This window comes from Phaseolus vulgaris, chromosome 11 (genome assembly GCF_000499845.2).
Source record: "Phaseolus vulgaris cultivar G19833 chromosome 11, P. vulgaris v2.0, whole genome shotgun sequence".
Taxonomy (NCBI): Eukaryota; Viridiplantae; Streptophyta; class Magnoliopsida; order Fabales; family Fabaceae; genus Phaseolus; species Phaseolus vulgaris.
Genome location: NC_023749.2, coordinates 10036519 through 10108607, shown reverse-complemented (window position 1 = coordinate 10108607; position 72089 = coordinate 10036519). Strand labels below are relative to the sequence as shown.

The 72089-nt window shown below is 30.8% G+C and overlaps 4 protein-coding genes across 4 annotated transcripts; all 4 read left to right on the top strand.

The window, feature by feature from the left end:
• Positions 1 to 3388: 3388 nt before the first annotated feature.
• LOC137818042 (glycosyl hydrolase 5 family protein-like) lies at positions 3389 to 11250 on the top strand. The gene is made up of 4 exons (XM_068621264.1): positions 3389 to 3847; positions 4759 to 5006; positions 9663 to 10183; positions 10610 to 11250. The coding sequence occupies exons 1-4, from the start codon at positions 3449 to 3451 to the stop codon at positions 11032 to 11034; spliced, it is 1593 nt and encodes a 530-aa protein (XP_068477365.1). The 5' UTR covers positions 3389 to 3448; the 3' UTR covers positions 11035 to 11250.
• A 20068-nt stretch (positions 11251 to 31318) lies between these two features.
• LOC137818084 (NDR1/HIN1-like protein 1) lies at positions 31319 to 32162 on the top strand. Its single transcript, XM_068621307.1, has one exon. It carries the CDS (start codon positions 31367 to 31369, stop codon positions 31988 to 31990), a length of 624 nt encoding a protein of 207 aa, XP_068477408.1. The 5' UTR covers positions 31319 to 31366; the 3' UTR covers positions 31991 to 32162.
• Positions 32163 to 34860: 2698 nt separating this feature from the next.
• Positions 34861 to 42265, top strand: LOC137818110 (uncharacterized). Its single transcript, XM_068621343.1, has 7 exons — positions 34861 to 34970; positions 38882 to 39152; positions 39236 to 39782; positions 39868 to 40520; positions 40605 to 40840; positions 40917 to 41084; positions 41163 to 42265. The coding sequence occupies exons 4-7, from the start codon at positions 40506 to 40508 to the stop codon at positions 41269 to 41271; spliced, it is 528 nt and encodes a 175-aa protein (XP_068477444.1). The 5' UTR covers positions 34861 to 34970; positions 38882 to 39152; positions 39236 to 39782; positions 39868 to 40505; the 3' UTR covers positions 41272 to 42265.
• A 12667-nt stretch (positions 42266 to 54932) lies between these two features.
• On the top strand, positions 54933 to 64430 carry LOC137833941 (5'-3' exoribonuclease 3-like). Its single transcript, XM_068642013.1, has 23 exons — positions 54933 to 55246; positions 55380 to 55485; positions 56168 to 56244; positions 56320 to 56511; positions 56663 to 56782; positions 56873 to 56935; positions 57014 to 57070; positions 57151 to 57321; positions 57412 to 57489; positions 57606 to 57755; positions 60943 to 61080; positions 61209 to 61304; positions 61574 to 61669; positions 61832 to 61902; positions 62004 to 62132; positions 62229 to 62305; positions 62400 to 62440; positions 62538 to 62612; positions 62713 to 62843; positions 63062 to 63151; positions 63253 to 63328; positions 63438 to 63511; positions 63724 to 64430. Exons 1-23 carry the CDS (start codon positions 55079 to 55081, stop codon positions 64139 to 64141), a joined length of 2694 nt encoding a protein of 897 aa, XP_068498114.1. The 5' UTR covers positions 54933 to 55078; the 3' UTR covers positions 64142 to 64430.
• The last annotated feature ends 7659 nt before the right edge of the window (positions 64431 to 72089 follow it).

The following is a 72089-nucleotide window of genomic DNA, read 5'->3' as shown; positions in this document are numbered from 1 at the left end:
AAATATACTCAAAATCAAAAAAGTTTTAATGCCATTCCTAAATAAAAATAAAAAATCAATATAATTTCTAAATTGTTCAAAATTCTAAATAAATTCATACCTTAAATTATTTAATGTCATTATTAACTAAAAATATAAAAATAATAAAATTTCTAAGTTTTTCAAAATCCTAAATAAATACAAATCCTAAATTATTTTATTTCCTACTTAAATAATAACCTAAAATAAATACAAAATCTAAATGATTATATGTTCTACATAAATAAAAATATAAAATAGATTAAATTTTTAAATTATTCAAAATCCTAAATCAAAACAAAATTAAAAAAGTTTTAATGTCATTCTTAAATAAAAATTAGAAATCAATAAAATTCCTAAATTATTCAATGTCATTATTAACTAAAAATCTTAATTAATTAAATTTCTAAGTTTTTCAAAATTTTAAATAAATAAAAATTCTAAATTATTTTATTTCCTTCTTAAATAATATTCTAAAATAAATACAAAATCTAATGATTTAATGTTCTACTTAAATAAAAATCTAAATTAATTAAATAAACACAAATCCTAAATCATTTTATTTCATACTTAAATAATAGTCTAAAATAAATAATATTTCTAAAAATTTTAAAATCCTAAATAAATACAAAATCTAAATAATTTAATGTTTTACACAAATAAAAATTTGAATTAAATTAAATTTCTAAATTATTCAAAATCCTAAATAAATACAAATTGTAAATTATTTTAAATTATAAATAAATACAAATGTTAAATTATTGAATGTCATAAATAAAAATTTATAAAAATAAAATTCCTAAATTATTCAAATGAATATTTGAAATAAATAAAATTTATAAAATATCCAAAATCCTTAATAAACACAAACCCTAACTTATTTTATGTCATACATAAATAAAATTTCAAAAGTTTTTAAAAATCCTAAATAAATATAAAATCAGAAATTATTTTTTTCTACTTAAATAATAAATTTTAAAATAAATAACATTTTTAAGTTTTTCAAAATCCTAAATAAATAAAGATCCAAAAAAATTTAATGTCATTCTTAAATAAAAATAGAAAATCAATAAAATTCCTAAATTAATTGAAATTCTAAATAAATCCATTTCCGAAATTATTTATTATCATTCTTAGATAAAAAATATAAACTTAATAAAATTTCTATGTTTTCCAAAATCTTAAACAAATACAAATCTTAAATTATTTGATTTCTATTTAATCTCAAAGAAATAAAATTTCTAAAATTTTCAAAATTCTAAATAAATACAAAACCTAAATATTTAATATTGTACTTAAATAAAATAGAAGTAAATTAATTTAAAAAATTATTCAAAATCCTAAATAAATACGTGCCCTAAATTATTTAATGTTATTCGCAAATAAAAATTTGAGGAAAATAAAATTCTTAAATTATTCAAAATATTAAATAAATACAAATCTAAATTATTTAATGTGCTATTTAAATAAAAATTTGCAATAAATAAAATTTCTAAATTTTTCAAACCTCTAAAAAATCAAATGCTAAATTATTTAATGTTCTAAAAGTGTGAAATAAATAAAATTTTATTCAAAATCCAAAATAAATACACATCTTTTACATTTACATTTATATATATATATATATAAATTATATTTTTATACAAAAATAGTGAAGAAAATGCGCCAAATAAACAAAACTTGGAGCGTGATGAAAGAATTTAAGTATGTGAAATAATTTCAAAGAAGGCGATAAAATTATTTTTTAAACAGAGGTTAACATACCCAATAATAAAATTTGAGTTATTCGTCTTTTATGATGAATCATTTTTTTACATAATTGTTTATTGTTACTTATTTTTCATAAAATTTGTGTCAATTTGTTGATACTTGAACAATTTTTTTATGTGTATTATTTATCTTTATGTATTGTATATATTAATTTTAATATGTTTAGTTTTTTTATTTATTCGTATATGTTGATGGTTATTTCCTATATATTAATATCTGTTTTGTAATTTTTTTATTTATTTTCTTTACTTACATTTACATTTATATATATTTTCTTTACAAGCTATATTCATGCATTGTTTATATTAATTTTAGTGCATTTAATTTTTTTTATTTATTCGCATATGCTAATGTTTATTTCTCATATTGCTTTGTAAATTTTCTCATTTAAATTTACATTTATATATATATATATTTAATTATATAAATTATATTTTTATATATTAGTAAAGGAAAACGTGTCAATTAAATCAACAAAACTTAGAGCAGGATGGAAGAATTTTTGTAAGTTAAATGACGTCAAAGAAGATGATAAAGTTGTTTTTTAAGTAGAGGTTAACATACCAAATAATGAAATTTGAGTTATTCGCATTTTAGGATGAATTCTTTTTTTTACATAACTGTTTATTATTACTTACTTTCCTCAAAATTTGTGTCAGTTTATTGATACTTGAACAATTTATTTATTTACGTGTATTATTTATCTTTATGTATTGTTTATATTAATTGTATTATGTTTAGTTTTATTTATGTATTTGTATATGTTTATGTTTATTTCTTATATATTAATGTTTTAGGTGAATTTATTTATTCATATATGTTGATATTTATTTCTTATATATTAATATTTGATTTGTAATTTTATTTTTTTATATACATTTAAATTTATGTATAATTATAGAAATTATGTTTTTATACAAAATGGTGAAGAAAATGCGCCAAATAAATCAACAAAACTTGAGGCGAGATGGAATAATTTAAGCATGTGAAATGATTTCAAAGAAGGCAATAATATTATTTTTGAAACGGAGGTTAACATACCAAATCATGAAATTCGAGTTATTCACCTTTTAGGATTTTTTACATGACTGTGTATTATTACTTACTTTCGTCAAAATTTGTGTCAGTTTGTTGATACTTAATAGTGAAAGAAAACACGTCAAATAAATCGATAAAACTTGAAGAATGAAAGAATTTTTGTATGTGAAATGACAAAGACAACAAGATTGTTTTTGAATGAGAGATTAACATACCAAATAATGAAATTTGAGTTATTAATCTTTTAGGATGAATATTTTTTTAGATAATTGTTTATTGTTACTTACTTTATTCAAAATTTGTATCAATGGTTAATACTTGAACAATTTATTTATTTATGTATATTATTTAGGTTTATGTATTGTTTATATTAATTTTAATATATTTAATTTCTTTCTTTATTCGTATCTATTTACTTTATATATTAATATTTATTTTATAATTTATTTATTTATTTATTAATAGATTAATAATACTTCATAAATAATTAATATTTTGCCTTCTTTTTCCTGTGCATCGTGCGGGTTAAAAACCCAGTATTATACACAATGTGTTCAGATTTGCCCAGAGAAAAACTCTTGCGTGGAAGATATTTCACACTGATACACTGATATCAAAGAACATGATCCCTATGGTAACAAAAAGAGCAATAACAGTGCTGCTATATGTGACAGTTCTCCAAACTGTGAAGGGTTTTCCACTACACACCAGTGATAGGTGGATTGTGAATGAAAATGGGAAGAGGGTGAAGCTAGCATGTGTGAATTGGGTGTCTCATTTGGATACTGTTGTTGCTGAGGGCTTAAGCCAACAACCTTTGGATACGATTTCCAAGAGAATCAAGTCTATGGGGTTCAACTGTGTGAGACTCACATGGCCACTTCTCTTGCTCACCAATCACTCTCTTGCTTCTCTCACTGTCAGAAACTCTTTCAAAAACCTTGCTCTTCTTCAATCCATCGATGCTGTTCAAGCCATCAACCCCTCCATCATCGATCTTCCCCTCATCAAAGCTTACCAGGTACTGCATTGTTGAGTTATATACAGTCTTACCTTGTTCATTTTTGTTAGCATATTTGATTAACTTTAAATATAAAACTGTTTCTCCCTTAATCATCTATACATTTTGAATTCAAATAAAGAAGAGTTCTTACAACTTTCTCTATCAGTAAAAGTTATATATACATATATTTAGTAAAGAAGTTCTTAGAAGCATTTCTATATTGCAGCATCAAGAGATTCTCTCTCTCACACACAGTATTTTACTGTCTCAAGGTTTAAAATATATATATACATATATATATATATATATATGTATACAAGAAATACTTATTTATTACTTTAGAAAATTAAAATGCACTGTGTTTATTATTTTAATCATTTAGATTTAAATTAAGCGAAATAAGATAGAATACAAAACAATTCAGAGTGATTCAGTTAATTTTAAAATAAAAGGAACTGGTATTTTAGAATTGATACTTTCATTTGTGTATTAGCAGAAAGAAAGTGTTGGTCGTTATGTTTAGGCTAAATTTATCTAAGGGAATAAAACCACCTACATAAATATTATAGTTCTACTTCAAAACCTACAAAACATGATATAACTAGTTAGGAATAAGTGAGTCCAATTTTGGACTAATGATATATTTATGTTTTGATTTTATTTTTTTGAAGTATATATATATATATGTTATATTTAATCAAGCAACTAATCTCCCCTTTTGTCATAATGATGATTCATTAATTTCATCTCCTAATTAGATATCAAATTAAGTCTCCTTGGTGGCCAAGTTAATTAATTATCTCAAATTGAATAGTAGTGTATTTAGTAGTTAGAACTTGGAATCATGATTATCCCAACAACCATATATAAATGTGGAGGTTTGTATATAGTAGTTGTAATTGTTATTAAACCATAATGAGCAATAACAGGAAGTGGTGAAAAGCCTGGGAGAAAATGATGTAATGGTGATTTTGGACAATCACGTGACTGTACCAGGGTGGTGTTGCAGTAGCATGGATGGCAATGGGTTCTTTGGGGATCAGTATTTTGATCCTGATCTCTGGATTATTGGCCTTACCAATATGGCTACACTTTTCAAAGGGGTGAGTAATGTGGTAGGCATGAGCTTGAGGAATGAGTTACGAGGTCCCAAACAAGATGTCAACCAATGGTACAGGTAAATTGCTACCCCCAAGAAACCCTGCATTAATTTTCTACCATTCTTACTAGGACTATTCACAAATGCTCATCAGAGACTGCTTAAGCCAATCATTAACAAGTGAAAAGGCAAGAACTGCATTAATTCTTTATTGAAAAATCTTAAAAAGATGCTCTCTTTTTTCATTTAAGTAAAAGAGATTCCCTTTTTAATTCTTTAATTATATTCTTATACTATAAGTAGCATTTTATATTGGATATTTAAGATTATTTACATCTTTTACGAGTCTCACATGGAAGTGAGAGATGTAAATTTACATTAGATGAAATATTTATTGTAAATTTATGTCAAATTATTGACTGCATGAATTTACATCAGACTTTGGATAAATCCAACATAAATTTTTAACATTTTTAAAAAAATATGTAATTGGTTTTGGTTTTAAAACCAAAATCTAAAATAAAGAAAAACATCAAAATAACCTTATTCTGTATATATTAAACACAGATGACAATGGTATGCAAAATAACATAATCACAAATGAAAAATTTTAAACATGGAAGAAATGAATATCCAATATGTAAAGATTTCATAAATCTCTATTGGTATAAGAAAGTACCACAAAGTTTTTGAAATTTCTGATAAGTATAGATAAACTAAATACCTAAAATCGAAAAAAATTATTCAAAAATACTAAAAAAAATTGTAGTAAATGGAGGAATTTTGGAGGGATTGGCGAGAATATTCCTCTCTCTTCATTCTGACCAACTCTCATCTTTATTGTGTGTTGATTCGAACTCTTTATCAAAAGTATAAATGTTTAAAACTTTTATTTACCAAATTTTTTTCATTTCAAAATTTATGATTGTTGTATCAAAATATAAGGACGGTACTATCAAATGTACACTACAAGAAGGTACCATATAAATCAAAAATCAATTTCTGGTACCATATAAATCAAAAATCAATTTCTACCTACTTTTAATGATTTCACAAAAATCAGATGAATACTAAAAACACAAAAATACACCAAAAACGAATACAACAATTCATCATACTAAAAGTGAAAGTGAATACGAAAAAGAAAACAACGACAATAATAACAAATTAGAAACACAAAATCAATGGAGACATCATGCATTGTCGTGATTGAGTTCTCCAAAAACAACCATGTAGTTATAAAGCACCTATTTGAATGACGCACTTGGACCTACAAAACTCCAATGCAATCAAAGAAAAACATCTATCACCCACAACCATCGATTTAGACCACAAAAACGGCCTCCAAAAGGTCCGCAAACACCCATGCAATAGCCATCGCTGAAGAAAGAAAATGTGAAGGAATGGGAAATCGTATTAGAATCGCAAGGAAGAAGTTGAGAGCCCTAATTTAAAAAAAATTGGTTTAAGACTTAAAAGATTGGTAGAGGATTTACAATGTAGAACAACACACTCATAATAAGAAGCAATGAGGGTACAATATAAGACTTATTTAAATGCCTTAAGAGAAGTGTATGCAGTCATGATAAATGTACACCTACTTATCCTACAAAATAACCCTCTTGAATTCTTCAAGAATATAATGTTTATTAAAGGATAAACTCCACCATGCACAACCCTTCTTGTTTGAAACATGAGGATCGCATGTGCAATCTCTTTTCTAATAAATTTATCACTTATGTCTACATCAATCATTTGTGAATGTATCTTAGATGGAAACCTTTTCACATAAAGATTTGAGCGTAATTCACACCCAAACAAACATGTAACTTAACCTTTTAAAAGTTTCCAGCACCTAACATTTGATTAATTTTATAAGAGAGTGTGTAACTACAAGATGATATGTTGATCTTCTCAACACTTTTGGTACAAACATTAATATAAAAATAATTTTTATTAGGTATTTTTTTCTTGAATTTCATATTTTCATACAATGATTTTCTCATATGACTTATCCTAAATAAGTTATGAGTCGTGGTGTTCACCTCACAATTAACAGTAAAATTTTCTTAATCATCTAAGGCAAAACACACTACTGCAGAAAACAACATTGACGACATTTAAAAAGAGCATTTAAAGACAATTATAAAACAATCATTAATTTGGGTGTAGTTATAAATCAATAATTTATAATGACGGTTCTAGAATCGTCGTTAATTCAGTAAATAATAAATAAACAAAATAAAAAACTGACTAGGAAACAGAGGGCGGAACTACGGTGAGGGAGGCTAGACGCGGAGGTCACGGTTGGGGCAGTGCCGCATAGAGTTGGATCGCGAAGCTGGTGCGTTTTCGGTGCGGTGCGACTGGAGCTGAGGGTGAAGGTTGCACTGTCGTGCGAGCTGACGTTTTTCCGGTGTGGTGCGACTTGGAGTGATAGAGGTTGCACGACGACGATTTTGCGGTGTGGTGGAGGTCGCAGTGTCGCGCGACTGGAGTGAGGGTGAAGGTTAAGGTGTCGTGTGACTGAAGTGAGGGTGAACGTTGCGGTGTTGCGCGAATTGATTGATGGAGGTTGCACTGCAGTCAGTTGCACGTGGCAGTTTTCTGGTGTGGTGGAGGTTGCGGTTGGAGTGTGGTGGCAGAGAGACGAGAGTGTGAGAGTTAGAGTGAGAGAAGTGATATTGAGAAGAATGATCGTGAGACAAAATAAGAGAGAGAGAGAGAGAGAGACGCGTGTGACACAACACTTTTTCGAAAAAAAATTACACTTTTTAACGACTGTTTTTCCCATAACTGTCTTTATATGTCTCTCATAACCATCTTTAATGACAGTTTCCCTTAGAATCGTCATTAAAAATACAATATAATTACAAATTTGTCACCGCCTTTTTTACGATTTTTTACTAACCGTCTTATATGAAATTATGGTTTTGATATTTTGTAATAGTAACAAATAAAAAATAATTTGAAAATATTAACTATGAAGCCTAAATATCATTCTTACCCCTCTTTCAAAGAGTCAAATACCATCACTTCCTACCACAAACGAAAAAGGAAATAAAAAATAATAATAAGGAGTTCCATTATTTTTATTGAAAAGACCTTTAATAAAGAAAACTTGTGATATGGGAGAACTTCTTTGAAAGTCAACTCAATAGTAAACAAACTTATCAAAATTAACTTTGTTGGTCAACATATGAATTTTGTGTGGTTCTTATTAGGTAGGTATCCAACATGCTATTATAGGTTATTAGCTAACCATAAGGTAATTACCATGTAAACCTTAACACGTTGTGATGACATTACCAATCTTTATATTATAATTTTTATGAACTCCATGCTGCAAACCTACATTAAAATCATTAACAATTGTTGATGTTTCTCGTGTAGAAGCACATCAAACACCTACCCAATATAAACCACAAAACAAACCTGTAAGGAAAATTATAAACTGGCTAATAAATAATTTCATTGCATCATTTGGTTTAAAATCTTAATTTATGTATAAAATTCTATTATATTATATATTTACCATCATCTATTTAAAAAAATTCATCTTTTAATGAAGAAAACTCAATTTAGCAAGCCTAAGTTAAAAAGCATATTCAAATTTAATCATAAAAAAAGTTAATTATATATTAAATAAAATAAACGCTTAAATATTGTTTTTAAACATATAAAAATATATTTTTGTTATTATAGAATTTAATTAAAAAATCTCGATTTCTAAATATATAATAAATAAAAAATAAGAAAGTTTAAGTCTTCATTCCTAAGTAAGTCTTAATTTGAAAAAAAATTGTCTCGTGCAGTCAGACTTAAAAAAATTAAAGGTGACCACTTCTTACCAACAACAATAAAAAGAAAATCGTCATTTGGAAATGACTTCTTAATAAAATTTTATACCCAAATATGCTTTATCCGTTTTCCTAAAATTTTAAAAATTTATCCAAATCTATAAACTAATATCAGATTTACACCGTTTTGATGAAAAATCCAATAAAACACGGAGAGGGGATTATCCGGTGCGGTGAAGGTAGAATAAGAATGGAAAAGTTAGATTAATGAGATGATAGATTAACATGGAGGATTATTTTATCAATATAATATAATTTCATAAGTTTTTTATAGAAATTAATAAAATTTTAAAAAGTCATTGAAATTCTTAGATAATGACAACATAAAACAATTTAATTATGGAAAAGTAATGTAAGTGTGACATCACTTTAAATTGGCAAGTCTAATCAAATTTTAATTAAAGTTATATTAACTTCACACAATTTACTCATTTAAGTAATTTTTTAAAATTTTACCTATCCAACTAATTAATTTGTAGAACTACACCACATTTGATAAAGCAAAATTGGTAAAAAAATCCAATGTTGTGAATATCACATCATTGGTCATGTTGGAAATGACATAATAACATATTAAAAAATTAAAATACTGATTATTATTTTTAATTCCTATACCAAAAATTTTAACATCATACAAAATGAAATATGGAATTGAAAAAATAATAGTTATTAAATTATTGTTAAACTTTATATTAAACATTTTGAATTCTGAATCCATTAACATTAATCTGGTTTTGTTTATATCAGAAACATTAGAGAAAACAAAAGTAGAAAAGTAAATAGAATAAAGTTATAATTTCACTGTAGTTTATTTTCTTTGATTGGGATGCAACTCTAGACATTTTGATTGAAAGCATAGCCTTGATTAACATAGGTATATGCCAAAGGGAGCAGAAGCAGTGCATGCAGCAAATCCAGAAGTTCTTGTCATTCTTTCTGGTCTAAACTTTGACACTGACCTATCATTCATAAAAGAGGAGGCATTGAAACTGAGCTTCAATGGAAAACTAGTGTTGGAGGTGCACTGGTATAGCTTCAGTGAGGGTAAATCATGGACCTCAAGTAATGAAAACCAAGTGTGTGGGGAAGTCACAGAAAATCAAATGAGAATTGCAGGGTTCTTGTTGGACCAAGGATTGCCATTGTTTGTCAGTGAGTTTGGGCTGGACTTGAGAGGCTCAGATGCCAATGACAACAGATACATAAACTGTTTCATGGCCTTTGCAGCCCAACTTGACTTGGACTGGGCCCTATGGACACTTGGTGGGAGTTACTACATAAGAAAAGGAGTTGTTGGAATGAATGAGTCTTATGGTATTCTCAATTCAGATTGGAGTGAGGTTAGCAACCCTAGTTTCTTGCAAAGGATCTCAGCTATTCAAATTCCTTTTCGAGGTATCACAAACAATTATAATCATTTTTCATACATTACTTCATCTTTTTTCTTCCAAGTTTTATGAAAGCTTTATCAAAATGTACCCATTGATAAAACAACACATCTTAATAAGAAGAAATATCATGTGCATGATTGCAACCAATTTTCGTGTGAGAGAGAATTAAGTTCTATTAGTAAATTGAAGATCTGTAATAATTTCTCATTAACAAAGATGATCATGTACTGTAATGTATAATTAAGTATCATACTATTTTTTCTTACAAACTGAAAAATGCCTCAAAAAAATTAGTCAGAACTGTCAATAATTTCATGCGATTACTGTATTACTCACATTTTTCATTTTCATAACACCATATTTTCACAACTCTTGATCCTATATATATAAGCTTGTTCAATGTAAGTGTATTTGTCTTGACATATTTCAGGGCCAGGTTTATCAGAAGCAAAACCATTCAAAGTGATTTTTCACCCCTTGACAGGTTTTTGCATCATAAGAAAGTCACTGGTTGAGGCATTGAGGTTGGGACCTTGTTCTAACTCTGATGGATGGGAGTACACAGAGCAAAACATACTATCAATAAAGGGTACCAATTTCTGTTTACAAGCAGAGGGAGAAGGGAAGCAAGCAAAAATTGGGAATATATGTTTAGCTCCCAATTCAAGATGGGAAATGATCTCTGATTCAAAGATGCATCTATCAACTCAAATCAATAACTCTTCTGGTCTTTGTCTTGATGTAGACAACAATAACATCATTGTCACCAACACTTGCAAATGTCTAAGCAAAGATAACACTTGTGAACCTGCAAGCCAATGGTTTAAAGTTGTTGACAGCACAAGGAATAATTAAGTCAGCCTCTACATTATATATTTTTTTATTACGTTTGTTTTGTTGAGCTTCTTTGGGAAACGATATTTTCTAGAAATTAAGCATTGAGCTCAAGTACTCAACACAAAAAGTTGAACTCAACAATATGAATTGTAGATTTATCTTGACCATGTATGTATTCTTTAGTTGGGTGTTGTGCATGTACCTCTCCTTTGGCTAGTCAAAACACATTTAGTTCTTTGCTTTGCAGGAAGATGATATGCAAACAAATTTACTGATGCACACTGAACCATAAAAGGATGTAATCGTTTTACTGAATCAGAAAAAAAATTAATGAAATGTACAAAGAAAACCTTGATCAAGCTATTTACATGGGATATTCAAGTACCACGAGAATGGAATTTACACTAACTCAATCGTCCTAAAGATATTAGTGTGACATCGCATGCATGGAATGGAAATCCATGACAAAATACAAGAAAAATTGAAAAGTAGAATCAAGATTCAAAGCAAAAGAATTGCTCAACGAGGAGTGGAACTGGAGCTGCACTCACAAGAAGAAGGATCAACAACAGTAACACGCCAAGCCTAATCTTGTGAACCAAGGCACTGTAAACATCACACGATGCAAGAAAGGATGGTGAAACATTGATGGCATCATAGGAAGTGCATAGTTCAAACTTCACCTCACCACAATGGCCCTGCAGCTTGTCCCTCTCAGCATCAACGCTGAACCACAAGTCCAAGTAGGCAAAACCACACGATGATGCTCCAACAGCACCACCCCACTCATCAACTGTCAAAGACACATTGTGAAACTTGGCTTGTAGAGGTGGTGGTGGTGGTGTGTCTTGATGGAAAGAGAAACTCGAGAGTCTTTGTTGGCGGTGGAAGAGTGAGGCCTTGAAAGAAGCGTAGTTGATGGTGCCACCTAAAGAGTTGGTGTGGTCCACGAAGAAACTCACACCCAAGTTGGCTGTAAAGTTGTTTTGGGGTGTTGTGGTTTTGAGAAGGGAAGTGGAGGTTGATTGCAGAGTGAAGGAAGATGTGAGGGGAATGAAGAACAAAGCTATTGAAAAGGTGATGAACAAGATCATCCATTCACCAAGAAATGCAAAGAAAGTAGTGGCTGCAGTTTTGGACGTGAAATCGTCCATGGTAGAAAGATTTGGTGCAAGAACCAAAAGGAGATTAAAAATTCACTCAAGAAGTTCTCAAAATGCAAGATGAAGATATATGCACCAAACTGTTTGATACAAGTCTAAGGATGGAGAAACTATCATTTTCCTTCAACTATTTAAATATATTATCTCATAATATTTTAAAATATCTCAAATTATATTTTAGAATTTTTTCTATTTTCTATTTTAATTTGTTTACTTATATAATGTGACTTTTAAATTCCTCAAACGCTCTTTTTAATATTGTCATGTGCGTTTTTCTAGCCAACTGGATTAAGAATAAATTTTGCTTCTGATTGGTGAGTCTCTGTAATTTGATGAGCTTTCACTCCAAACAAGAATTTAGAAATTTATATAATTTTTTAGTATTAATTTAATTAAAAAAAATCTTTATAAAAAATAACTCAATTTTTCAAATAAGCTAGCTAAGTTATAATAACTTTATTTAAACTAATTCAAGACATCAAAATAAAACTATAACACAATAAAGTTTTGTGAGAGAAGTGTAGAAGTGATGTTTGAGTAATCATTCTAAATTCGCTATTAAACTTGTATACAAGTTAATTAATTTTGGTGAGACCAAGTTTAATTCAATTATGAATAAATCTTGATCAATTTAATTGGGTTACATTGAATAAGATTAAATAATTGGTTAACTCGGCCTAATTTATATCTTAAAAAATATGAATTCAAAATTATTTTTCTTTATTTTATTTATTAATTTAACTCAATATTTCAAAATCTAAATAATATAGTATCCCAATAGAAATGATGATAGCTCCATAAAAAAATAGAAATAGTTTCTCTCTTTGATGTCAATTGTTTTCATGAGTTAACAACTTATTATTATTTGATTAGAGGAGAAAATAACAATAAAAAATTGTTGAAATTTAAATTAATTTTAATTTACTAATTTAACTTAGATATAAAATTGTATAGTGATGTTTTAAAAAAAAAAAAACTTAGTAGTTTAACCTCATAGCTGTATTTTCTCCCAAACTATTCCATCTTTGCAGGGGTGTGCAATTATTTTCCTGTGTTATATATGACGATCCAACATGAATACAGTGTTCTTTCGATTTCTTGAAGGTGTTACAAGTATATTGATGAAAGTTTTTTTTTTCAAAATGGAATGACCTATATGTGATAAAAAAAAATCTTCAAATATTTAACTCAAATCCATACTTAGATTCAAACTCAATACTATTTATTAAATTGAAAAAATTTCGTGTTGTGTTTGGTGTTATCACAGTTGCAACTTTTTTCCTTTGCTAAAGGAATCTATACATAAAACTTGTTTATTAATTACAACTACGAGATATTTTATTTAAATTTTATTTCTAAATATATTTCAATTTACTGTATTTTTATTTCATATTTATTCCATTTATATATTTTAAACCTTGTTCGTATTTCCAACCTTAAAAAAAATCATACTTTTATAGTTTTAAAAATAATAATATGTATATATATATATATATATAACCCAAAAATATGTAAAAGTAAAATTATAAAATACCCATTTATAAACATCTTTATTTTTATAAAGTTATATTTACAAGGGCTAATAAAAAGAATGTTTCAATGATTTGAAATCGATATTGCTAATACTTAAATTGTGATCATATATATAAGGTTAAAATTCCAAACTCTTGCAGATTTTCATCAAAAAAATCAAATATTTATTTGATTTGAGTGTCTCATATATAGATACAATAATCTTTCAAGAATTTGGATTGAAAATATTCCTTACCTTCTCTTTTATCATATGCTTTTCTTTCCCTTCATTGGAATCTCACATCAGTGTGTGTGACTGTGTATTGCTTTATTCCAATATGGCTTTTGAATTTTGTCTGTTCCCTTTAATTTTGAATCATTTTGTGAAGAGCAAAAGATCTATTATCTTTTTGTGGTGTTATGGGATATACAAAGTGTAGGATCCAAGAAAATTCCACTTCCCCTTTTCTTTATTTGTAAGATTCAATGACATTCAAGCAGAAATTAAAATAGACACAGCAAGAGAAATATGATGCATACCTCAAAATATTTAACTTTGCTTGCTAGCTCTATAGGCATATCCTTAGCTTGTGTGAACCAAAAGTTCATCATCTTTTATTATTCAAGATAATGATTTGAAATAAGGGAGTTAAAATTTGAACCCATGCATATAAAAAAATTATTGTTTCCAAAAAATAAATTAATTTATTATTGTTAGTTTTTAAAAATTAAATTTCTTTTAAACGTAACTATATATAATAAATTTGGGAATGTAAAAGTATACCGTAACAAAAATATCATGTAAATTGTTTTGCTTCTCTGGTGATGATGACCCTTACCAGTAATACTGGTGGATAATTTGGTTCTTAAAGAAGGTAATAAGGAAACATTGATTCCAAAAAGAATATTTAGATATTAAAATTTTATTTATTATCATTTTAATTTCTATAATTAACAAAAATTTAAAAAAAAATTGTAATTCACCGTCAATTTTAACCTAAAATTTCATATAACATGTAACTTTGTTTATAATATTATTATGTATAGCAATTTTACAGGACTCAAAGCTTGTGCTATTCTTAAAGAAATTATTCATGGGAACTGTTTTTGGGATTCTAGATCCAAATATCATATTGCATTAAAATTCTATAACCAGTGATTTTTTTTTACTACAGATGTATGAATAATAAAAGATATATATTCATCAGTTGAAATCTTAGTTATTTATGTCTAACATGCATGCATTAGAAAGAGAGAGAGAAAGACAAAAAAATAATAATAAATAAGCAACAAGCCACATAAAGCTTAATGGTGGATTTTGGTAGCCACTACATTCGAAGAAATGTTAAACAAATTTGGACATGATTCGATTGAATGGGATGAATAGATAAAATTAAATAAATAAAGTTGAGTGAAATAGATAATAACGATTAAGTTTAAATAATGATTAGGATTTTGTTGGTATTTAATTTGATTCGAAAATGGTATTCTAATATTGATAAATTTGTAGGTATATTTAAATTTTAAATTTTATTTTTGGTATGATTTTTTTAGAATTAATATAAAATTATAGTCCATTATAAAAATAATTATCAAAATCACACGTGTTATAAAATAATTGAGATACGATTTTATTATAAAAAGTTGTGTTAATATGAGATAATTTTATTATAATTAGTGTGGGAAAATTAGGTTTAGGATTACTCGTATTTTTTGTGAAGGGAATGCGTGTGCTGATAAGTTGGCTAATTTAGAATTTATTCACAAAGAATTATTTCATTGGTATAATAGGCTTCTATCTAGTCTGTTCTTATAATTCTTTATGAATAAGTATAGTTTACATATTTATCGTTTTTGTTGACATTTGGGTATGAATTTTAGTCTTGTCTCCCCATATTTTTTTATTTTTTTTTTTAATAATATTTTTTTCATGTGATGATAGATGATTGTTGTTACTTGAAGTGTCAGTCTAGCTGAGATGTCAAGTGCATAGTGATATCTAATATATATGAAAGCATTTTTATAAAAAAAAATTGTATTAAAATAACACGATTTTACCTAGATTAAAAGTAAAGTTGTATTAAGATGACACATTGTATTGAACTATCAATTTAAAAAAATTTACAAAATTAAGAAAGTTTTTGTAAAATAAATTGTGTAGGAAACAAAATTTGTCAAATTCTACAAAGTTTTGTGAGAAATTTTTTAAATAGTCATAACTTTTAATAAAGAATTTTCAGTTAAACGTGAAAATTGTTTAAAATAAGGTAAGAAATTTAATGACCAGTATCCAAAACAAATTGAGTCTATCAAAATTTAAAAAAATCAATTATTTACTAATAATTTTTAGTATTTTTGAAACATTTTTGTGGGTTATGACTCACCTTTTCGTTTTCTTGTCATAATTGGGAGGTTATTTGTCACACTTAATTGCAATCAAAGAGAGGTTACTCACCACAATTAAATTGTAATCAAATGGAGGTTTCTTACTACAATTAATTGTCATTAAAGGGAGGTTAATTACCATTAATTGTACTTATTATTGTTGTCTCCTAGAACCACTATATATAGTGACTTCCTTCAAGCAATGTAACATACAACAAACAAGCAACACACACTTGCTTCCTCTCTCTTTTCATATACTCTCTATTTTTGTTATTGGGTGTAAGCGTTTGACCCATATAGAGAGAATTTGTTTTAGGGCTATTTATCTATTTGTTTGAGAGGAATTCATTGTACTCCCAGTACCATTATAGTGGAAGTTTTGGCTATCTCGTTGGTGGTTTTTTACCTCTATTTAAAGGGGTTTTTCACCTAAAAATTTCTGGTATCATTCTCACTTTACTTTGTTACTTTAATTTCTCATGATCTTTGGTTGAAATTATTACGCTTTCGCACACGATATCCCTACAAATTGGCATCAGAGCTTTTTCGATAATTCAACCAGGATCTGTTGTTCAATAATGTCAAAATTGGATATTGAGAAATTTGATGGTAAAATCAGCTTTGCTATCTGGCGAGTCCAAATGCTAGCTGTTCTCACCCAAAATGGTTTAAAGAAAGTTTTGACAGGTAAAATGATGAGACCATCCACTATGACGGAGGAGCAGTGGGATGAGATGGATGAAAAGGCATTGTCTGCAATCCAGTTATGCTTGTCACGTGAGGTGTTGCGTGAGGTCATCAACGAGAAAACTACAGCAGACATATGGAGTAAATTGGAGTCTCTATACATGACCAAAAGTCTTGCAAACAAACTCTGGTTAAAGGAGCGACTCTTTACACTCCAAATGTCCGAAGGTACTCCCATCCAATCTCACCTTGATGAATTTAATTCCATCATAATTGATTTGGAAAATTTGGATGTTAAAATTAATGATGAGGATAAAGTCGTTCTACTTATTGTTTCTCTACCACCCTCGCATCGACAATTCAAAGAAATTATGTTATACGGTAATTATCTTACCTTAAGCTTTGGTGATGTCAAGACTAATTTACTAGCCAAAGAAAAATTTGATACTCAAATTCATTCTAAAAGTTCTGGTGAAGGATTAGTAGTTAGAGGGAGAAATCAAGAGAAAGGTAGGAACAATAAGTATAAATCTAGGTCAAAATCTAAAGGCAAGAACTCCAAATATTGTCGTTATTGCAAGAAAAAGGGACACAAGATCTCTGAATGTTATAAATTGAAAAATAAGCAAGATAGAGAAGATAAGGGAAATGGTAAACAACCAGAAAAATTTGCCGAAGCTAGTATTGTTGAAACTGAATCTGATGGGGATTGTTTTGTAGCTTCCAACACTGAACAAAGGTCTAAAAATGAATGGATTCTTGATTCTGGTTGTACTTTTCACATGTCTCACAATAGAGATTGGTTTACCACATATGAACCAGTTTATAATGGTCTTGTTTTGATGGGAAACGATGCTCAATGCAAAGTTGTTGGTGAAGGAACAATCAAAATCAAGACACATGATGGAATTGTTAGAACTTTAACAGGTGTCAGATATGTCTCTGAGTTGAAACGCAATCTCATTTCCTTAGGCACCCTTGAATCTCATGGGTGTAGATACTCAGCTGAAGGTGGAGTTTTAAAAGTGTCTAAAGGAGCTCTTGTGTTACTAAAGGCAATTCGATGTGATAGTTTGTATGTGTTGCAGGGTTCTACAGTTACAGGTTTTGCAGTTATTGCCTCACCCAACAAAGATAACACCAAGTTGTGGCATATGAGATTAGGCCACATGAGTGAGAAGGGAATTCTAATCCTCAAGAAGAAAGGTCACCGTGGTAACCACTGTACTGGAAAGGTTGATTTCTATGAACATTGCATTTTTGGTAAGCAGAAAAAGGTTAGTTTTTCTAAAGCCATACACAGAACCAAAGGTACTTTGGATTATATTCACTCGGATCTTTGGGGTCCGTCAAAAGTTCTCTCCAAAGGTAAATGTCGTTATATGATGACAATTATTGATGATTTCTCATGAAAACTGTGGGTGTATTTTCTCAAACATAAGAATGAAGCATTTTCCACTTTTAAATAGTGGAAATTATTGATTGAGAATCAGACTGGCAAGAAGATAAAGAGGTTAAGGACAGACAATGGCCTTGAGTTCTGTTCAAATGAATTCAATGATTTCTGCAAGAAGGAAGGCATTTCCAGACACTTCACCATCCCAAGTACTCCACAACAGAACGGGGTTGCAGAAAGAATGAATAGAACTATCCTGGAGAGAGTTCGTTGCATGTTCTCCCATTCTGGTTTGAGCAAATCTTTTTGGGCTGAAGTGGCTTCAACGGCATGTTATCTGATAAACCGCTCTCCTAATATATCAATTGACTGCAACATTCCAGAAGAAGTTTGGTCAGGTAACCCTATTGATTATTCTAATCTTAAAATATTTGGTTGTCTTGCTTATTCTCATGTAAACGAGGGAAAATTAGAACCTCATGCTAAGAAGTGCATTTTCTTGGGTTATGACTCAGGGGTTAAAGGCTATCGTTTGTATGACTGATGACTTTTTTACGACAAGTGCACCGCGTCAGAAGTAATAATTGTCCCTAAAGACGGATATTGATCCCACAAGGAACAGTGAATTATCGAGTACAATATTCGCTAAATATAACAATAAAAAGAGTTTGAAGTGATGATGTTGGCACTGATCAATAAGAAAACAAACAAAGAATTAGTTGCTTCAATTGGAAAAATAGGATTAGGTTTCATCTCTTCCACTCTCATGTATTTTGATTAGCATGTTAATATTAAGCTCTTTGATTGAAATTGATGCCCATAGAAAATTCATTTATATCGATCTCTCCCATATAAAATCCTTAAGAATGTTTCCTAAATATCGATCCCTCGCATATTTATAAAAACAACTTAGAATCACACTCAGACGTTAATGGCAATTAACATTTCAAGTCTATCCCTAACACTCAAATATGCTAAGTATTGATGTTTAGGTCCAAACCCTAAAAATACCTCTCGGTCAGATTTAAGATTCTCAATATGTCACGGAAAGTTAATAGCAAAACAACAATACCAATAATCAATCAAGAACTAAATATTAATATATAAGATATCACCTCAATACATAAGAGTTTGAGCATATTACTCTCAATCCCAAAGGGTAGAATTAGCTACGCATACTTCTAGCACCTTTCATTCTCCCAATTGATTACAATTCACTCTATGGTGTTTTCCTCTCAATCTGGCACACTACAATTTAGCCTCTAGCTCTCTATTTATCCTAGTTTTCTAGGGTTAGGTTGTTTCCTATGTCGCGCTAATGGGCTAAATGATAAAACATAAAAAAAAGTCCAATCTTTCTTTCCATCTTTTTCCATTCTAAGACCTTCTATCTTTATCTTTTTAGCTCAAATCATTCATCTTAAATCCAAATCTCCAATCTTCCTTAGAAATCTGCAATTAACACCAAATTTGGGAATAAATTACTCTTATTCAAATAAAGATCATAAAAAATATAAAAAGGTATAAATTCATAAATTAGAGATTATTTTATATGTAAATTAGCAATATAAAGGGCTAGAGGGCTATATCTTAAGTGCCTATATTTTAATATGAAATATTACTGAAATTAGACACTTATCAATGACCCAGAATCTCACAAAATAATTCACAGTCGGAATGCGACCTTTAATGAAAATGTTATGCTCTCTTCTGTAAAAGATACTGTCATTTCCTCAATTGATACAGGTGAACAGGAAGATGCTCGAGAGAATGTGGAGTTTGAGATTAAAACACCCGCTCATGAGGAAGACGTTCCCAATTCCTCTAGTACTCAAGGTGATCAAGTCATTGTTATTGATGGTACAAATAAATATTTGAGTCCACATGAGCAATGTCCACTTAAACGACGAGGGTTACCACAACCGTGGTCTATGGCTCAAGAACTTCCACAACAGAGACCAAGAAAACCAACTCAAAGATTAATTGCAGAATCTGCCAACATTGTTTATGCTTTAACTATTGCAGAAGAGATGGGTGAAGAAGGTGAACCCAAGAATTACTCTGAAACTATCTCTAATGACGACTCAACAAAGTGGATTGCTACTATGCAAGAAGAAGTTGAGAGTCTTCTCAAAAACGAAACATGGGAATTGGCAAAGTTACCATAAGGAAAACGAGTCATTAGTTGCAAGTGGATCTTTAAGAGAAAAGAAGGGATCCCTGGTGTTGAGAGTACAAGGAATAAAGCAAGATTTGTTGTAAGAGGTTTTGATCAAGAGAAAGGTATTGACTTTAATGAAGTATTTTCTCCTGTTGTTCGTCATACTTCAATACGTATATTACTTGCTTTAGTTGCCTTGTATGATTTGGAGTTGGAACAGTTAGATGTGAAAACTGCTTTTCTTCATGGTAATCTTGAGGAAGAGATTTACATCCAGCAGCCTGAGGGGTTCGTTGTTCCTGGAAAGGAGGACCATGTATGTCGTTTGAAGAAATCTCTCTACGACTTGAAGCAATCACCAAGACAATGGTATAAGAGGTTTGATTCTTTCATGGTTGGACATGGATACTCCAGAAGTAGCTATGATAATTGTGTTTATTTTCAAAAGACATCTGATGGGTCATTTATATACTTGTTGTTATATGTTGATGACATGTTGATTGCCGCAAGAGATAAATCTTTAGTTACCAAGTTAAAGGCCCAGCTTAGTAGTGAATTTGATATGAAGGACTTAGGTCCGGCCAAGAAAATTTTAGGAATGGAGATCAATAGAGATCGTCAAGCTGGAAAACTTTTTCTATCACAAAAGAAGTATGTTCTTAAGATGCTTGACAAATTTGGAATGCGAGATTGCAAAGCTGTTAATACTCCAATTGCCGCCCACTTCAAGTTGTCATCAGATCAATGTCCAAAATCAGACGAGGACAAAAGGCGCATGTCACATGTCCCGTATTCAAATGCAATTGGAAGTCTCATGTATGCTATGGTATGTACTATACCTGATTTAGCTTATGTTGTTAGCATTGTTAGCAGGTTCATGCATAATCCAGGCAAGGCACACTGGGAAGTCGTTAAATGGATACTTCGTTATCTGAAAGGTTCTCCAGATCTTAGTTTGGTATTTGATCAACATATAACGATCCCGGAGGAGTAGTTGGCTATGTTGATGCTGACTATGGTGGTGATTTAGATCGGAGAAGGTTACTTTCAGCCTACATTTTTACCCTATGTGGGTTTGCTATCAGTTGGTATTCTTCACTTCAAGCCATTGCGGTTTTTTCCACCACTGAAGTAGAATATATTGTTGCTACAAAAGGTATGAAAGAGGTTATATGGCTTCGAGGCTTGGTAAGTGAACTTGGTCTTCAACAAGATGTTTTTGTTATATTTTGTGATAGTCAGAGTGTTGTCCACTTAACCAGGAACATTAAGTATCACTCAAGGACCAAGCAAATTGAAATTAAACACCATTTTATCCGAGACATTGTTGATACAGGAGATATAATTGTTGAAAAAATTCATACGACCGAAAATCCTGCAGACATGTTGACCAAGCCACTTCCATCGGCTAAGTTCGATCATTGTCTGAACTTAGCTGGTATTATCTATACTTAATCAAGGCTTCATGGCGAGAGAGTGTTCCAGTCAAAGGCAAGTCAAGGTTATGACTCACCTTTCCGTTTTCTTGTCATAATTGGGAGGTTACTTGCCACACTTAATTGAAATCAAAGGGAGGTTACTCACCACAATTAAATTGTAATCAAATGGAGGTTTCTTACTACAATTAATTGTCATCAAAGGGAGGTTAATTACCATTAATTGTATTTATTATTGTTGTCTCCTAGAACCACCATATATAGTGGCTTCCTTCAAACAATGTAACACACAACAAACAAACAACACACACTTGCTTTCTCTCTCTTTTCATATACTTTCTATTACTGTTCTTGGGTGTAAGTGTTTAATCCATATAGAGAGGATTTTTTTTAGGGTTATTTATCTATTAGTATGAGAGGAATTCATTGTACTCTCAGTACCATTATAGTGGAAGTTTTGACTCTCTCATCGGTGGTTTTTTACCTCTATTTAAAGGGGTTTTCCACCTAAAAATTTCTGGTATCATTCTCACTTTACTTTGTTACTTTAATTTCTCATAATCTTTGGTTGAAATTATTACGCTTCCGCACACGATATCCTTACAATTTTATATATTTTAGACTTTAGTTTTCGGTTAGGACTAGGATTTCAATACCATGTTTTTAGTTAAATTTTTAAAAATAACTAAAAAATTCTTAATTTTATAAAATTTAACAAATTAATAATTTAATTAGTTATTCCAATTATTTTAGAGCAAAAAACAAATAATTTTTTTCAAAAGAATCCACCTAGGCACTTGTAAAAATTGTTGATCAAATATCTATTTAATATTAAAGTAATATCACTTTAGTACAATTATATCACTTTTACACGATTTCTTTTACAAAGTTGTGCTTCTCTAATTTGTTTTCAGGATGATTAAAAAAAGCGAAATTAAATCTCCTTACAACACATGGGTCCGTATCCATTTTTCGCAAAATCTGAACCTAAAATTATTACCAAAATATAATATTGCATATACATGTTTGAGTGAGAAAAATGGAGAATGAAGTTGCATGTTTATTGGAAGTGACAAAAAGTTAGCTTTGGTAGTAACTGAATAGAGAATGTTGAGGAAGCAGTGGGTGAAAATTTGAAGTCAGCAAAAGAGAAGTACTTGTACGAAAAGAAAATGTTTTCGGACTTATTTTCGGAAGTTAAAACTTACACATTAAGGCAAAGAAATAGGAGTACAATAGTTGGATATAAATATTAAATAATCTTATATTTTCTCCTTGTCATTTATTATTTTTATTTAATTTTGATTTGACATGTAATTCTTACCGATTAAAAGACACGTGCACGTGTACTTGTATCAAAATAAGTTTATTGTGTCATTGTGCTAATGTGATGGTCAAAACCAGTTTCTAGTGTAAAAGATTATAAAACATTAATGGATTGTCCGATAAAGAGGAGGGAGAAAAAAGGGTTTAGTTTAGGAAGAAGACGAAGAGAATTTTTTTTTTTTTTATCTAATACTTAAGCTATATTATTTTTAAAATATTTTATCTTTATTTTTTATTTATTTAAACCAAAAGCATTGTCTCGCGGGAAGACTTGAGCAAAGGTACTAGGAGCTTGAGTATATTGATCTTGTAAGTACAAGTTCTATTCTATTTTTTCCACATTCATAGATTAAGTAGTTAGAGTTATACTTAGTTATTTTTCGTATGTTGTAAGATTTATTAGTTAAGCAGGTCACCCAGAGGATGTGTGTGCGGTATTGGTGGTTCTTAGGAACTCCTCAATTATTTTGGTTCATAACTACAAATAAGTGTCGACTCTAGTAGTCAATAGCCCTTACATAAGATGGAGATGCAATTTGAAGAAAAATTAAATCAAATTTGACAGTCCTTGCAGTAAGAGTTTAACGAGAAGTTAGAGTCTCTTACTCGTTCCTAATAACAGACTCAAGAAACACCTTGTACAATTCTCGAGGTTATTCAAGTGAGCACTAAAGGAAGCTGTGTTGTTGCAAATCCTTAAACAGATCTTACTCGCATTGATGTACCAAACTAGTGTGAGTTATATGTTGAAGATAACCCCTCGCGTCTAGTGGCAATTGGTTGACAAGGAAGGTTAATCATTCATAGTGTCCCTCTACAGTCCAACGTGTAGTGGCTGATAGAAGCTCAAGATGCTATTGTTCGAGTGCCCCTTCCCAGTACAAATATTCAATTGGTGGGAGAGGTTTTAGTAACTTTTTTGGCTTGGCTTAGACCTTTGGTCCTACCAATCTCAACACAGGCACGTGTATTACATTGTATTATTTTTTGTTTAGTTTTTATTGTTATAATTTTTATCAATGTTGAACTAACATTTTGCCTTTCGTTGAAAAAATGTTCCATTGTACTAAGCAGATTCTGAGAGAACCTAACCTATTATTGTTGATGATCAAATGGTAGAAGTTGAGGATGATCTCATATCTTAGCTTCTAACCATATTATCTAGGTTGAGGAGGAAACCTTTACAGATACAAAGACCACAAAGTATTTGAAGTTGATACTATTATTTTTCCTCTATACATTTCCTTACCATACATATTGGAGGTTAGGTTACCTCCATATTAATCATTTCAGTGATACAACTATGGGTCATATAGGTGATCATTTTATGTTTTTCTTTGTTTTTCATATTATAATAATTACATTTAACTTATAATTCATTGTGTTATGTATATAGACAAATTGAGTGTGGAGTCAGGAAAATCATAAATATATGAATTTGTTGAGCCTCAATCCATGCAAAAATTTGGGAAGATAAAAGTCCAATACATTGATGGGTTAGCTTTCTAACTTGTATTTATTTTAAACTAATTAGGTAATCATAGAACTAATTGTTTATCATTCATTGTAGGTCTCATTGGCAGTTAATTGTAATTGTATATAGGGATTACATAGTGGTGTGGTCTTGTTCACTTAAAAGAAAACAAAGTTAGGAAATTATATCACAAAGGTAAATTTAACATTTTTCATTACATTTAACAAGTATAATTGTATTATATAACCTTACTATAATTAAAGTTGTGATTGAGACATATTTTAAGTGGAAGGAGGTCATTGCAATTCATATACCCTAAGGTTAGACAACTTTTAAAACATTCAATAGTTATTTTATTTAAAAGTTGCATGAAATGATTTTGTCACTTGTTTGTCATTTTAGTGTAATAAACAAGTTAATTTGTTCAAATATAACTATTACATGATGTATTGGATAAGAGTCCTCCTGAACAAAAATAACAAATAAAAGTAAAGTTCAAAATTACTTTTATGAGTATTACATAATAATATGATAATAATATGAGTCAAATGTGATAGGTCTTTAATGATCGAACTTCATTATCCCAAATCATATCTAATAAATAAATAAAACTCGTTAAAAACCTTCTTTTTCCTACAAATATAGTATAGTTAGATTTATTTTCTAATATTAATTAAATTTTATGTTAAATTATACTTTTAATTAACTTTTTTTACAAAATGATTAATTTCTATTTTGTGTATACGCCGAACATAATTTTCTATATTTCTGATTAAGTTAATATTAATTAATTTTTTAAAATAAATATCCAAAATTTACATAGACTAGAGTGCATGATCATCTTAAATTTTATAAATACTTTTTTACAAATATGGATCAATTCACGTTGATTGATCTATAATCTAACATCAATACATCCTTTCTTACATTAAATATTGTATTTATTATAAATTTACTTCTTCTACAATCACGTTAAACGTTTCCTTGATATAAATAATCTTAAATATCTAATATATAATATAAAAGATCAGTATTATAAAATAAATAAACAAATAAACAAAAACAATACCTATAACAAAAAAGGATTCAGATTCATTTAAATAAATAAATATTAATTTAAAATATAATATAATAACTCTGCATTTCAGTATAACAGTGTAGCCAAATTATTACTGAATATTTAAAGGTGGATGAACTCAGTTCTTGATACTTTTAAACATGAAACTAGGTTAGGTATTTATAGGTAGTTTGATAGATATGGATAACGAATGACCAAACCTAACAAATCTTATTAAAATTATATTTAAAAAAAATTAAGTTTAGAAATTTTTTTATAATATAGTTTGAGTTAATCTGCTCTCAATGAGTTCCTGTAATGCAGTTTTGAAAGAGAAAGATTGGTTTCTTACGTATTAATTAGATCCACCGACTGAATAGTTGAAATGAAGAGTCTATTCGAAATTATAGCAATGGCTCTTCACTGTTCTCGAGATTTCTAACTATAGTACTTGTATGAATGCACATCAACACATATGGCATAATAATTAATGAAACCATCTAACAGGTTTAAATCCACAGACAACTTCTGACAACTATTTACTCATAAATGTTCCAACAGTAAAACACTGCAACTCTCTGGTTATATCAACTTCATACAACTGAATCATAGTTTCGGAATCTGTGAGCCTTGTAGCATAGGTGATACCTACATTAATAGTTTTCATTCTCATTTATTTATCATTGCAAAGTTTCATCATGTTACCTACTTCATACTGCTAATAAGGAAATATAAAACTATAAACGAATAATAGGTTGGCAGATAGATTAAAAGTAAGGTAAAAAAATGAACCAAACTTATATTAATCTTTTAGGCTGCAAAAAGAATTTAAAATTGCTTTTACACATTTGTAATTGTAGTTTTTTATTAGTTTGTGATTTTTGAAAAGATGAACCGCAAGTTAGTCCTTCAAAAACTATTGATATATTATTTGTTTCGATCTAAACTATTGATACGTTATTTGTTCTGATTTCAACTAATGAAATAAAATAATTAGGTTAATTGTCTAGAAGTATTGTTGGTTTGAAGTTTTATTATTAGAAGGATTATTGGTTTTCGAGTTTCAAGTTTTATTATGATTTTGTTCTTAACATACTTCTAAGGGAATATGCATTTAAATTGTTATTGATATTGTGTGGGATTATTAAGAACAAATTTTCCTTCAAGATTTAATGGGAACAAATTTCTTCTAGTTGAGGTTAAAAGAACAATGATTAGTTTATTTTAACTTTTGGAACCTTTTCGATTTTCTCAATCAACATTAATGTTTCGACTTCAAGTTCATTGAGATGATATTACTATGATCAATCATTGCATCTGAAGTATTGTTTATTTTGGAGCTTGAAACTTCATTAGGAATTTTTTTTAAAAGGCACCTTGAAGGGTTAAGAAAATTGTATTTAAATTATACCATCGATCTTAACTCCTAAATATTAAACATGTCTCATATTTTTTTAATGACAAAGAATGAATTAATAAAAAAAATGGAGCACTTGAAAGGTGTTACAACCCTTATACAAAATCATGTAAAAGACCATCAAGTCTACTTAACAAAGCAAACGTAAACTTCATAGCCAAAAAGGAATAGCAAAGCTCCATACAACATAACACCAAAAAAAGAAAACAAACTCATAAACCACACAATGTGGTATGTTGAACCTGAACAAAACTACTGCAGGTGCAGGGGTTTTGACCATCATGAGGTCTTTTTTTTCGTTTTTACCAAAATGTGGTCGCTTTCAAAAATTTACAAATATAGACAAGTCGTGCCAAGTTGACACAACTTTGTCACGTTACGCCAACCCCTGAAGTCGTGTCACGTCATATATATATATATAATTTTCTTATTTTTATATTGAGTAGTAAGTTATGTAATGTTTAAAATTAATTTGATACATAATTTTCTAAGAGTGTTAGTTTTAAGCAATAAAAAAATGAATAATTGTGTATGAATCATGTTTGACGGTAATATAATATATTAATTTGGTTATTAGATTAATAAAAAATATGAAAAACAAAAAAAATTGTTCATATTGCAAAACCGAAGGTCACAATAGAAGCAATTGTCCGCACAAACAAGCTTAATAATAAAATTCAATTTCAAGTTTGATTATTAATTTCCTCATTTTCTTTACCTAAGTATTTATTCCTTCATAAAAAAATTATTTATCAAATTAATTTCAAATATTATATAACTTATAATTTTAATTATAATTAAATAATTATAATATATATTTATTTAAAAACAAGAAAATTTTTAAAAAAAAATGATGTGGACAAAGTCGTGCCAACTTGGCACTACTTCAGGTTGACGTGATAGAAGTCGTGTCAAGTTGGCACGACTTCAGGCTGACGTGGAAAAGTCGACTTCTATATATGAAGTCATGTCAAGTTGACACGACTTGCCTCAGATTTGTAATTTTTTTTTTTACAACAACCCTATTTTGGTAAAAACAAAAAAAAAAAGTCTCATGATGGTTCAAAAACCGCAACTGCAAACACTCTGACCAGTTCCTACCTCACCATCTTCTTACCTCCTCTTACCTCATAACATACCCCCTACCTAATTCTTCCCATACCACAAAAAACAAGACTTAGGATCAATACACCACTGAACATAGGTGAAAATAACTAACATTTTCTTATTTTCACTCAAAACTAGACTATTAATTGTGCTAATGTAAAAATCTCAATGTGATCAACTTTACATTTCTCGAAAATTATTATATTTCTCCTTTCAAATCTTACCTACCATTGTAATCTACATACAACCACATATCCCATTCATCTTTTGGTTCGCACAAGACAAGCTAAACCCCAAAAGGTGTTCTTTGACACTTCTTGGTGGTAGATTGATTCTCCCCAATCCACTAACAACACAAAAGGTATGAAAAATCTTTTCTCATTAGTACTTGAATGTTGAAGTCCATCAAAATCTTCAATTACATCATCTATTCTTAACCACATTTAAGACATCAGCAAAAGTTAAGCAAATGTTATTATGAATCCTAAACATGATTTGCTTAACTTTATTCATCTCTTCTATGTATTCATTTTCCACATCTGTAGTATTCCTACAATTAATCTTTCGTATATTGTGATTCTTTCGTATTCAACAAAATAATAAAGAAGACCATACTTGATTATAACTTTCACAATTAATCTTCTGAATAATTTTCTGTATGTCAAATTTTCATCTTGATTAAGATTATCATCTACATTTAAGTTTGTAATACTTTTACATGCATAAACATACCAATTTAAATGTGAAGTCTCATAACTGTTCATGACTTTAGGTTGAGTACTTACACGAAGTTTTTTCAGTGTCATTCTTGTCTTTCTCTATTTTTTTTAAAAAAACTCTAAAGATTTACTTGTTTCTTGTATGTGGTAGCACTTTCACATTATACAAACTTTTTAATTATTGCTCTTCTAGGGGCACCATACAAATTTATTCTTCATACTACTTTTTCCCTTAAGCACTTCATTCATCTTTATTTATAAATGAAAATGAATCTAATCGTAAGCACTATTTTTTTTTATCGGCAAATCGTAAGCACTATAGTAGCGAGTATGCTCTTCACCAGCAATACCATGGGAATCTTAAAGAATGACACCAATTTGAGATAGTGTAAAACCCTTTCTTCACAAACTTGCTAATGTTTTCTTCCACCTAAAACAATTAGTAACTAAAATAAATTACATCATTTGTGAGGAAAACATATTACAAGAAAATAAAATAAATCTCCGAATATAAATACAAATATTAAAGAGAGAAAGATACATCTTAGGAAGTGATCTTAAGCCAACTCAAAAGAAACCAAACAAACTTGGATTTTCAAGAATGGAAGAGAAAATATAATGATTAAAGAAAATGAAAGTATTGAAAACACTCACTACAATAAAATCATCAAATAGAAATCAATTTTTAGATACTAAAATAATTAGTTACAATAATAACTAAATTAGAGACCATTTTATAAACTAAAAAAAATAGTTTCTAAATTAGTTTCTATTATTGTTAAATGGTTTCTAAATTGGTAACTAATTAACAATCAAAATTTTAACTACTAATTATTTAGATTCTAAATTTGGTAGCAAAAACATTGTTTTTAAATACTAATTTAGAAATCATTTAACAATAATAGAAACTAATTTAAAAACAAAAAATTTATATAATCTCTAAAATTATCTCTAATTTAATAGCAACTAATTATTTTTAATGTCTAAAATTAGTTTCTATTTCATGATTTTGTTGTAGTGACTTTCTAATGTGATTTAACGTTAAATTTAAATTAAACTTTAAAGAGATATAGACAATTCGTCAAACACTTTGTAAACAAGTTAATCTTTCAAAATGTTCGGAAAAAAAAGTATTAAATTTTATTAATTGTACTTATTTAATATTTTATAAAAAAAAATACTCATATAATATTTTTAGTATATTATCATGTTATAATTTTATTTTATTTTACATTTTTTAATAAACTCACAAAGCAAGTAAATATATATATATATATATATATATATATATATATATAAAAGTCAATTATGTTTTGAAAACAACACTTAAAAGATAGAGATAGACTTTAGTTTTTCAAAATTATTTTTTTGTAAAAAAAATTATTTTAATATTGTATTGAACCAAAGTCACTATCATTTTAACTGTAACCCACTTTATCTGCCGAGATTTTTTTTTAAGTCTAAGTAAATGAATAAAAACAAAGTAATATGTTAAGAGTGAAATTGAGAAATCTAGCTCAAACATAGTTTTCTTTGGGTAATGATAATTTTTTTAATCACCAAAGAATAAAATAATTTAGGTAATGATTACAAAAAGAAATACTTATACTCCCACACCTTCATTTCTCAAAATAACTTTCTCTGATGATAATAAAAGAAATACTTATACTCTGACATTCATTTATCATTCACTATATTTCTATCTTATTTTTCTTTTTCTACTATATCACCTATGTATGATTAATTCATCTAAGACTTCCTTCAATGCACCAAATTCCCCTTTATAGCATCAATGCAATAATATAAAAATAGTAATAAGGGTAAACATTTCCGCCCTCTAAACACATTGTTAGTAATCAGAGTCTCTTTGTTACAACTTTTCTCATCAAAGAATCCAGACAGAACTCATTAATCGTTTTTTAGCTTTATAAAATAATTTAAAAACTAAAAAATAAAATTTGGTTAACTCCTAATTTATTTCAAGTAGCTTCTTATAAAGATTTTTGTTTTAAAAAATAATCTTTTATTATAAACAAACACAAAAGCAACTTTTACTTTATTTAAAATCATTAAAATATCAACCTATAATAGTAGTGAATTTTTGAAGTCCTTAGATACTCTTATGACACAGACATGTGTACTTCTCTTTCTTCACTCTTCTGCTACTAGGTAGGTCTTCACCAATTATTTTTTGCATCAAAATAATTTCTCTTTCTCTGAATTCGGCATTGCAGAGTGTACAGCATAAGAAACACCTACATTTACATCATTATTATTATTATCATCACCATTATCTTTATTATTATTATTATTTATTTATTTATTATTTTATTATTATTATTATTTATTTATTTATTATTTTATTATTATTATTATTTATTTATTTATTATTTTATTATTATTATTATTATTATTATTCATCTTTGCATTACATATATACTCACTCAGACTCACAAACACAGGTCCCTCTCCAACCTATTATTCCTCCAAGTAATTCTCCAACAAGCACCATGTCCACCAAGGACTGCGGCCACCACCACTCTTCACACCGCCGTCTCCTCCGCCTCATTCTGATCGGCGCCGCCGGTTTCATTCTCCTGGTCCTCTTCGTTGTCTTCCTCATATGGGTCATCCTCCGCCCCACCAAGCCCCGCTTCACGCTCCAAGACGCCACCCTCTTAAACTTCAACCTCTCCTCCCCCATCCCCAACACCCTCTCCCTCACCATGCAGGTCACCCTCTCGGCCCACAACCCCAACGCCCGTATCGGCGTCTACTACCACGCGCTCCGCCTCCACGCCTCCTACCGCAGCCAGCAGATCTCCCTCCCCACCGCCCTCCCCGACACCTACCAGGGCCACCACGACTTCACCGTCTGGTCGCCGTTCCTCTACGGTAACACCGTCCCCGTCGCGCCGTTTGTTCTCGCCTCCCTGCAGCAGGACCAAAGTTCCGGCACCGTTATGGTCAACGTTAAGGTCAACGGGAGGGTCAAGTGGAAGGTCGGAACTTGGGTCTCTGGAAGGTACCACATTAATATTAACTGTCCCGCGTATATTAGCTTCGCCGGAGATCGGAGCAATGCCGAAGGAGTGAAGTTCCACCTCTTGCAAAGTTGCAGTGTTGATGTGTAGAAGAAGATTTCAGGTTTTGCTCTGCTGCTTCAACCATCTTTTCACCAGTGTTTTATCTTTCTTTTTTTCTCTTCTCTTTGTTCTTAGTTTTGTATTTAATTTTTTTAGGAGTGATTACTTGGATAAAGTGTACTTGAGTTTTATATATGAAATAATTATTCTATATTTTGTACCTCAATTTTCAACATTTTGGTTTTTCTTTTTTACTGTCAAGAAGACACTAAAATTATAGATCTTGATATTTTTACGTCTGCTTGACAAAATGATACTATTATTTTAATAATTTTTATATTATTTAATTATAAATTTATCTTTTATTATATTTTATTTTCTAAAACCATCACTGTATATAATTTGAAGGGCCAAAAATTATATATGATTTCGTATCAAACATGATGACCATGGTTCTCTTGCTAAGATTGCATCTTGGATCCTTTACTTTTACGATTTTTGTTTTTTGTCTATTGACAAGAGATTAGAATTTGGTACCCATTTTTCAGACATTTTTAATTGTACTTTGAATTTGTTTCATCAATGTTTCCATAGCTTTAGGATCACGTCCTCTGTTTACGCAACACATGATCACATTCCATAACCTAGTATTTAATGTTAGATCGACAACACGTCCCTCACTGGTTAGTTTAAATTTTTTTACTCATAGCAAGTATAGATAAAATTTAATCATTTCCATAAGAATTCACTTCACGATCTTCATTTTCAGAGAAAGACAAAGATGAAATAATTATTTTTTTTCCTTTGGGGGGACCTCATATGCATGTGGAAATAAAATAATGGAAGGAGTCACTTTTGAAAGACAGAAGTGTACTATTTCATTAAGATGGAAAACAGTTTTTTTATTTTTATAATTTTGTGATGATATTTTTCAAATTCATCATATACTATTCATAACTTGTAACATATTACGAATCTAAGATGTGTAATACACATGATTAAGTGCATATGAAATGAAGTGAGGAAAAATAATGGTGGTTTCTTTGATATGGCTTCAACTTTGTGAAAAGTAAATTCAAGAGATTCTAATAAAAGGAAAGATGAATTAACAAGTTCTACCAACTTTCCACTCCCTCAATGTATGGTGGGTTAGGTGGCAAGAGGGAGGTTGGAACTTTAAAGCATTCTCCATTCCCTTTAAATGCATGATCATTTATGCATCATCTACCCTCCCTCCTTTCATCTTCACTTGTTTCCATTTTTATCAAATCATGGTCTTTTCACTCTCATCATTCATAGAATAAATAACATGATTTTGTACATACAAAAAGAAGCTTCACAGTTGCTACTTCTTTCAATACCCTAATTATTGGTATAATCATCATGTAAGAAGTCATTTGTTCTTATATATTTTGTAGATGAAAGCATTATCTTCTTATTCTATAAAGTTAGTATTAAATGTAAAGGTGAATGTTATTAATATTTTGAAGATATGAAATATATTTATTTTTTATTTAACAAGTACGAAGACTTATATATAAAAGTATTAGAATTATTCTATCAACAATTATTTTTTTCATCAAAATAAATAAATAATTAAATAAATAAAAAGTATTTGAAGGATACTTTAATCCTTATAAAAAAATTAAAAAACTATCTAGATCTAACCCATGTTGTCATAATCAACGATAAGCAAAATGTATACTTAATTCTTTGTGCCGAAAACTTTACAAAAATATAAGAAGTTGAAGTTCTCTTTCTTTCTTTAATTTTATATCAGCACGTATGGAAGGGCCCAAGATTATAGTAAAATTTAAATAAATTATACAATAAAATATTAAAATTATGCACATAAAGAATTGAGAGAAAGCTCATTTTGAAGAAATAATATTTTTTAAATATTTGTAACTAGATAAGAGGGTTACAAGGAATTGAATTGTAATTCTTGACACATAATTTAAAAACTTTTGATATTATTTTTTTCAAGATGAATGCTTACGTGAGAAGATGTTTTTCACTCACTTAAATAAGTTAAAGAATATATATAGATAAATTGTTTAGAAGGTAAAATTAAAATTATATATGAAAACATACTTTAAAATAAAAATTGACGAAATTTTTTAGATACTTGAGGAATGTTTTAATCTTATATAAAAAAAAATCTCAAATCAATCTTTTTAATGTCCAACTAACTGAGGATTCATGAGACTCTACAAAACTACAACCATAGTGACAAAGACATGTCAAGAGTGATAAAGGCATGATAAAGACATTATCACAACAGAATACAAATACATCATTCTTCCAAAGAAGTCATGTTCTCACACAGGAATACAAAATAAATAAAACTCATCCTTCTCTAACAACTGAACATGATCTTTGCCAGCAAGTAGAAGTAAGCCAAACACCCAAGAGCCATAAATATCAATCCAAACTTGTGAGAAACCTGCACTGAAACTCACTGAATCTCCAAACTTGGACAAGACTATAAGTATAAATCACCGAGTACCAATTTCTCAAATACTTCATACAACATAAAGGTTCCAAACACTGATCCGAACACTAGTACAAAATTTGAAAACAACGACCATTTATTTAGTGCGGCTTTGCGTTTAAACGCATTTGTAAAAAACGCGGTGGCATTTTTGTAATTAAATTGATTTACAAATGCGGTCTTACCCTAGAACCGCTTTTGTAAATCAATTTTACCCTAAAAATAGAAGCGCGCCACTGGTTTTCACTTTCACTTTCGTCTTCTTCGCTCTTCGTTTCAACGTTCTCAGCTCTCTCCGCTTTGCATTGTAAGTTTCAGCTCTCTCTGCTTCAACGTTTGTTTTTGTTTTCGTTTTTGTCATTGTCATTATTCACTTCCTTGGCATTGTCATTTCGTTTCCTTACTCGTTTTCTGCATATAGGTGGTTACTGTTCTATTGGCTCGCTGGTTTTTTCTGCTCCGCCACCGCCACTGCTTCCGCCACCGCCTTCGCCTACGCCTTCGTCTTCGTCTCCGATCACCATCAACCTAAAGGTTAGTGTTGTATTTATTTAATATTTTGAATTTATATTTAAAATTTTGAATTCATATTTAATATTTTGAATTTTTATTTTTCTGTATTATAATATATATTTAATTAATAACTAATACAACTTGGAATGTATAACTAATAACTAATAATTTATATATTTGTGTGTATTTTGAATTTTTGTATTATATAATTTCTATTTTCTTAAATTTATATTATATATAAATTCTATTTTTGTAATTATTTTTATTTTTTGCACTTTCTCTTTGCATATCTTTCTTTTTTTCCCTGGCATCATTTATTTTTTATAATTGTCACTTTAAACTACTTTTACTTAAATAAAAATGAATATGATATTAATCTTTATGGAATTCTATAGTGTATTAAACTTTGTTCTAGAATTTTAATTTTAGAAGTGAAATATTTAGTTAGTTGTTAATTACATTTTAATAAAAGTTTTATGTTATGTTAGTTATTGTTACTTTTAGAATAGAAATATCGTGTTTGGATTGAGTCCGGGGGTGTTCGACCCTCGGCAAATGTGTGAGATTGAAGAGAATACTAATTATTAGAAAATCCTAACTATATTCCAGAATATATAATGGATCGAAGTTGGATTAATGTTGTTCGTATAAGTGATGAGTACGAAAGGGGAGTAGAGGAATTTATACAATTTGCGCAGCGTAACGCGATTATTAGTGGTCATGATGGAGCAAAGATCAGGTGTCCGTGCGTTAATTGTTTGAATGGAAGGATACTGGATGTGAATATCATGAGGGAACACCTGTTATGTGATGGGTTTCTTCGATCTTATACAACTTGGACATGGCATGGTGAATTATTAAATTTACCACGTGTTTCCGTAACTAAAGAATATGTGGGTTCTACCATGGATGAGGCAGTACACGATGATGGAGATGATGATCGATTGGAGGACATGATTCGTGATGTGGGAGCTGAGTGTTTTGCAAAAGCGCATGGATATGAAAGTATGTCAAAAGATGCAGAGACTCCTTTGTATCCTGGATCAACTAACTTCACACGGTTGTCGGCGGTGTTAAGATTGATGAATTTGAAGGCAATAAACGGATGGACTGATAAAAGCTTCACGGAATTGCTCCAGCTGTTGAAGAATATGCTTCCAGAGGGAAATAGTCTACCTAATCGTAATTACGAGGCAAAAAAGATTCTTTGTCCAATGGGTATGGAGTACAAAAAGATACATGCATGTCCTAATGATTGTATATTATACCGGAAAGATTTTGAATTGTTGAAAAGTTGTCCGAGGTGTGGGTTATCACGTTATAAGTTGAAACAAAAAGATGATGATTCTATTGATGACATGGAAAAACATGGACCCCCAATGAAGGTTATGTGGTATCTTCCCATCATTCCAAGGATGAAGCGTTTGTTTGCAAACCCAGACGATGCTAAGAATCTTAGATGGCATGCAGATGAGAGGAAATGCGATGGCATGTACCGACATCCAGCTGATTCTATTCAATGGAAGAAATTTGATGATGACTTTCCAGAATTTGGTAAAGAATCAAGAAATATCCGACTTGGTTTAGCTACAGACGGAATGAATCCGTTTGGTAATATGAGTACAAATCACAGTTCATGGCCTGTATTACTAGTTATTTACAACTTACCTCCTGGATTGTGCATGAAGCGAAAATACATGATGTTGTCTATGATGATATCCGGTCCGAAACAACCAGGGAATGATATTGATGTTTATCTAAGTCCCCTAATTGAAGATTTGAAGTTAATGTGGGACCAGGGTGTCGAAGTATTTGACGGATTTGCTAATGAAACTTTCAAGCTTCATGCCATGTTATTTTGCACCATCAATGACTTTCCGGCATATGGTAACTTATCAGGTTATAGTGTTAAGGGTCACAAAGCGTGTCCAATATGCGAAGAAGACACTGCTTCTCAACAATTGAAACATGGAAGGAAAACAGTATATCTTCGGCATCGGAGGTTTCTTAGAAGTCATCATCCTTACCGGAGGTTGAAAAAAGCCTTTAATGGACACCAAGAGGGTAGTGGTCCACCAACTCCATTAACCGGTGTTGAGGTTTACGAAAAGGTAAATAACATAGACCACACCTTCGGCAAGTCCAAAAAAAAGTCATATGTGACAAATATTTGGAAGAAGAAATCAATCTTCTTTGATCTTCCGTACTGGTCGAGGTTAGAAGTCAGACATTGTATAGATGTAATGCATGTTGAGAAGAATGTGTGTGATAGCTTAATTGGTACACTTCTTAACATTAACGGGAAGACGAAGGATGGTCTAAATGCTCGTTTAGATTTGATTGAGATGAACATACGCGGCGAGTTGGCACCCATACAAATGGGTAAGCGTACATATTTGCCCCCAGCCTGTTACACAATGTCAAAAGATGAAAAAATTAGTTTTTGTCAATGTCTAAAGGGTGTGAAAGTGCCACAAGGACATTCCTCAAATGTGAAGAGTCTAGTGTCAATGCAAGATTTGAAGTTAATTGGGTTGAAGTCTCATGATTGTCACATCTTGATACAACAATTGTTGCCGGTAGCTATCCGTGGGATCTTACCAAAAAATGTTAGACACACCATAACCCGTTTGTGCTCATTCTTCTCTTCCATCTGTTGTAAAGTCATTGATCCCTCAAAACTAGATGAACTTCAAAATGAAATTGTTGTTATCTTGTGTGAATTGGAAATGTTTTTTCCTCCGTCTTTTTTTGACATCATGGTTCATCTAGTGGTGCATCTGGTAAGAGAGGTTAGATTGTGTGGACCAGTGTACTTAAGATGGATGTATCCTGTTGAGCGGTATATGAAAATTTTGAAAGGTTATGTGAAAAATCATTATCGTCCAGAGGCTTCAATGATTGAAAGGTACATAGCTGAAGAAAGTATTGAATTTTGTTCAGAGTACATGACAAAAGCAAATCCAATAGGTGTTCCAGCTAATTCATGGCACCACAGGCGTTCTACAAGTAAATGTTTACATGGTGTGAATATTGTAAGCAAATCTCGATCAGAAGTCTTGCAAGCACATTTGTACATATTGAATAACACAGATGAAGTTGTACCTTACATAGAAGCTCATAAAGCCATTGTGAAGGCAAATAACCCAAGACAAGCAGAGAAATGGGTCTTGATGGAACATAATAGAACTTTCATGCCTTGGTTTAAAGATGAGGTGTTCAAGGATTCAACGGCATCAGAGACCTTGACTTGGTTGGCTGCTGGATTGAAGTTTGATGTCATTTCATGTACAGCGTACGAAGTGAATAATTGTATATTTTACACGAAGTCCCTGGATGAAAAGAGTACAGTTCAAAATTCTGGTGTTACTCTTGAAGCCGAGTCAATGCAGTTTTCGACTTCGAAAGATACAAATCCAGTACTTGGATCAATGGCATATTATGGGTTTATATAAGAGATATGGGAGATTGACTACACTAAGTTTTCCGTTCCAGTTTTCAAGTGTAAATGGGTTGATAATAAAAGTGGGGTTAAAATTGATGAATCAGGATTCACACTAGTGGACTTTCGAAAGATAGGGTATCGAGATGAGCCATTTATAATGGTTCAACAAGCATCTCAGGTTTTCTATGTGAAAGATCCTACGTCAGAACATTGGTATGTCGTTTTACACGGGAAAAAACAAGGGGAAGCCATAAATGATATTGAATATGGCAAAACTCGTTCATTCACACCAATGATAACTAATAAAGATGACGATGTACTTGATGATGTACATGCAACCCGTAAAGACCACAGTGAAGGAATTTACATATAAACATTCAACCCACATGCAACATGTAAATAAACATTTATAATTTTATGTATTATTTTTATATGATTTTAATTCGATGCACATTAACTAATGTTTGTTACCTAATTTTTTTAACAGAGACATGGATGACGACCAGACTCCAGTCAGACCTCGATCTGGGCGAGGTAGTAGAGGACCTACTAGATTGAAGCGTCTTGCATTGAGACGTGCTGCTGGTGAGAAGACACATGTTGACATTGACGTCAACACTGGAGTGGCTTTTGGTCCTAAGGCAGATGAGTTTATGAGCTATCTTGGAGTTGTTTCTCGTGAGAGGCTCTCCATTTTGATTAATTCATGGGATGAGGTTTCAGAGGTTGATCGGAACATGCTATGGGAGGATGTTCTGGTAAGCTTTACATTATTATTGTTATCATATAATGCTTTTTAATATTGATTAATTAATTTTAATTTCATGATGTTATTTTGCAGGCAAACTTTGACATTCCTGATGTGGAACCGCTTCGATCAAAGATATTATCCAATATCGCACTTAAATTTCGTACCTTTAAGTCAAGACTGACATCGAGATACATTTTTGGCGACCTTAAAGACGAAAATCCATGTTTAAAGTACCAACATATTGATGAAGAGACATGACGTCTTTTTAGAGAAAGCCGTGAAAATGAGGCTTGGATGGTAAGTGAAGTAACTTTTTTGTTTATATAACATTAATAAGTTTATCTTATTTACTTCAGTTTGTTTATTTCAATTATGACAGGATCGTCGGAAGAAAGCTCAAGAGATAGCTTTGAAGAATCTTACCCCGCACGTTATGTCTCGTTCGGGGTATAGAAAACTTGAGCAAACACTGATGGTGGAAAAGGAGAAATCTCAACAGGGGACGTATTCTGAGAATGTGGAAACAGGGGTCACTTCTCCTCCACCACCTTTTCGCCATGAAAAATGGAAGAGGGCCCGAATTAAAAAGTCCGGTGCACCAAGTTCCGAGCAATCCGGGGTTATAATCGAAAAAATTGTAAGTTATTTTTGTTATTTTCAATTTTTTTAAAGCATTAATTATATTAACGATTGAAAATATGATTTTTGTGTACTCTTGCAAGATTCCTTGGAATCCGACGGTACATTTGTTGTTGAAGGTCGTCACGATATCCTGGTTGAAGCAATTGGACGACCTGAACACTCTGGTCGTGTTCGTGCCGCTGGACAAGGGGTCGGAATTAAACTTTATTTTGGAGTTTCAGAACGACAGCCATCCTCCTCCTCCAAGAAGGAAACTCAAATGAAGACTAAGTTACGTGAAGAAATAATGGAGGAGATGAGAAAGGAGACTGATTTGATGTGGCTGGAGATGAAAAAGGAGAATGATCGAATGCGACAAGAGTTTCTATCGCAACAAGTTTGTGCTGAGCCGATTGAACCCCTTGTTAGTCCCACTCCCAAGAGCACAAAGGGGAGTTGTGCGGCTCCTCCAACATCAGGGGATGATATCAATGGGCAGACAGAGGATTGTGAGCTACTGGTAGTGGGCGGCAAACTTCCTCGGGTGGTGGCACTTGGAAAAGTCTATAAAAACGCCACCACCTTACATAACGTTCCTCTCTCCCCTGATGTGGCGAAGGTAACTGTTGAAATAGTATGATTTCCTGATGCTCGTGTTCCACTACCTTCAGATGAGGTAACCACTGTGGCCGATGCATTTCAGACATTCGTTGCCTGGCCCAGAGAGCTCATTCGATCTATGCCCGAACCTCATGTAATAATTTTGTTTCATTATATTATTTTTTATTTATATTTATATATTACATATAATTTAATACAAATGTTGTTTATCTTGTAGGAACCTTTTCAGCCACCAACTCCGAAAAAGAAGCGTGAGGTTCCAGTTTATGATCCTATGGCTTCCCTACGTCTCATTGCTAGTCAGATTGGCAATGATCCTTTTCCAGTTCCGTGGGATAATACATTTTTTCAAATCAACACTGAACTGCCACTGATGATTTACAACACAGATTTATCAGAATTTATATCTGGGAACCAGGAGCTCAATATAAGTATAATTCAATTTTTTATGATGTAAGTATCTTTACCTATTATTCAATTTACTTTATGTTAAATTATTATTGATTATGCTTTAACTAAAAACTTGTAGGTTTTTGCATAGAGTCTGTATCACTGAGGGGAAGGAAAATATGTATGGATTCGTAGATCCTGCATATACTAATCCCGTTGGACCAAACTCAACTGAGACTCAAGCATACATCACTAACATCCTGGAAAAAGAGGGAAAACAAATTTATTTATGCCCTTACATTAATGAGTAAGTTTAATTATATGTCATCAATTATTATTATTTCATGTTTTAAATATTTACTAACTCTTTTCAATGATCATATAGGCATCATTGGCAGTTACTTGTCTTATCAATGGTTGATAAGACTGCTGTGTGGTTCTGTTCCCTACACAAGAAGATGCCCACAAAATTTAAGGATATCATTGATACGTAAGTATAGTATAAACTTAACTTTGTATATGTTACTAATTAACCATCTACTAACGAGGTTTTTTGTATTAACCAGTTCATGGCGTGGATATAACATCCTAAAAGGTCGATCCAGTTCAAATAATTTGAACTACATAAGAGTAAAGGTTTGTAATTTTTTTCTTTCTCTATTATCATTGTTTATCAATATACTAACATATTACTTTTTATTGAATTATATAGTGTAATAAACAACCAGGAAGCTATGAGTGTGACTATTACATTATGCAATGGATGATTACCATTATAAGACTAGGTGTTAAAACTGGTTGGAAGGAGGTATATGTTAAATCATTTTTATAATTCTTGAACATATATATATCTAGAAACTAATTTATGTCAACTTTGCAATGCAGTTATTCACAGAAGAAACACCAATGAGTGAGGAAGGCATTTCATATGTTAGAGATTCTTGGTCCACATACTTCATTAATTTTTATAACTCTAGCATAAGTAAACAACATTAGTGGTTTTATTATATGTAATTTGATCACTTGTAAATGTACATTTTGATGATTTCAATTGGTTACTACATTTTTGTATTTGTCTGGCTGGGTTTAATCATTATGCAGGTTATTTAAATATATGGTTTCTGCACAAAACAGGATGTACCAAAAAAAAAAAGCACTATTTACAAATGCGGTCATTTACCAAGACCGCATTTGTAAATAGTGAATTCGCATTTACAAATGCGGTCTTAGTAAATGACCGCATTTGTAAATAGTGATTTATGAATGCGGTTTTTACCAAGACCGCATTCATAAATCCTAAACCCCAAACCCACTCCCTAATTCAGAATAATATACAAATGCGGTTACCTAAAATGACCGCATTTGTAAATGTGATTTATGAATGCGGTCATAGGACCGCATTTGTAAATTCCAGATTTACAAATGCGTGTTGATCAAATGCGGTTCTATGACCGCATTTGTAAATTTAAAATAGCCGCATTTGTTTAACTTATCTGCACTAGTGGAATAAGAGAAATCAGTCAATCATTTCTTTACCGTAATCTAAGACCAAGTCTTCCTTTGTACTATAGTAAAAACCTCAACTAGATCAACTTGTCCATTCTTAAAAATAACCATATTCCTATGATTTCAAATTTCTCTTATAATACCAACCCAAATTTCCCCAACACCTAATAGTAACATGTTTCAAACCTAAAGGTTTAAACATCTTAAAGCGCATTTGTGCATCACAATGGAATACCGAAGAAAACTCTAACCACTCAAGACACAATCCCTAAATTCTCCAAGAAACTTACACTCAAAGAAGATATGTCTTACCGTCTCTTCATCCACACCGTACAGAGGATAGCGATCACACAACTAAAAAATAACACATCTCGAAAGATTGTCCTTAATTGTATTGATTAACAACTTCCAAATTATAAATTATGATTTTGACGAAGTTTCTGAATGAGTAGAACATATTGAATTCAAACAAAACTTTGATTCAAATATCAAAACTTAGTTTTGTTGTAAAATGAAAAGTTCAAAACTTAGTTGCATCCCATCATTCCATATTAAAACTATTATATTAATATCACTCTTCCAATCATTCCATCTTATTCCTCATATTTAATTATCTTCTTCCAAAAATAAAAATACACAATCATGTATATTATTCTTTGTGTTAATTTTCTTCAAAAGACACAACGAAGTTTAACTACCATTTTTTGTTGGGAAGAAAGTTGCCGGTGGGAGAGAGAAAGATAGACAAATTCTCTCTTCACCTTAGTACCCTCTTCTTGCACCTATATATTAAATGTGAAAAAGTCGATTTTAACATGTACCTGTGTAAGCAGAGGGGCCTAGGCAGTACTTATGATTGGACGTACAATCACTGATGTGTCGCTGGTCTCCTGATTGCTTCAACTCTCCTTTGTCAAATGTTGATGCTCGATCAGTCGGGGGGTTACCTACAAAAGGTACTCTGACGCTCAAGTAAGTTCTCTAGTTTAAGAGTGTATTTTGGTCAGATGAGAAAAATGTACCTCACTCCTCCACAGAGGGTTCTATTTATATAGCCTTGGTTTATGGGCCCTGACCATAATATGGGTCGGACACCAGTTACTAACTGACATGCATTGTGGTCCCCTATTACTTAGGGATGTGTATCTTTCAATTAATTCGTTTTAGCTGGTTTGTCAGAGACATTCCCGTATATTTTGGGATACTCCTTAACTCATTCAACGCTATTGTAACTTACCATTATTTATTGCATGCCTTGAGTTGTTCTTGACTTGGGCGGTTGGTCACCGAGACCAAGACTGGTTCGTCTAGAACAGATCGGTACATAACCTTTTTAAAAATTTAAATATAAATAAAGTATAATCTCACATTTTTAAATAATCTTAGTTGCACTCCTTACCCTTATAGATCCTTTTCAGCTACATACTTCCCTTTTACCCGCATATCAGTCATAGCGTTTGAGAGAATAGTTCCATCATTTGAACATGTGTGAGAGAGTTGGCGAGAAAATTCATTATATTCGACATTCTCCAGTACGAAGATAATTTTTTTTAAGAGTTTTGTACTCCATTATTGCACATCGTTGGTTTTTTTTTGGGTTTATTTGCTTCCATAAAAATGAAAAAAAAAAAAGCAAATGAAAACACATCCACCATTAATAAAAACACCACAAAACTTATCTCAACGACTAACTTTCACCCCAGTCACTACAAACAATACCACGACTTAAAAATGAAGAAGAATGCAACACACTTTTTATTATATTGAGAAAGATATTGTTGATATTAAAAAAAAAGTATGAAAGTGAGGGGAAAGGTATGGAGGCGCAAATAAACTTTTTTGAAAGAAAGAGATGAAAGGAGTTTATTGAGAAAGATGATGACTTGAGAGAAAAAAAAAATAAAAGAGAAGGGAGAAGAATATGTTGGTTTAGGGTTTAGGGTTTATTATACTAGATTCCCCTAGATTATCACGCTCGATGTCCTCGACATGAACACATAACATGAATGAGTGTATTGGAGATTCCACACCGGTTAGAGATAAGAGCAACTGATAGTACATAATTGAGGGCAATCTCACCTAACTCAGCCAATTTTGTGAGGATGAATTAAACTTAAATTTCTTTTATAATATGGCATCAAATTCATTATTAATATACTATCAAGGCCACTAAGAGTCTATCCTAAATTGAGTTTTTTTGGGTCTATCATGTTACCCACTATTGGGTCCCCCTCGATTCCCACGCTAGATGTTCTCGGCGTGAATGCATGATATCCTTGACGTGAGAGGGTGTGTTGGAGATCTGACATCAACTAAAGATATAACCAATTTACAATCTATGAATGGGGTAAAACTCACCTTGTTGGGTTGGTTTTGTGATATTGAGTTAAAATTAAATTCACTACCCTAATATGGTATTAGAGTTTAACACAGAGTGACAAACTATAATGACATTTTGTAAACCAATTTCATCACCCTTCACCATCTTCATGACAAATGTACCATCTAAATTCCCTTCCAGAATATTGCATAAGCCTAACCATAACATTAACCCCTCTAATGTGTGGAGTCTACATTATACTTATTACTTTCCAACACCCAGTTTCAATTTACTACACCACATCCTCTAGACAATTTAATTTCATGAAACACCTTAAGATTTTTATTTTTTCCATGCAGTTCACATTATTAGACACCTTAGAATGTTCCATGCTTGTCTATTTATCCCTTGTAAGAATATTATGTGGCACCTCACAATTATTTATCTTATTAATTGATCAATTACCATATTTATCCTATTATATTATTGGTAATTACTTGATGGACGTAATTACTCTTACCATAAATAATTAGGGTTTCCCCTTAGGTGTATTATAAATAGAGATTACCAGACAACTAAAGAGACACCCTCATATTCTAACATCACACGGCCGAAACTCATTCCCTAAAAGGGATTTTCGAGCCTCTCATCTCTTTGTCTCTCTACTCACATAATTCCATTCTAAGCGATACACCCTAAAGGGGAACCCGATCAAGATCATGTCTTCGTCCCTCAGCCATACGATCACGGGTCTACCAGGTATTATTTAATCATTATTCACGTTTCATTATATGATTAAGGAATCCTAATCCAACATGTGGTATCAGAGCTTATGTTGCTTAATCGATTCTTCTTTCGTTTTCCCTAAATTTGGAATAAACGAGGATTTTGATTCAACCTATTGATTTTCGATGTTTTTATTTTGGTATATTATTGAACCACTTATTTTCGAAAATCCACCTTGATATCATAAAATAAATTTTAATTTTTTCGAGATCCATAATTATTTTAAGATTTCAAAAATTAAAATTTAATATGAATGTTATGTGTTCTTCATAATTTTCGTGAGTATTCCCTTATTTGGAATGGAATTAATTTGGTTCTATGTTCATCATCATTATTTGTTGTTCATATGAATTCTCGAAAATTAGGAATAAAGAATTTTCATAAATTAATTATTCCCTTAATTAGGAAATTTTGAAAATAATATTTTTCCTTAATTAAAATTTTCGAAATACAATTGATTCCCTTAATTAGGAATGGATTTGATTTGATTGTGTTTTCCTAAAAAAAATAAAATTGATATCTTAGTCTCCAAGTTTTCCCTTATTTAGGATAGTATATTCTTGCCTTATTAATTTTCGGGTATTATTATTATTATTATTACTATTTTCGAAAATAGCAGTCGTGTCAAACTTGGAAACATATCAATCTAATTAAAATTTTGAAGACCAAATCTAAAATCAAATCCCTAATATTCCGCTACTCACCTTATCGGGTTTACGAGTAACATTTTTACGCGTTTCCTTTTATTTATCAAATTAAATATGGTAAATCTCATGATACCGTAATTATGTTTAAAAAAATACTTATTTTGTTAAACTCTTAAAAAAATAAAAAAAATATTAAGTTTGACAAAATTTAAATTAAATTTTTTTGCTTAAACTTAATAACAGGAGTCTCCCTTCTGTCCAACGATGATGGGTTATGTCTTGTCATTTGAGTCTAATTAAGCACCTTCACTTACTTGTGAGTACACTTAATTATTAAATATTCACATGACATTTGCCTAAAAACACAATTATTTCTATTCTGTCTAACGATGTTTGTTGCACTTGTGTTTTGCAAACTTAATATGTGCATAAGCTTAAATGTTCACTTCTGTCCAAAGATGATGTGTCACATTCTTATTGTACATACCTTACTTATAATTGTTCATTATGTTTAAATAATTGGTAATTAACCAAAGTGAAAGCTGATTGTTTAAGTAGAACCTAATCTAGTCTATTATTTTGATGTTATAATAGATTTTATCACAGCTTCATTATCATAATGGTTCTTACTTATGTATGCTTTAGATCTAAGTTTCCCTATGTCACTCTAACTTTTTCCTTAGCCTAAGTATCTTAATTCGTCGTCTAACCAGCCCCTAATATGGGCATTGAGACCTTGACTGGTGAAAATCATTCTTCTTGGAAAGATTCCTTAATGCTGACTCTTGGGATTCTGGATTTTGATCATGCACTAATTGAAGCTGCTCCTCTTGCCCTCACTGATAAGAGCACTCCTGAAGATAAGATGGCTTATAAGAAATGGCAAAGGAGTAACAAGATGTGTCTTATGCTTATCAAGAATTCCATCAGCCCAATCATCAGAAGAGGCATTCTTGATTCACCTAACGCTAAGGATTATCTAGCTTCTGTGGAGGAACAATTTCAAGGAACCTCTAAAGCGCATGCTAATACTCTTATCTTGAAGTTGGTGACTACAAAATATGACGGGCGCACCGGCATTCGCGAGCACATCCTGATGATGAGCGACATGGCCCGTAAACTTAAGGGATTAACCATGGAGATCAGTGAAGGTTTCCTAGTCCACTTCATTATGACTTCTCTTCCTTCTGCGTTTGAAGCCTTCAAAGTCAACTATAATACTCAGAAGGACAAATGGTCCGTGAGTGAGTTGATTGCTATGACTGTTCAAGAAGAAGAGCGCCTGAAGCTGGAGAAACCAAATGTTGCTTACCTCATGGCTGCTGAATCGAAGAAGCAGACGGGCAAATTCCATAAAAAGGAATCTAATAAGGTCCTTAAAACTGATGCAAGTGCACCCTCCAGCTCTAACAAATCCACTAGCAAGTCCTACTGCAAGTTCTGCCGCAAGGTAGGACATAAGCAGTTTGACTGCTCAAACTTTAATGAGTGGCTAGCTAAGAAAGGTAATCATCTAAATATGATAATTGAGTCCTTTAATTTAAATGTTCCAACTAATACTTGGTGGTTTGACTCTGGTTCTATGGTTCATGTGACCAATTCAATCCAGGGATTCCTTACAATCCGAAAGTTGGAAAGAAACCAAAGAACACTTAAGATGGGGAATGGACAAGAACTATTTGTCGAAGCTGTGGGAACCTTAGAATTACTTATGAAAACTGGAAAATGTATTAAACTTTATGATACCTTATATATTCCCGAGATTACTCGGAATCTTGTATCAGGACCAAAGTTAGACATTGATGGTTTTTATGTTTCCCATGGTCATGACAAACTTACTATTTCTTTAAATTCTCAATTGTTTGGTACTGGTTTTCTGGATAACGGTCTCTATAAGTTAGAAGTAGATGATAGCTTCTCCAAATCTTTGTTATCATATAATATTAATGAGAACTTAACAAAGACCAAGAGAAAACGAGACTTAGAAACTTCATCAATGTTGTGGCATCAACGTTTAGGCCACATTTCACGAGATCGTTTATCTCGACTTGTGAAGGATGAAGTCTTACCATCTCTCGATTTCACTGATTTTGGAACATGTGTCAAATGCCTCAAAGGCAAAATGACATCCACGACTAAGAAAGGTGCCACTAGGAGTTCAAAATTATTAGAACTTATTCATACTGACATTAGTGGCCCTTACAGCATCGTTGGAATAACAGGACATAATTCATTTATCACTTTTATAGATGATTATTCTCGTTACATGTACTTGTATCTCATTAAGGACAAATCTGAATCACTTACAACTTTTAAAGATTATAAAACTGAAGTTGAAAAACAACTTGATCTTCAAATAAAAGTTGTGCGATCAGATAGAGGAGGTGAATACTATGGTAGACATACTGATTTGGGACAAGCCCCTGGTCCATTTTATGAGTTTTGTAAAAGGCAGGGGATTGTGAATCAATACACCATGCCTGGTACTCCTCTACAAAACGGTGTTGCTGAAAGGAGAAACAAGACCCTAATGAACATGGTGCGTAGTATGTTAGCCAACTCCAATTTGCCCTTATTCCTCTGGACCGAGGCATTAAAAGCAGTAGTTCATATACTCAATAGAGTTCCTTCCAAATCTGTCCCTAGAACTCCTTATGAACTTTAGACTGGAAGGAAACCGAGTCTTAGATATATGAAAGTATGGGGCTGCCTTGCTGAAGCTAAAGTTTATAACCCTTTCTTAAAGAAGCTTGACATGAAAACAGTAACTTGTCACTTCATCGGGTATCTCGATCACTCAAAGGGTTATAGATTTTATTGTCCTTCCCACGTCACCCGCATTGTAGAAACCAAGCATGCTCATTTCCTAGAGGATTTCAAGATCAATGGGAGTAGTGACAATCCTTACCTGGATTTACTAGAAGTACAAGAGACGGGGGGAGATCTACATCGACTACTAATTTGCCTCTGATCACTCCTCTTGTACCCACTCCGCGCGTCACTGCACCACCTACTCCATGCTCAGAACCTGATGCTACTCTGAATCCATCCGAGAATGAAGGCACCCTAAACGAAAAACATCAGTACAATGCAGAACACGCTAATCATCTCAGGAGGTCATCTAGAACTAAAACTACTACTAATTTTGATGATTATGTAACCTACCTGACTGAAGCAGAAATGGATGCTGGATGGTATACTGATCCTACCTCTTACAATGAAGCCATTACTAGTGATCAGTCTTCTGAATGGAATAATGCCATGCTCGATGAGCTTGACTCCATGAAGAAAAACAATGTTTGGGATCTAGTAGAATTACCTGACGGAGTAAAACCCGTAGGATCTAAATGGGTGTTCAAAACCAAGCTAGATCAGAATGGAAACATTGAACGCTTCAAAACAAGATTGGTTGCAAAAGGGTTCACTCAGAAAAAGGGAATTGATTATCAAGAGACTTTTTCACCTGTCTCTCGAAAAGATTCCTTAAGGATCGTAATGGCCCTCGTAGCTCACTTTGATCTAGAGCTACATCAAATGGACGTCAAGATCGCTTTCCTTAACGGTGACTTGTATGAAGACGTGTACATGCAACAACCAGAAGGTTTTAAACCTGAAGGTCAAGAACACTTAGTCTGCAAGCTGAAGAAATCCATTGACGGGCTAAAGCAAGCCTCACGGCAGTGGTACATAAAGTTTGATGAAGTCATGAAGAAATAAGGTTTCCTTAAGAATCAAGTGGATCAATGCACCTACCTCAAGATGAGTGGGAGCAACTTTACTATACTTGCCCTTACGCAGATGATATTCTATTGACAAGTAATAGTATAGACATGTTGCATGAGTCAAAGCGCATACTTTCGCATAATTTTGACATGAAGGATCTCGGAGAGGCCGCTTATGTTATTGGCATCGAAATATACCGAGATAGAGCTAAGGGGATTTTGGGATTATCCCAAAGGGCCTACCTTGATCGTGTCCTCACTCGTTATAACATGCAACATTGCTCTCCTTCTGTGGCTCCAGTAATTAAGGGAGATGTTTTCGGTTCTTTTCAATGTCCGAAAACAGATGCTGAAAAAGAGCAAATGGCGATGATACCTTATGCATCTGTAGTTTGAAGCATTATGTATGCTCAAGTCTGTACTCGTCCGGATATCGCGTACATTGCTGGAATGCTAGGTCGATATCAATCTAATCTTGGTCTAGATCACTGGAAAGCAGCTAAGAAAGTACTTCGATATCTACAAGGCACAAAAGACTATAAGTTGACCTATAGGAGAAGTGACAATTTAGAAGTGGTGGGTTATTCTGACTCTGATTTTGCAAAATGAAAAGATGACAAGAAATCCACTTTTGGGTATATCTTTATGTTAGCAGGCGGGCCTATCTCATGGAAGAGTCATAAGCAGCAATTAACAACAACCTCAACAATGATGGCAGAATATGTTGCAGTGTACAATGCAACTTGTCATGGAATGTTGTTGTGAAATCTTATCGCTGGACTCAAAGTCATTAACTCCATTTCCAGGCCATTGAAGCTTTATTGTGATAACTCAGTTGCCGTTAGTTTTTCAAACAATAACAATTCGAGTGGTGCTGGATTATATCTTGATAGAAAGTACTTGTTCGTACGTGAGCGAGTTGAGGAAAATAAGCTTTGTGTTGAGTATATTAGTACTAAAAATATGCTTGCGGATCCGATGACTATATTCGAAGAACATGTTTCGAAGATGGGATTATCTAAAGACCTTATTTAGCATATTTGTACTTACTTATGTTTAATAAAATTTCCTCATTTACCTTGATTTGTGTGTCCTTAAATATGTTTATGCATGCCTAAATATACATAGCCACTAACTGTACAAATCAAAGTCTAAAGGGTTTACTTATCAATTGATCCTAAAATTTACTTTTAAATTTGTATTGTAGTATGATTAATGGGGGTCTTGAGTTGAATACGGATTCAAAGACTGTATTTCTCTGCTACAATCACGGGTCTACCAGGTATTATTTAATCATTATTCACGTTTCATTATATGATTAAGGAATCCTAATCCAACATCCCTCCATCCATAAATTGGTGTTGTCAAAAGAGGTCCTTGGTTATCTAGTCTAATCGTTGACAAATTATCCAATCATAACATATCTTTCAAAGTCTTTGCAACATATCGATAAAATATGACGAGCAAATTCCTCAACAATACCACAAATAGGACATAATAGTACAACATTCACACATAACACAATTGTTCTCTTTCTTAGCATATCCTTAGTGGGTAAAGTTTCATGGAAAAATCTAGACATAAACATAACCACCTCAAATGGGCCTAACAACTCCATATTGCCTTATACAAACTATCAACTTGACTATCCACCCTTTAATTATGAATACTCTTATATGTAGACTTCACAAAACATACCATATCCTTTTTGCACACCAAAACCACTTATATCATTAATATTTTGCATTGTACTTACTCCCCCAATTTATGTAATTAGGATGCCCAACAATTTTTTTTCTCATTTTAATAGTCTTCTTATGATAAGAAAACATGGGGGACCATTATGATATTCAGTTTGGGAAATGATATTGATGTCACACTTAAAAAAGATGAGAAGGTAAATAATAAGTCATGAGGTTGATCGCCGCAGGTTATCTTGTTAAGATCAAATTTAGGTTATTATAACTTAAAACTCCACAAAGTTTTCACAAAGAAAAAACTAAATTTTCCTTCAAAAATTTATATATTTTCTTATTACATTACATCCTTTTATAGGTCAAATTATGTAAAATCCTCTAAATTCCACATTAATCCTCACTATGTAACCTTTAATAACCACTAGTAATTAACTCCCATTAGTGTTTTCTTTAATTCTCACTATATGCATAACTATGAGAATATGAATGACCATTCAACTACTTAATTAAAAACATAATAAAAATTATAAAAAAAATCTAAAATTATATAGATCCATGAGGATCATATCATTAATACCAGGATCAAAGATCATCATCATTTTATTACTTTTCCATTCCAAAAATATAATCCCTACTAACACTACTAATTATTGATACCAAATGATATGTTGTTGAGACTTCTCATGAAAAATTTCCCCCACATTATTGAATGAACTAAGTAACAATATCTAAATAATCATAAAAGACATTCTTATAATTATGTTTTTCTTCCTATTTGTTGATCACTTCTTTTTCATTTATTTCTCATTTTCTCCTTTAATTATTTATTTTTTCTCTCCAATCATTCTCTTTAATTTATTTTTCTTCACTAATTTTATTTTCCACTGGCTCTATTTTTCTTTTTTTCCATCTCTATCTCCCTCTCATCATAACTATAACATGTCTTTTTCAATACACATCAAACATTCTCTCTTCATCTTTATATATTTGCTCTTCTCTTCTTTACTTCTTTTTCCTCGATGTTCTCCTTTAATTTTCTTTCCATATTTGAAACAAAATTATTAATAAACAATTTGTAACATGCATTAAATTAAAAGTAACTTTGGAGGATGTCTTCAATAAATCAGTGTCAGCTGATTTCTCAAGGTGTCGTCCGAATTTCATAGGACATGACTTGACCATGATTTATATGATGTTTCCTTATCTGTCATGTATTATAATTGTACTTTTAATGTAGTTAATCAACCGGTCGGTCACAAAGACCGAGTAATGTGTCTCACTCGATACTAATAAATACAATACTCAAAACATTTCATTAATAATGATTTATCTATAACTTGTTCTTTGTTAAATTTACATTTTTCTAATTTTTTTGGTTTATGTTACTTTTTTTTTTTGGTACTTTTAATCTTGATTACGGGATGCTATTTTTTTATTAGTTTTCCAACTATTATATTACTCTTAGAATTTTTGCTTACTTATAATAATGAATTTAGTATGATGTTTTTCTTTGAAAAAACTTTTCTCAACAACGAATTATAAGCTAAAAGCTTTTTGATAAATTTTGGTAATAATTTATCGTCATTAATGTATTATTACAGAAACCCAAACACTAAATAACACTTGTCAATGCGTTGTCGGTATGAGAAATACTACACTTACTCTTTTATAAAAAAAAACAAATCAAAGTAAAAACATTAATATGAAATGAAATTGATAAAACTATCATGAAAAAGACTATCAAGCTAAGAAAATAAACTAAAATTTAATATATTAGCAAAAGAATATGTGAGTATTAAGAAGTAAATTTACCTAAATTCAATAAAGTTGAATTGAGATTGTTTAGATAATCTATTTTAAAGTTGAATATTTCGTCTACTACAAATACATTTGCAAAGAACAAATCTCTTCTCCAACTTGTGCTATTGCTATATACCTATTTTATATTTACGTATTTTTATTTTTTTAGAAATGGAAACTAAATATTAGAAAATAGCATTAGAATAATTGAATTAAAATCATGATATACTTTTTTAAGATATAGGTTCTTGCCTTCAATATAGGGTGATATTATGCAAAATTAATATCATAAAGAGTTTATTAGTAAGTTGTTTTGGTTATTTTAAGTTTCGAATAATTGTAATTTATGTTTTATTTGAATTGAGGAGTAAAGAAGGAAAACAAGAAAAATAAAAATTGAATTGTTTCAATTAAGAGAAAAAATATATATTTTTGATTGATGTGATAGAATAAATTTTTACATTAATATATTTATAAAAAATAAATTAAAATTAATTTGATGTAATTTAAAAAAATATAAATTATAATTAAAATAAATTTCAAATTAAAATAAAAAATTATTATAAAATCTTAATAAATAAAATATAAAAATTAACTAAGATTTAAATATTAATGAAATAAAGTATTACATCACACAATTCCTTAACTTCTTTCACCTTTTTCTTCATTTTTGTGTAAAAAGGCACTATTTTTTATTAGCAATAAAAGTTAACTTATATTATAAGACATACCTCAACCTATATATAAAAAATGGCTGTTGTTGATAGTTATTCGAAAATTACACTTTATGTTCTTCTTTCTCCTTTCTTCACCATTTGAGCTGTATAAGTTGACCTACTTTTGTAAACATGTGTAAGGGTGAAATTATGTATAGTAGTATTATAAAACATTGCACGATTTTAGATAGAGTGGTGTATTGGAGTAAAAGTATTTTTAAAAATAATGAAATTTATTATAGTATTTCTTATTTTTATTTATTTACTCATTACACATAGTGAAGCAATGGTGGAAATATTTATTTTTCCATTTTCAATGAAACATTTTAGTATTTATTTCACTTATTTTTACTATGTTACTCTATTTTATTTTTCTTTTGAACCAAATGGAAGCTGTATGTAACTACATATTCTTCCCATCACGGTTCTCGACTTTTCGGAAACTGTATCATAATAATGAGAATGCTTCAGTTCTCTATGTTACCTTTTTTATTCTTTATTTTCTTTCCCTTTCTTAAATCTAAACAACAGTGTATGTTAAGATAGTAAGAGCTGATTTTTTACCTTTTTCTTTCTCAAGTGTTACTAATGCATTTTTTAATGTGTGTAGTTTTAAATCTTTTTATTCTTTCTTTATATTTTCATAATTCTTGGTGAAAATATCAAGATTAAAATTATATTCAGGTCTTGTAAGCTTTCTTGAAATTATACATAATCTGTATCTTGAAACACTTTTAGTTGATTCGTACGACTAATGATTACTCTATTCTCAGTTTTGAAAAGTCTATTTTGTGTGTGTCTCTTCATTTTCTTACTAAACTTCTTTGCTAAGTCATTCCTCAGAACTTTCCTTCTCACTGCAACTCAGGTACGAGTGAATCTTCTTGTGCAGAAAATATCTGTTTTGTTTATTGTTACTTTCTTTCTTTATAAATAACCATGTCATTGAATCAAAACACTAGCTTACCAATGTAACAATGTTACTGATGACCACGTAAAACGAGCATGTGCCATGCCATTTTGAGAACTTGTCTTTACTCAAAAGCGTTTCTCTTTGTCTGTATTTAAGCTATTCATCCATCAGAAACTACTGGGAAAGTAATAGCTATGGGGGTGCCTTCGTTCTATAGATGGTTGACTAACAAATATCCCAAGGTGGTGCAAGATGTAGACGCCGCCATGCAAGACCCAAATGGAGTGAAATATGATAACTTGTATGTTGACATGAATGCCATCATCCATCCTTGCTTTCACCCTGATGATCACAATAACAACGTTCGTTACTCACTTTTGTTCATATATTTCTCATGCTTCCTTTTCTTTATTCTTGTGCTGTTTATTTTTCACTTAATGTGTAAGGCTTAAGCTGTTTAATTTTGTTTTTGATGAAGTTTGTGTTGTCATTTAGATTCCATTTCCAACTACATTCGAAGATGTGTTCAGAAATGTGTTTGACTACATTGATCGACTTGTTGACACTGTTAAGCCTCGCAGGCTCCTTTACATGGCTATTGGTGAGTGAGACACCAGACTTTCACTAATTATCTCATCATTAACCCCTGTTGATACTTGTTATTATTTTCTTGACTTAGCAACTGCATTTTGTCTTAGAAATTGTATCTGCACAAACATCCCTCTGTTTTTAAGTGTCAAGACACCTTCACAAATGCATGCATACTAATACAATAATGATTACTTTTTTAACATTTAGATAAAAATAATATGAAACATAATATTTCTCACCCTTTCTTTGTGAGGATTTTTTATCTTGAAAAGAAAGCTAGTTTAAGAATGGCATATACTTGTTTTAAGAGATATATCTTCATTTTCTTATTTTGTATTTTTCTGTAAGGAGGTCAAGATTTTTAGTTGTTGTAAACTTATGTGCTTTTGTATTTTCTGAGGCTTGTTATCATCATATAAAGTTTATTATAAATCTAGATCATTTGTTATATTACTTTCATTGCATTTCATTGGTGTTTCACTATATGTCTGTGCAATGTTGTGATCATGCTTCATAGGTTTTGTTTTGAGGGCCTTGTTGCATATATGTTCATTACTAGTAGTAGTTGTATGAAGTGAATATTGGCTTAAAGAATTTGCCCCAACCATGCAGAGCTAGATAGTGTTTCAGTATCTTTGCTTGTCTTCTAATGAATAGTTGAACTAAAGAGGCTCTGTATTTCTAATGCATAGATGGGGTTGCCCCACGTGCCAAAATGAACCAGCAGCGATCAAGACGTTTTCGAGCTGCTAAGGACAACGAAATTCATGTGGGTTATTGATCAATTATAATTATCACGGTATAGTTAATGCCTTGAATTTATCTTTCTCTTGTATATGTGTAGGAAGCTGAGGAAGAGAGGCTAAGGAAACAATTTGAAATGGAAGGGAAACAAGTTCTTCCTAAACAAGAAACTGAACTAGCAGATTCCAATATTATAACACCAGGCACTGAGTTCATGCATGAACTCTCAAAGGCACTTAAAAGCTATATCTCTTCAAGGATAATTTGTAACTCATTGTGGAAGGATATTATGGTATGACATGCATAGTCCATATTCCAGAAAGTGCAACTACCACTAAGGATGCTTCATTCACCCATGCTTAATAATATTGTAAATCATTGTTATTGTCTTCTTTTATATCAAGCTAAATATTACTGTTTTTTACCTTGTTAATTTGAACTAGGTAATTCTCTCTGATGCTAGTGTTCCCGGCGAAGGGGAGCATAAGATTATGTCATACATACGCAAACAGCGTAGTCTGGAGGAGTATGATCCAAATACCAGCCACTGCTTATATGGCTCGGTAAGTAAATCATAGTAAAAGTTGTCTGGACAAAGTGATTATTTCTTCTGATGCTCAAAATAAAGATAAGATTTTGCATTTGGAATGCAGGATGCTGATCTTATTATGCTTGCAATGGCAACTCATGAGCCCCATTTTTCAATATTAAGAGAGGTTATTGGTTAAACTCTTGAAGATATACAATTTTACTTTTCTGTATAAAATAATTCCTCACATTCTAGGCATGTACAGGATGTCTCTGTGCAGCAGCACCAGCAGCATCCAAAAGTTGCTTCCAAGCCTTTCAAGGTATAGTAACCGATCTGCATTCTTCAACTACAACTTTGTTGTTTTATATTATCACTAGTCTTATGAATTTAACTGTGCAGTTTTTGCACATTTGGTTATTGAGGGAGTATCTTGAGTTAGACATGAAGATAGAAAATCCTCCCAAAACTTGTAGCATTGAGCTTGAGCGGATAATTGATGATTTCATCTTCATGTGCTTTTTTGCTGGAAATGATTTTCTTCCCCACATGCCATCTTTGGATATTCATGAGGTTTGTAGGATTTTTTTGTTAGATATGATGAATATAAAGTATTAATGCATGGTCAGCTATATCATTACTTGTTTTGCGCAATTTTTTCAGGGGGCTATTGATTTGCTAATGACTGTTTACAAGGAAGAATTCAATACACTTGGAGGATATCTTGTGGACATGAGCAGGGTAGCATGCTACTGTCTCATTCCTTCTTTTGTTTGTTCATATCTTTTTCGTTTTTCTGCTATATTCCATTAATCTATTTTATGAAAAATAGTTGTGTATCTATGCTATGAAAGCAGGTTGGGGAGAAAAATGCTGCTTTTATGAAGTTATCAAGAGTTGAAAAATTTATACTTAAGGTTGGTACATATGAAGAGAAAATCTTTAAGAGAAGATCTGAAGTACGAGAACGTAAATTGAAAAGGCTTATTCAAGATAATCAGGAAGCTGTAAGTTCGTATATATTTGAAAAATGTACATATCTGTTAAGATTCAATGCTTTTCTGTTAGTTTTGAATCTTCTGTTTTTTGTTTTTTCAGTTTTGCATAGTACCTATATAATGCTGGTGCATGTGTTCGTTTTGTAGGCGAAACAAATTGATAAATGTTTTTGTTGTTTTCTTCTTTTTGTGCTTTTCTCTCTCTCTCCATCTACGTTCTTTCATTCTTGCTTGGAGTGTGTGTAGTCTTTCGTTCTTTCCTTCTACAGTGTGCACATTACGAATAACAAAATCCAATGAATAACAAAATCCAATATAGTATCAGAACTGAGGTTAATCCTGCTCTTTCCGCTGGATACTGTTCCTCTTTGCATCTAACAGCAGGAGCCTGGATGTTTCCCAAAACCCATCCAATCCTTATTATCTACATCCTTGAGAAAACCCAGGAATAATTCGGATCAATTCACAATACCATGCATGGAGCAGGGCAATGAGACTGACACTGCCTTCAGAAAATACACACAAGTTCATCTATGGTACTCTTCCTACTCCTCAATCTAGTATGTAGAATCATAAAACCTAGGAAAGATGAAAGATATAACATGATGGTAATATCATGGATAATGGGGACTATGAATGCTCAAATCAAATTGCACAAAGCATTGTGTTTGTTGAAAATGCTAGGGAACTCCCTAAATAGCACAAAAGGAGATCATTTCAAAATATGGGATGTGTTAAACTTAATAAGACCGAGTTCTTCACCGATTTAAAAACGTTGTGGGAGGAACTCGAATCTTTGATACCAACTCCTGACTGCGTGTGTAAGATCAAGTGCAGCTGTAGCCTAACCAAGAACCCTTTTTTTAATTTGAGTATGTTATGTGTTTCTTAAAAGGTCTCAACGATTTGAGACTGGAAATGCTATGATTAATAGCAAGTTTTGCATAGTTCTCCTAGTAACCAAGGGAACTAGAAGACGTTCCATAATGGAAATTGGAAATCCAAGGTAGAGGGAAGAATCAGAATTAAAACAGTGGTAACAAAATTGTATCATATAGTTGATGAGCGCTACTCCAAACATCAATCTCCTCCATGGTACAAACGAAAGGTGAAAGTTATCATTAATACTGTTGCGGATGGAATTATTAAGGGTGAAGAATTTTTTCAGGAGAAACAACAAACTACTGCACATGAAGGTAGTCAATTTACACAGGACAAGGTGAACAACTTTGTAACTTTGTTGGTGAGTCTACTAATGAAAATACTGCAAGAGGTAAGAAAAAGGAAACTTCTGGATTTTAGATATACGGGATAATTTGACTTTTTTCCATGAATAATTTCATAACCTTTCGCAAGATAAATCCAATACATATTAAACTGCCAAATGGATTATATGATGGAACTGTGAAGTTATTTGAAGCATTCTTTATATATAATGTTTTGTACATACCAGATTGAAAATTGTTAAATCACATAACTATTAACTAATTTTTTTCCTTTGAGTACTGTCAGCAGTTTTTTCGAAGATTATTGGACCTGTTAGATTATGCAAAGGATTGTATCTGATGGAAATACCAAAACCTCAGGCTAGAACACCCGGACACCCCTCTGTTAAAGTTTTACAGTATATTAGGAACAGTTTTTCTTGCATTCAGTTCAAAGAAAATAAACCCGTGAAACCTAAATCTTATATAGTAAATGATCATAGTAGATTTACTTGGGTTTTTCAATGAAAGCTAAATCTGAAACCAGGGATGCTTTGTGTAGGTTTCTCATAACATAATCAGTTTAATGTTACTATCAAAACCATACGGACAGGTAATGGAAGTGAGTTTTCATGTACTAATCTTTATGATAGTCCAGGCATTATACAGCAAACTAGCTGTACATAAACTTCTCAAGAAAATTCTATTGTTGAAAGAAAATATCAACACAATGTCCGGAGCTTCTTGTATAAATCTAAACTTCCTATAGTTTTTTGTCCTGTGTTGTGATTCATGCTACAAATCTAATAAACAGGATCCCTTCTGATGTTTTAGAAAAAAACACTCCTTAAGGAACAACCTAATTTACAAAACTTAAAAGGTTTTTGGTTCTTTATGTTTTGCTTCTAGCTTAGAGGGATAGATCTAAACTTGATTCAAGAGCAAGGAAGTGTGTGTTTCTTTGGTTATAAAACCGAGATGAAAGGATATGTGATAGTTCATGATAGAGAAATATTTGTTTCTAGGAAAGTGAGTTTTTATGAGCATGTGTTTCCCTATTCTAAAGATTACAACTGCAATCATGATGCAGAAAATAATCAATTGTCTGATATAGTTTTGACTATTTTTTTGAACTTGTTAACAGTGACAGTGTTAGAAATAACTATGACCATAATCAAGATAATCAATCCGAAGGAAATACTAAAATTATAATAAGACTTCTTAGACAAAGCAGAGCTCCTAGTAATTTGAAGGATTATCATTACCAATTGTCCAACCACATTGATATTGAAATTCTGAATGATTTTGATAAATTTATTCATTCTATATCTGCATATCTTGACTACAATAAGCTGACTACTAAATATCTCAATTTTTCATCTAATCAAGAACCTCAAACTTACAATGAGACTTTTAGAAACCCAAAATGGTGTGAGGCTATGTAGAAAGAAATAAAAGCCTTATAACAGAATGAAACTTGGAGATTAACTGAGCTTCCTCATCAAACATTTAGAAACTGACTGTCATGTTTTTAGTGAAAAACTTAATAGAAACTCTTCGAACCACTTCCCATTTCATCTGTTAGCTGGGGATGTCTTCACTAAACCTTGAACATGGCATTTTTGTCTCCGTTGATGGATATGTACCGCAAAGCCTGTGAGAATGTTAAGATTCAATTCTTTTCTGTTAGTTTTGAATCTTCTGTTTTTTGTTCTTCAGTTTCGCAAAGCGCCTATATAATGCTGGTGCATGTGTTCGTCTTGTATGCGAATAAGATTAATAAAGTTGTCATATTCTTCATTTCTCTCGTTTTGCTTTTCTCTCTCTTCGTTTACGTTCTTTCATTCTTGCATGGGGTGTATGGTTCTGCATGCAGAGTCTTTCGTTCTTTCCTTCTACAGTGTGCACAGTATGAATAACAAAATCCAATAATATCCATTCATATTTTACAGCAAATTTGGGCTCATGTGTTTCCCTGATTTTCCATGCAGAAGCGGGAAGAAACGAATGGAAAATATTTCTCGGATCTTGACAATGAAGATACTTCTGATTGTACTCTTCTGATTAAGAAGGCACCGGATTCAAAGAACTCAATTTTGGTCAATAACGTTTCTGCTACACATGCTGAAGTAAGTTGTATTGTGAATCAGGAGTTTCTGTCTTCATTTATACAGTTTTGTTGACACCTTTCATGAATTTTTTTACAGCAGCATATTGATGTTGAATTGTTAATAATATTTTTTCTCCTCATTATCAGATTGAGCAAAACACAAAGGATTTAAAAGATGAATTGAAGAGAAGTATTAGAAAAAAATGTGACTTACGTTTGAGTGAAGATTTCCTAATTGACAAGGTATGTACTGTGAATTAAATTATAATACATCTACAGTCTAATTAAATTACAGATTTACATGTATAATTACCTCAGAAGTTATTATAAGCATGATCTTTGTTTAGTAAACCATGTATTAAATTATCTTTCCACTTACATTGCTCATGAAAATTAAACTCGTAAACATGCTCTTTTTATTAATTTGACTTTTTCCTCTGATCAATGGACATGAATTGTGCTTATTTTAAAATTGAATACATATTAGTAGATGATATCACCTTTCATTACAGATAAAATTTGGAGCACCTGGTTACAAAGAAAGATATTATAAAGCGAAGTTTTCTGTGGAAACTTCTACTGACATTGAGGGGAAAAGAAAAGAAATAGTATGTGTTTCTACAAACAACTTTTTTCCAACTGCATTGTTTTTGGGTTTGGAAAATTTTTGTTGTTTTACTACCTTCTCAAATAAGTTGCACTAGCAGGGTCACATTTTGCTAGTCAACTTTCAATGGTGGTGGTGGTGATAGATTGCAATTTAATTGTAGGTCGAGAACTACACCGAAGGATTGGTATGGGTTCTTCAATACTATTTTTCAGGAGTTGCTTCCTGGAGATGGTAAGCCAATATGGTTGAATATATAACTTGAATTTTAATGTATAATACATTATACAAGTATGGGAAAATCCAAATATTTGACAGAACATTGCAACATACAGGTTTTACCCGTTCCACTATGGTCCTTTTGCTTCGGACTTAAAGGGCATGGGTCAAGTGAGAGTAAAATTTGAGAAAGGTGTCCCATTCTTACCACTTGATCAACTTTTAAGTGTCCTCCCCCCGGCAAGGTAACGTTCTTATGTTTTCCTATTGGCTAACCCATTTGATTATATATAATATATATTTCCATTACCTTGATTATGTCTAATTTTACTCTTGTACAGTGCTGATGCACTTCCAAAAGCCTATGAACAACTGATGCTAGATGAGCAATCTAGAATACTTGACTTCTATCCTCAGGGTAAGCCAGTCTATCTTGTTTGAAGCATTCTATTCAATTTTTGGTTCTATTTACTTGTTTTCTATTTCTTATCATTGTTTTTTTTTTTTGTAAGATTTTGAAGTTGACACTGAAGGAAAGCCCTTCACGTGGCAGGTTATTTCACTCATGTTTCTTGTATTAGTTAGTATTGTTTTTTGTTCATGCAGTGTAATAAGTACTGATGGATACAAACGTTGTGTCTTTTGTCTAGGGAATTTGCAAACTTCCGTGGATAGATGATGGCCGGCTTGTCGCTGAAACCAAAGAACTCAAAAATGAATTATCTGTGTGAACTACTTACTCAGTGCCATAGCACACCTCACAATTTTAAACACTTCATTTGCTAATGTTTCATGCATCTCAAAATCTCCTTTTGTGTTTTATAGGAAAAGGAGGCCATAAGAAATTCACCCAAGGCTGATAGCTTGCTTGTTAGAAGCTCTAGCAAATTAGCAGAGAAATTCGGTTCTCTATCTGTTGACCCAAATGCGCCTTGCAAGTTAGACACAAGAATAAGGTTCGTCAACACAAACTCTAGCACACAAAATCACAACTGAGACCGACTAAATAAACTTTCTAAATTTCGTGATTTCTTGTAAAATTTTTCGTGTCTTCTGCTTGTTTCTTCTTTGATGGTAATGGCAGCTACATTGCAACCTTGAACGTACTTCTTTGTGTGGGAAATAACGCGTAGTTCAATGTTTCCTTTGTTTGTGTTCTTTATACTTTTAGCAGTGATGGCATTGGGGGTACCATAAGTCTTTGCCATGAGTTTGTTGACAAACCTTGCTCTGACATTTGTGACAGCAAAGAAGATCGTGTCTTGTATGCTATTCAAATTCTGAACACAGTTTTCCTTTTCTTTATTGGCATTCAACTTGTTTGTGAGTCAACTTCCAATAACTATGACATCGTTTATGTTTCAGATGTGTCTATTACGAGCTTCCTACTGGTAGCAATCATATTCCTCGTTTACTATCGGGTGTGAGCCTTCCAGAGAAGGTAAATCTCGGTTGCTTTTTCAAAGAACTTTCTTTTCTTATAAAGAAAATGTATGTATGCGTATATTGTATAACATTACATGCTTAAAAATCTTTTCAAACTTTTATAGACAATCTTTGAAGGTGATATCATGGAAACTGAACTGTGGCATGAACGTCAGAAACATTTTAGCATTTATGGAAGGTACTTTTCTTTCCTTCTACATTAGAGCATGTGGGTGGAAGCATATTTTAGTTTCCTATATATAAATGCTTACAAGCATGTTTGGATTCATATCTCATTTCTTTTTTAGTTCAAGAAAAGCTTGTAATTATATAACCTTCACATCTCAGACAAAATTTCTTATCTTTTATTTGGTTTCCAAAAACATTTAATTGGCCAACTTGATAACTCAGGGTCCAAAATCAAGACAAATCGAGGAGTGAAGACAGAAGCAATACTTCAAGGTTTTCCTCAAATGCACCTTCCTTCATTCACATAAAAGGTGGTGGTGGTGTTGGATGGGGTTTAGGTAGAGGGAGAAAAGTAAATACAGTGAAAAATGAGAGAATTCCATCTCCTAGTCATAAACAACGTAATGATGCAGGCTCTTACCATGTAACAACTACACGTGACACCACATCACAACACTTTGTGAATGACTTTAGACAATTCAGAATATCAGAGTCTGGTCCCTTTCCGAAGTCTACTAGCAGTTTTCAGTCACGACGACCATATCATAATAATAGCCGTAGCATGAATCAGACAAAAAGTGCTCCTAATCAACAAGCTCCAGAATCTGAGAGGCCTTTTGGTCGGGGACGAGGTAAGTAGCAGTTCATTGTAGCCTCAATGGAGTGGTGGAAAGTCTCAGCAAGTGAAAGAAGATCATAATCGTTGTTTAAATATTGTTGCTATATGAAACAGAGGAAAAGAAACTGGTAGTGTGACATCGTTGATTACTTTTTTGGTTTTGGTATAGTTGCATATGACTATTTCAGGGTACAACTTTACAGGGTGTACTAATTCTGTATGTCATGTTCATCACTCTTGCCTTTTTTGTGGTGATAAGGTAACTTTTGCCTTTTTTATGGTTACTCCATTCTTGTCTTTTTTGTGGAAACATGCTTGCTCCCTTTGTCTTACACTCTGCTAGCACATGGCGATTTCTCAATATTATCTGGATTTGTTATTTTGCTGTATCTTTTTTATAATTAGGAAAGACTTGGTGGTGCAACTTTTTCTTGAACCAGAACTTGGACAAGATGCTACTTAAAGAAAATGTATAAACTAATTGTTAATTTGATTAAGAGTCACCACCAAAAAGAAAGTGTAAAAGAACTACTTAATAAACATAATGAAAATTTGAAATTGTATTTATTCTATAATTATAATAATGAATACAATTTTTTGTATGTATTTTATTTTAATTTTACTTCTTATAGTAATTATTTTTTCTGTAATAAAAGTTATATCAAAATTTGTAAAGATATTAATTTTTTTATCTTAGCATAAAAAGAAAATAAAATGTAAACATACAAATGTTAAATATACACTATACCATTTTCTATCTATAGTAACATTTTCATAGTTACATCTATTTAAAAGGTAAGAATATATTAATTTTAATTATTATTTTTTTACATAAGTTGTCACTGTAAATAAAGTAAACTAAATAAATAGTAGTATTTCATAAACAAATGTTATAATTTGTAAATTTAAACTAGCAATATCTTTTAAATTTTTAAACTTAATAATTATTATACATAATCGTAAATTCGTAACTGTTATTATCTTAGTTTTCGTTTCGTTTGTTGTCATTCTTTACTCTCTTACATTCCTCTTCCTCTCTCTTAGTCCTGTTCCTCTCTCTCACTCTATTTCGTTTTATTTTATTTTTCGTGCTTCGTCTCTATCTTCCTTGTTTATTCGGTCTCACTATCATTGCTATTGCTACATGATTGACCACTCTCTCTATATTGTTTTCTCGTTTAATTATAATAAGGGTAATATTTTCTTCTCCACTTTACACTCATAATAAAATATTAATATTTATAATAAAAGATATTTAAAAAAATAAAATAAAAGATATTTAAAAAAATAAAACAATATTCTTAATGAAAATATAGACAAAATACAAAATATTAAAATAATTTTAAAATTAAAAAAATTACAAAAAATTAAAATATTAATATTTAATGGGATGTAGGGTTCAGCAATAGGTGTAAGAAAAATTATTTTCCTTATAATAATGAATACAATTTATTTTTTTATAATTTTTTGTATTGCATTTTATTTTAATTTTACTTCTTAAAGTAATTATTTTTTCTGTAATAAAAGTTATAAAAAATTGTAATGATATTAATTTTTTTATCTTATCATAAAAAGAAAATAAAATGTAAACATACAAATGTTAAATATACACTATACCATTTTCTATCTATAGTAATATTTTCATAGTTACATTTATTTAAAATGTTACAATATATTAATTTTAATTACTAGTAACATTTTTTTACATAAATTGCCACTATAATATAAATGACACTGTAAACAAAATAAATAGTAGTATTTTATAAACAAATGTTATAATTCGTAAATTTAAACTAGTAATATCTTTAAAAAAATTTAAACTTAATAATTATTATACATAATCGTAAATTTTGTAGTCCTGTTTCTCTCCCTCACTCTATTTTGTTTCATTTTTTTTTTCGTCTCGGTCTTGCTTGTTTGTTCAGTCTCATTGTCATTGCTATTGCTACATGATTGACACTCTCTATCTCATTTTTTTTCTCAAACGTTGGTAAGCTTTACTTTCTCTCTTTTACTTTATATATAATACACTTATTGAATAAGTGTATAATACAAATTATTTTAATTAACTAAAATGTGTTTTAAATTAATTAATATTTTATTTTATTTATGCATAAGGGTAAATTTGTTATCTTATAATTTATACCATTGAGAATAATTTAAAATATTTTTAGTATTTCAATAAACTTTTTTCACACATTCACTTTAACATATCCCAATCCAAAGACACTCAACTTTCTTCACACTTTCTTCTCAAATCCTCACACTCTCGTTTCCCCCCACCCTCAACTTTCCACTCTCCAATCCAAACAAAACATTAATGTACTGGAGATTCCAAATTCGTTCTATTAGAAGTTTTACTTAGTCATAAACAGCAACAACAAAAACACACAAAAATATCTTCCAACTACCTTCAAATCAATCAAAATTTGTAACTTCATTTTCCTACTGTGGGACTTAGCATATTAAATCTCATAAAGAAGGGAACAAATATCAAGTTATTATTGATTACTATAATCAATTTGCTTACATTTCTATTTATTACGAAATAGAACATAGATGAATAAAACACAAAGACAAAATAAAGGCTATTCATATCTATAAAGAGAAACAACTAATAATTAGAAAAGACACTAAATTATTCTCTTCTATACAAAGAAACAACGTATAATTAGAAAAGACACCCAATTAATATTAGGATCCTTCTATAACTCTGGTATCAGTATCCTTTAATACCCCGCCACAAGCTGGGGAGCAAATATTGATGAGACCCAGCTTGGTATAAATATCAGTCAGTTGCTTTGTGGTGGAAATGGGAAGCAAATGGATGAGACCCTTTTTTAATTTTTCCCAGACCACAAACCACGTGACAATCTATTTCTATATGTTTTGTACCCTCGTGAAACACTGGATTTGCTGCAATGTATATCTTGCTGAGTCATTGTCACAGTATAAAAGAGATGGTTGCTCAAAAGGAACTTTGAAATCTTGAAGAAGATAAGTTAGCCATTGAATTTCACATGTAACAGTGGCCATTGTCCTATATTCAGCTTCACAAGAACTCTTTGATATTGTTCCTTGCTTCTTTGATTTCCAAGATATGAGAGAATTCCCAAGATACACACTAAAACCAATCACTGATTGTCTTGCATCACTGCAGGTGCCCCAATCACTATCACAAAAGGCTTTGAGATGAACAGAGGTACTGGAAGAGAAAAATAGACCAAGACTTGGAGCCCCTTTGATATATTTGAGAATTCTAATCGCTGCATTATAGTGAGCAATTGTAGGCTTAACAAGAAACTGAGAAAGTTGTTGCACAAAAAATGTTATGTCAGGTCAGGTATTAGTGAGATACATAAGCCTTCCAATCAATCTTCTGTAGGCTTGAATATCTCATGACTATCAATAGGAGTGGGTGCAGGTTTGCAGGCTAAAAGATCTGCATCTGTTAATAATTTCAATGCATATTTCCTTTGATTTACCATTATTTTTGTCTTACTTCTTGCTACTTCTAAACCAAGAAAATATCTTAAATTTACAAGATCTTAAATATTGAATGTCTGATTCAAGCAATCTCTTCTTTATCATCTCCTGTCAATATTATATCATTCACATATACCAATAATGTTGTAAAAGATCCTTCAGAAAAATTAATGAACAAGGAATGATCATTCATAGATTGAGTATATCTCATAGAAAGCAAAAATGATGACAGTTTGGCAAACCATTCTCTGTTGGCTTGCTTAAGGCCATATAAAGCCTTTTTTAGTTTACAAACTTTTCCTGGTGGAATAGAAGTCAATCCAGGAGGAGCAACCATGTATACATCTTCTTTCAAATCTCCATGTAAAAAGGCATTGTTTATGCCTAATTGTTTCAATTCCCAATTATAAATAGAAGTTAAAGAAAGAAGCAACCTTATGGTGGTCATCTTTGCTACTGGAGAGAAAGTATCAAGGTAGTCAATGCCTTGTGTATATCCCTTTGCCACTAACCTTGCTTTATACATTTCAATTGTCCCATCAGCCTTATATTTTATTTTGAATACCCATTTGCAACCTATGACAACTTTGTTCTTAGGCAGTGAATGACTGCTAGTGTCATTCCCATGATACATGAATTGATTGTGAGACTATAGTTGTAGTACATGATAGAAATCTTACTTTTACTACATAGTAAACAAAAATGACAATTTATTGACAAGACATGTCTAAATTCACTCTCAAATATTAAAAATTCATTTAAATACTATTAGCGTTTATGTTGATAGATTTTTATTAGTAACTTGTTTATAGAATAAAAGCATCCAAACTAAAGTAATTTGTATAATTTTTTAATCAAACAATTTACTAAAAATTTTAATAACATTTTTGTAGTGTTACCTTTTTATTAAAAAATATTATTAAAAAGATTTAGTAATATTTTTTAAATGTCACTTCTTTATTAAAAAAAATTATTACAAATCTTTAGTAACATTTTTATATTGTCATAACATTTTTATATTGTCATAACATTTTTCAAATGTCATTTTTTTTTTAAATAAATTACAAAAAAAATTAATAACAATTTTATAATGTTATTCTCTTTTTAAAACATATTACTAAAAAGATTTAGTAATATTTTTAAAATGTTACTTATTTATTAAAAAAAAGTTACTAAATAATTTTAGTAACATTTTTATAATTTTATTTTTTTATTAAAAAGATATTGCTAAAAAGATTTAGAAATATTTTTAAAATGATAAAAAATAATTAATAAAAAATTTAAAATTATTTTTTATTAATAAATGTTATAAAAAATATTTAATAGTATTTTTATAAATATTACTATTGATATTTAAAAATATTATTAAAAATATTTAGTAATATTGACTATAAGTAAGATATAATAAAATATTACTAAATGATATTAGTAATATTTTTTATTTAATTTAGTAAAAAAAAATTATGTTACTAATTCTCTCATATATAGTAAGATATGAATCTAACATAAATATCCTTTAGCTCCTGTTTGGATTGGGGGAGTGGCACTGTAGCCGCAGACGGATGTGGAGTGTCACCCCATTTGGATCCGGTCATGGTTTAGGGTGTGGGTGAGGGTGAGGTGAAAGTTGGGCCAAATGAGAGAGTATTCAGAAGTGAAGAGAAAGGAGAGGGTGAGGGAGTGAGTGCCAAGTAGGATGAGTGAAATATCATTTGTGTCCTCACTTTATTTTTGGACGTATGTGGGCATTGTACGTGAAGCATGCATGCGCGCATCTGTGAAGAGAAGCTTTTCAGCAGCAAACGAGATTCCTGACCATTGTTCAGGAATCTGTTTGACCAAGTTCAAAGCTCAATGAATGCATAGGCAAGTTGGTGAGAGGGTGGATGAGCGTAATAAAGAACTCCAACAATATATATGTGGTTCCCAAGCTCACAAACCTCACAAAGAAGAGGCAATTCGGTTGTTCACAAAGCACATACATAGAGAGCTTGGAGAGGGTCGTGAGTGCGCTTGGTTCTTCGTTTGTGACCTCAGGTGAGCTGTGTGTGAGTTTAGTTTCATTCCTAATCGATTATCACTGAAAATGAGCGTATGCCATAATCGATTATGTTCATGACATAATCGATTATCTGTAAAAAAAATAATTCGTGAGATAATCGATTATGGTCGTTTTTGCACTGGAAGCATAAACGATTATGTGCCATAAACATTTGGATAATCGATTATGTCCTATTTTACACTGGGGTGATAACCGATTATGGTTCTAATTTTCCAGATTTATGATTTTATGTTTTTTGAACTAATTTTTAAATGATTTTTTTCAGGCACAGTTTGATCAATCTTAGACTTGCATTGTGTTGTGGTTTTGTTATGATCTCTAGAGTTATGTGTTTTTTTTTTAAAATTGTGTTTGGATGTTTAGTTTTATTTTGAATTTATTTTGTTTAAATTATTTTAAAGTAGTTGTTAATTAGTTTTTAATTTTAGATGTGAATGTTTAGGAAAATTGATTATCTAAGATTGTATATTGTTAATGTAAAAATTTCATGAAATTTAAATATGTTATTTTTGTGATATGAATTGAATTGAATTTATTGATTGAAATTAGAGATCAATATGTTATTTTAAAATATTTATTAAAAAGATTATAAATTTTTTTTACAGTAATTTAAAAATAGAAAAACTAAATATACAGAAGATTTTTTTAATATTTTACAATGTTAATAAATAAATTTATGAATGTATAGATAGTAATTTTTTTTTAACTTTGAAGCTGTTAATAAATAATTTTTTTGATTTAAATTTACAGAATAAACTATTGTTTAGAAATTATTATTTTTACTTAATGTACATATAATTTTTTAAAACAAATATTGTATTAATTAAAAAAACAGAAAAAGATTACATAATAAATTAGAACTTTTAATAATATGTGTACATAGTTACATAAATTGTTAATGTTATTATGAAAAAATTAAAACAAATATTATAGTAATTAAAAAGAACATTACATAATAAATTCGATTTTTTAATAATATGTGTAGATAGTTAATATTTTTTTTAACATTTAATTCTTTATAAAAAAACATTTATTTATTTAAAATGATTATTTTTATACAATGGAAATATAAATTTTGAATGTTATATTTATAATTTTTTTTCATTTAATGTTCTGAAAATATATATAATTTATATTTTTTATTATTATTATTATTTAAAAATTAATCAAATATTTTAGTAATTTAAAAATAAAATAGAAAAAGGTTACGTAATAAATTAATTTTTTTACTAATATGTGTACATAGTTAATATTTTTTGAACATCAAATTGTTTATAAAAAATAGATTTATTTATTTGAAATTTACTTTTACAGAATAGAAATAGAAATTTGGATTTTTTATAATATTTTTTAAAATTAAATTCTTTATAAATAATACATTTATTTATTTATAGTTAATATTTTAACATAATGCATTAATGCAAATTTGACATGTTCTAAATAATAAATGTTAACAGAAGTTTTTATAGAAATTATAATGTTATAGTATATAAATTATAATGTTATAGAAAATTTTATTGTTACATACTGGAAATGTAATTAAAAAAATTAATAATGTTATAAATTTTTTATTTTTTTATTGTTACAGAATGTGAATGTAATTTAAAATATTAAAGTACTAAAACTCTAAACCAAAAAAAGTTAAGAGAACATATATTTATTTCTTGATGGATTAAATTATAATTTTGTTGGTTTATATTTATTTTGTTATATTAGATAAATTAAATGATAGAGTCATTTACAATATAATATTTATTATAATTATTTAAAATTATATATTAGAGTTAGTGTATTGGTGTAGTTTTACACTGAAACGGTAACCACATTCGGTATGTTTTATTGACACTTATACATAATCATAGTTCTTGATCAAAGTTCTACATTTCGTGGATAACATTATGAATTCGGGTAGCCATTACAACAAGGCAGAGATGGTACATTTTGAGGAAACGGTTGCAATTTATGATGACCTTGTTGCGGTGAACATGAATTTAATTTCACAAATACAAGAACAACTTTAAAAAAATACGAAGGTGCTTCAGTGATGATCCTTTGTATGATTGGTTTTGGATTGAATTTGTTACGTACGGTGTGTACTACGAGGAACTGTATTAGTGAGTTCCAACCACAAAAAGAGCGTCGCAGACAAGAATTGATGGAGTACTTGGTTCACACTGAACAATGTCGTGATATTATTCACATGGGACCAGAAGCTTTCCTTCAATTATGTCAATGAATACGAGGAACTGGACTTGTTAAAGATGCATATCGATCAACTGTGGAAGAACAAGTTGCAAAATTTTTGCACATTATTGGGCATAATGTGAAGAATCAAAGTGTGTCATTCTTTTTTCATCGGCCTGGAGAAACAGTTTCCTGTCACTTTCATAATGTTTTGAGTGCAATATTAAGGTTGGAGGG

Excerpts from the sequence above, each read along its gene's own strand:
- LOC137818042 (XM_068621264.1), top strand. The coding sequence starts at position 3,449 with ATGATCCCTATGGTAACAAAAAGAGCAATAACAGTGCTGCTATATGTG. Across the intron at positions 3,848-4,758 it reads CCCTCATCAAAGCTTACCAG|GAAGTGGTGAAAAGCCTGGG; the intron begins GTACTGCATTGT and ends GAGCAATAACAG. Across the intron at positions 10,184-10,609 it reads TATTCAAATTCCTTTTCGAG|GGCCAGGTTTATCAGAAGCA; the intron begins GTATCACAAACA and ends GACATATTTCAG.
- LOC137818084 (XM_068621307.1), top strand. The coding sequence starts at position 31,367 with ATGTCCACCAAGGACTGCGGCCACCACCACTCTTCACACCGCCGTCTC.
- LOC137818110 (XM_068621343.1), top strand. Across the intron at positions 40,841-40,916 it reads ATAATTCAATTTTTTATGAT|GTTTTTGCATAGAGTCTGTA; the intron begins GTAAGTATCTTT and ends AAAAACTTGTAG. Across the intron at positions 41,085-41,162 it reads TTATGCCCTTACATTAATGA|GCATCATTGGCAGTTACTTG; the intron begins GTAAGTTTAATT and ends ATGATCATATAG.
- LOC137833941 (XM_068642013.1), top strand. The coding sequence starts at position 55,079 with ATGGGGGTGCCTTCGTTCTATAGATGGTTGACTAACAAATATCCCAAG. Across the intron at positions 57,490-57,605 it reads ATCTTGTGGACATGAGCAGG|GTTGGGGAGAAAAATGCTGC; the intron begins GTAGCATGCTAC and ends CTATGAAAGCAG. Across the intron at positions 62,613-62,712 it reads AACTCAAAAATGAATTATCT|GAAAAGGAGGCCATAAGAAA; the intron begins GTGTGAACTACT and ends TGTGTTTTATAG.